This window comes from Phaseolus vulgaris, chromosome 6 (assembly GCF_000499845.2).
Source record: "Phaseolus vulgaris cultivar G19833 chromosome 6, P. vulgaris v2.0, whole genome shotgun sequence".
In the NCBI taxonomy this organism is placed as follows: domain Eukaryota; kingdom Viridiplantae; phylum Streptophyta; class Magnoliopsida; order Fabales; family Fabaceae; genus Phaseolus; species Phaseolus vulgaris.
The window spans coordinates 5,752,403-5,813,350 of NC_023754.2; the positions used below are offsets into that span (position 1 = coordinate 5,752,403).

Here is a 60,948-nt window from a genome sequence, read left to right on the forward strand (position 1 = left end):
TTCCATCTCCTCCTTTATGGGAAAGCTTACCATTTTGAAATCGGATGTCAATGATGGTATCTTGGCTATTGATTATTGTTGACCGACCGATACCATATGTCTGGGTTGGTCTCCCTCAGAGGGTCCTTTCTTCTTTGTTTATTCCTGTCTTTTTTTTTTACCTACATGTCGCCCTCCCCTTTGATGATTTCACCATGGGTGTCCTCTAAATGCTCAATGTGGCCCCCTCTCAACTTCACCCAAACACTTGGGCTTCTCTCCAAACCTTTCAACCTAACTCCTTATACTTTCTTGAGTTTTATACCTCTCACCCGACTGACCCCGTTAGCTAGTTGTCACTCATAAGTCAGATGGATAATATTTTGTTTAGCCCTTACACCACCTCTTACAAAAATTTCAAAGGAAAGCTTTCCAAACTTTTTATTGAGCCCGAGAGCATGGGAATTTTCTTTGATGAAGCCGATTGGTCTAATTTTCCCTTATATTGGACTAGGAACACAACCCAATTTAAGGAATGTCCTCGTTCGACTCCGAGCGTCGAGGAGTGAGAGATTTTTTCTCTTTTTGACAACCTCCCTCTAAGGGTCCCCACACAAAAATTGTTAACCGTGTTCAAGTTTTCTCAACGGTGGACGAATTTTTATGGTATGTTTACATTGTTTCCTGCCTCGGTCTGTCAGAAATTTTTAACTTATGCAGATATCATGACGAAAGAGGCTCCTCAATCAGGTAGTGTCATGGTTGCCTTTTGTGCCAAGGCCCTTGAGAAGGGTAAAGGGAGGGGTAGCCTAAAGACGGTTGCAGCCGACAACCCCTCTGCTAACGAGGTAGCTAGCCCCTCAACTGTTGCTAATGGAGGCAAGAAAAGGAAGAGAAGGGAGTCTTCCAATACTGCCACTACCACCTAGTCCCCAAGCGGCACCCCAAGGCACCACCACCTTCTTCTCCAATTCGTTTAGAGTCTTCTTCACCGGTCAACACGACCGATCCCATTACCGTCGTCGTACCCACTCTCGAAGCCCCCTCGCCCCCTTGGCTCTACTTAGAGGTGATATGCAATTTACAAGGGGTATTCAAGTCGATCTATCATCGATCACTGAAAATCTCCTATCCTTTGTCCCCCAAGAGGAGTTGCTCTCGTCCATCATTGAAATGCAATGTCAGGGTCTTGTCATGACCCGGCTGGCTACTTATATCCGAGGTCGGAGGGTCGCCTGGAACATGAGTTGGCTGAGACCTCCAGCTCACTAAAGTCATCCTTGGAGGCAGTGTCAGCCTTCGAGTTAAGGATGGCCAAAGCTAGCACCAACCTCTAGCTGGACAAGATGAGGATAACCAAGTTGGAGAGGAAGGAGAGGGAGAAGATGACTGAGGTGGCCGAGCTAAAGAAAGCCCTTAAGGAATCCAAGGCAAGGATCTCGGTGTTGTATACCGAGAAAGCCTCGGTGGAAGTCGAGCTTGACAAGATCCAAGATGATACCTTGGTGATATTGGGCAAAAGCTTCGATCAGGTCGTCTGACAGGAACACCTGTTTTAGAATGGCCCACTACCGGTTGGTGCCTTTGACACCAATAAGGACACCTATGAGGGCCGACTAGTGCCTTTTGATGAGCTGGAAGCCTTGAGGAGCACGACGCTGAGGATTTCTACCGAGGACGTTGAAGATGAAGACCATTAGGTTTAGTCTTTAACATTTTTTGTTCCCTCGAGCTGGGGTGGCTCTCTTTTATTTTGTTCCTCTGAGACCAGGGTGTGGCCTCCCCCTATTTTCAATCAATATATCAATCATTTCGTTCTCATTCCTGTTTAACATAATACAATCGCAAATAAGATTTTAATTACCAAGTTGTTGAGTGTCGAACGGTATGACCGATCTGGTTGAGCGTGGTTGATTGGACCAGGTTTTTTAGGTGTCGGGAGGGAATATCGGTTAAGGTTTCATCCTTGTCTGAACTGTGTCTTTAGGTTTCGGGAGGGTATACCGGTTAAGGTTTCATCCTTGACCGAGCCATGTTTTTCGGTGTCAAGAGGGAATGTCGGTTAAGGTTTCGTCCTTGACCGGCCCGTGTCTTTGGGTGTCGGGAGGATATACCGGTTAAGGTTTCTTCCTTGACAGACATGTGTCTTTGGGTGTCGGGAGGGTATACCGGTTAAGGTTTCATCCTTGATCGACTTGTGCCTTTCGATGCCAAAGGGAATATCGGTTAAGGTGTCGTCCTTGGCCGACCCATGTTGCGAAAGAGAATTTAGATATACAAACTTGTAAAGAAATGTCTCATTAAAACCTTCCAAACTGAAAACCTTCCTTAGGGAAAAAAGGTCGGGCGAGGAAATAGTGCATGATTATATTGATTTTTAACTGTAATAAAATTTGAGGTGTGTGGTATTCCACGTTCTCGGTATAATTTTTCCCGATAAACATTCTAGGTGGTATCCCCCTTTGGTTGCAACATCTCGGATCCAAAAGGGGTCTTCCCAGTTGGACGAGAACTTGTCATCCGTCTTCCTAGCCTCACTTTGCATCCTCCAAACGAGGTCTCCTTTCTGAAAGCTTCTCTGTTGGACCTTCGTGTTATACCGCTTGGCCGCTTTGAGCTTGCATGCGGCTTCTTCGATCTTACAATTATCACGGGGCTTGTTTAGTAGGTCAATTCCGACGGACAAACTCTTCTAATTCAGGACCAAATCAAAGAGTTTCCTTCTAAGGGAAGGCTTGCCTACCTCGACTGAAATCATGGCCTCAGTGTCATAGGTTAGGCTATAGGGTGTCTCCTGTGTTGAAGTTTAGGGCATGCAGCGATACGCCCATAATACTTCTACTAACTCTTCAATCCACCGTTCTTTCACCGTGTCAAGCTGCTTCTTTAACTCAATTAGGATAATCTTGTTTGTTGCCTCGGCCTGCCCGTTAGTCTAGGGGTGCTCGACCAAGCTTGTTATTGACTTTATGCCAAGATATTCGTAAAAGGACTGAAGTCCTCGGTCATTGAATTGCCAATCATTGTCAATAATGATTGCGTTGGGGACTCCGAACCGGCATACTATGCTTCTCCACATAAAATTTTGGACGTTCTTGGCCGAGATGGAGGCGAGAGGCTCGACCTCGATCTATTTGGTGAAATAGTCTCCTCCGACCAAGAGAAACTTTGTTTGCCCTTTGTCCGGGCTGAAGGGACCGATAATGTCCATTCCACAGATGGCGAACGACCATGGTGAGACCATGTTGTGGAGTGCCTCGGGCTTGAGGTGGCACAGGGTTCATACTCCTAACACTTAGTGCATTTCTTCACATATTCTACAGAGTCGCTCTGGACAGTCAGCCAGTAGTAGCCGGCTCTGAAGACTTTTGCGGCCATAGTCCTCGCACCCGAGTGACTCTCGCACGCCCCTTCATGGATTTCTTGAAGAATATACTATGCTTGCTCCTTAGTGATGCATTTCAAAAACGGCCTGAAGTATCCCCTTTTGTAGAGGTCCTGACCGATCATGGTATACTTGGCGCATTATTGCCTCATTTTCTTCTCTTCCTTCGACTTGCATATGCCGAGCTCCAGGTATTTAACGATTGGGGTCATCCATCGTCCCCGGTTATGGCCAAGCCTTTGGCCTCTCCTACATTTGGATTTTTTAGACAAATCCGCTCCACAGATTTGTGGTGGCTTTTCTTCTTAGTTGCAGCGAGCCAAGACAATGTGTCAGCCCTTGTATTGTCCTCCCAACAGATGTGCTCCATCATTACCCTTTTGAACCGGGCGATAAAGTCAGAGACTGTATGGTAGTATCTTTGCAACAACGATTCCTTTAGCTCGAACCCCCCCTTGATCTGACCGACCACCAACTGGGAGTCACTTTTATAAGTTACTTCACGAGCTCCCATGTCGTATGCCAAGTTTAGACCAACTAGGATGGCCTCATACTCGACTTGGTTATTGGTGGCCTTGAACCTGAATTTAAGTGTGTGCTCTAGAATGAGGTCGCCCGGAACCTCTAGGTCGACTCCAGCTCCACACGTCATTTTGTTGGACAACTCATCAACGTATACGGTCCAACAGGATGAAAGGTCCTGCTAGGTAGTTAGCTCGACCGAGAAGTCAGCTAAGCACTGGAACTTTATTGCTCCTCTCGGCCCATACCAGATATCAAATTCTGATAGCTCTACTGACCTTCCTTTCATGTGCCCTGCAAGATTTGGTTAGATAATACTTTAAAGATTGGGTAGTTAGTACTTACCGTGATGGCATGGTTTTGGAAGTAGGGTCTCAAACGTCTAGCCGTTAGGACGAGGGCGAATGTGACTTTTTCTATCATATGGTACCTAGTCTCAGTCGCGTGGAGCGTCTGGCTGACGAAGTAGACTGGGCACTTTTTTTCTCAACTTATTGTATGCGGACTGCGCTGATTGCCGTCTATTATCGGTTGGTCGGGTTTCGAATTCTGAATCACTATCGGAGAGGATAAGAATGTCTTTAGCTACTGGAAGATGTCTTCACATTTGTCATCCTAGCTAAACTTGGCTGCCTTCCTCAGCAACTACAGCATCGTCGAGTATGCTTGGTCAACCGAGGGACGAACCTCGAGAGGACGGTAAAATGCCTGATGAGCTGCTGCACCTCCTTTACGTTCCGATGGCTCCTCATCTCGGTTATCGTCCAACATTCATTCGGATTAGCCTCAATTCCAAGGTGGGTTAACATAAAACCCAAAAACTTGCCCCTTCTACACTAAATGCGCATTTCTAGGAGTTGAGCCTCATGTTCGTCCTCCTTAAAGCCTCAAACACTTTCTCCATGTCCTTAACGTGTTGGTCACATGAGTCCAACTTCACCACTGTATCGTCCACGTAAACCTCCACGTTTCGGCCGATTATCCCTTTAAAAACCATGTCCATGAGCCTCTAGTAAGTCGCTTCAACATTCTTCAGGTCGAACGACATTACCTCGTAATAAGAGTTTTCACCATCCGTAATGAAGGCGATTTTCTCCTTATCCCAAGGATGCATGCTTATTTGGTTGTAGCCAGAATATGCGTCCAAGAAGCTGAGGATTTTGTGACTAGTTACACCATCTACCAATCGGTCGATGCTAGGAAGCAGATACGAGTTCTTCGGACACGTATAGTCCACACACATTCTCCATTTGTTGTTAGCCTTGGTGACGATGACTACATTGGCCAACCATGTGGTGTACTGGGCCTCTCGTATAAACCCGGCTGATAGGAGCTTCTCGGCCTCTTCCTTGGCTGCCAACCTCTTCTCTTCCCCAAGCTTGTGTTTCTTCTGGATTATCGGTCGTGCCTCCTTGTAAACTGACAACCTGTGCCTGATGATATCCGGGCTCACCCCCGGCATATCAGATTTCATCTAGGCAAAGAGATATACGTTATTCATCAATGTTTGGTGTATCACATCGGCCTCAGCGTCCGCTATCGTTGTTCCCACGCAGGTGGTATGATCCTTCTTGGCTTCGAGCCTTGGCTCGCAGTTCAGGGATTGAGGTCGACGAGAACAATCGTATGCTCCCTACGCTCTGGTTGAGCTTATGTTCTAGGGGACTTTTGCCCCTGAGAGGAATTTTGCTTGGGGGATCGGTCAAAGCCAGTATCCTGGTTCGTTGGCTCCACCTTCAGGCTTGCCGCATAGCATTCCCATGCCACTTTCTAATCTACATGCACGGTGAGAATATACCTCGAGGCAGACGGAAACTTCATGGCCAGATGGGGGTGGAAATGATCGCCCTCAATCTATTGATTGACGGCCGACTGAGTAAGATGTTGTAGGAAGTGTTGCCATTTATGACCAGGTATCGGATTTTGATGGTTTTGCTTGCTTTGCCTTCATCAAATGTGGTGTAAAGGTCAATGTAGCCTCGGGTGCCTACCTTTTCACCTGAGAAACCAACAACTTTATTGTCATACGACTTCCTTTCCTCCTTAGTGATCCTCATTTTCTTGAATGTCTTCTAGTAAAGGATGTCCACCGAACTCCCCTAATCCACCAAAATCTTCATGATAGAGAAATTGCCGATATCGAGTGTTATGACCATGGGGTTATCCTATGAAGGGTTGACACCCTTGAAGTTTTCGTTTGTGAATGTGATGGGTTGCATCCTCGGTTGGAATGAGACAATGTTCACCTATTGCACTGCCTTTAGGTGTTTCTTCCTGGTCGTTTTGGAACTTCCTCCTCCAGCGAAGCCCCCAGCAACGATGTTGATGACCTCTCGACCACCTCTTCCTTCACCTCCTTCCTTCCTCGAAGGCTCCTCCCACCTTGGTCGACGCTCCAGTTGGCCATCACCCTCTGTTGTCCTCCGAGGGGTGTAATCCCTCCATCTTGTTTCTTCTCTTATTGGAGACCATTTCGAACCTCGCCCCCCTTGCACAAACTAGCAGAGGTGTCCGACTTGGATAAACTTTTCTATCTTATCCTTCAACTCCTGGAACTCCTCAGTGGCGTGGCCATTGTTCCTATTATACCGACACATACGAGTACGATCCGCATTCTCATGGCTTGCAGCCCTTCACGACAGCGAGTCAGATCGACACTCAAGGCCTCATCCAAAATTTTCCCCCTGTCAGCACTCAAAGGGGTATACCTTGTGATCCAGGGCCCCCGATTGTCCTTGTTATTATCTCCCCGACCAACATTAGGTTAGTTCAGACGTTCCTTCTCCTTATCTTTCCCATTATTGCCTCTTGCCTCCGCCATGTCCTAAACTCCCTCAGCTCCTCCTATTGCATGAACTTAGCGAATCTCTGCCTAAGCTCATCCGGGTTTGCAGTTGATTCCATGCATAAACTATCAACAAATGACCCCGTTCGCAGGGCCGTGACCATGTGATGTATGACCACTTCAAACTTAGATTCCAGATGTTCAGGGCTACCTTACCAAACCTCTCCATGAATAGCCTTAGAGATTCTCCCTTCTCCTGGCGAATATTGACCAGGGCGACGAAGGTTAGGTGATGCGGTCAGCTAGTAGCAAACTGTATCCCGAACTTGGAGACCAACGTCTTGAAACAGTCGATGGAGTTCGAAGAAAGCCTCGTGAACCAGCTCAAGGCTCCTCCCTTCAGCAAGGTTGGGAACACTCGACACAGAACCATCTACTTCCCTCTTCAGACTGATTCTCTCGGCCCCATGGTGAGCGCCAATTGTTCTCGAATGGGGTTGGAACTTGGAGAACAATTCGAACTACTCCTTGGTCGGTCGATCGGTCTGCACCTCACTCCTTCCTCTCAGCTAAACTTTTACCCTCTTGCTCTTCCACTCATCTTCCTTGCTAGCTCCAGACTCGGATGGTACTTGCAAAAGGTACTCTGACGCTCAAGTCAGACTTCAACACTCGACACTCAGAATTTAGGTTTAGATGATTACGTACCTAACCCTTTGGGATCTGTGCTAATTTATTTAATTATTATGGGCCCATTGTCATTAATGGGCCTATGAAAGGAGATTAACAAACTATGGGTCATTAATCAGTTTTGCTATCGTCATGTCGATCGGTTTGGACCGGGCGCCGAGTCATTCATAGGCTCAAAATTTGACTAATAGGCCTTATCCCCCATTCCTATGGATAAGTAGTATCATTATTTTCACCTAATTATAATTTAAAATAGGATTTTCCAATCATAGTTGAAATTGTGAAATCATGATATGGTTGACCGAATCATATAAAAGAAAAGTAAAAATAATTATTTGAGTTAGTAAATCTTGTTGATAGGAAAGAAAAAATTACATGATTTAGGAAACTACATCAACCTCTAAAGATAGGGTGCTTAGCTACTCATGAATTACCACTTTTATATATATATATATATATATATATATATATATATATATATATAAACAAAAACTAGTAGAGAATACTAAGACTAAGGGTGTAGTGTTTGTTTTAATAAATTTGGCTTTATGTGTAACTAGGTGTAAATTATGGCATTAGTGTTGGTGTGTAACCCTGAATTTATAGCATTTTGAATAGTTCTTTGTGACTCGTTCCCAGAGTGCCTCCTAAGTCAAGAAACAACAATGTTGTCTTTGTGATACTATTGTCTTGATTTATTGTCTCATGCTACATGTCTTTAGCTTAAGCGACTTTAGGGCTCGCTTAAGCGAGCTTCCTTCGCTCAAGCTACTACGGGAAAACAACATGATGATGATTTATTTGAATGAGTGTCTTTGTATTACAAAAATTATTTTGTTTTGTCTCACTCAAGCATTCCAGTTTCACTTGAGTGACAACTCTTCTCCTGAACTTGAAAAATTAATATAAATAAAGGAAAACATAACATAACAAAAAGAATTAAAAATGAAATTAAACTGAAAACTAATATAAGATAACTTGAAAGAATGATAAGTGCATAAATAAAAGCCAAATTTAATAAAAAAAAATACATCAATTGTTCAACATTTATCAAACAAAGGATATTAGTATTCTATTAATCATTTAACATTAAAAGGCTAGACATTATGGAAAATGAAAACTACATTGTTGAATAAGGTGCTTTGATGTCTCCAAATCCAAGAGGAATGCTTGAAGACCTTTATTGTTGGTTTTCTGTGTGTCTAGTAGACTTTGAATTGTTAATTCACTCTTTATGATGATCCAAGGTTAATTAAATCTTAATCCTTTTGGAAAATATGTGTTTTCTAAAGAGTGTGAAAATTTAACTTGTTGAAATGTCGATTTAACCGGTTGTTTTACACTTAGTAGATTTTGAAAAGGATTTGAAAAGCTTGACTTTGTCGATTTAACCAGCTGTTTCGAGAATTCAGCTGGTTGTTTTTCTGAAAAACCTTAACAGAATTATGTTAAGCTCTACTAATCTGTTTTAAATTATTCAAATCGCTTTTAGTTCTTGAATTAACTGCTTTGACCATTTGATTGGAGTATAAAAATGTTGTTTTACGCTCCTGATCATTAACTAAGAAAGAAAGATCAATCAAAAATAGTTTTCAAGAATTCAAAGAGCTTTTGGATCATCTCAAGTGTGGAATAGGATTGTCTTGTAATTCTAAACATTAATCTTTGATTTTACCAAGGTGTATTCTATTCCCTTCTTATTTGAATATTGTATTTTTGTGTGATTTGGTGTGTTGTAGTTTCAAAGGGTTGTTTTGAAAACTGTGTGTTTTTCCAAAGAATGATGTGTGTTCTTGAGGGGTTCAAAATCATCACTCTTTGTGTGTTTTTTGTAATCTAGGTTTTATTACATAATGAATTCTCAATGGTTAGTTGAGGATTGGATGTAGCTCTTAGTTAAGAGTGAACCAGTATAAACATATTGTGTGAATCTCTCTATCCTTACACTCATTAAATTGTTTCATATTTGATTTTCAATTCTGCTAGTATAAACAATCGGTTGTTTCGCATAAACAATCGGCTGGTTCGCAAAAACAACTAGTTGATTTTTTGGAATCAAACTAAAAGCAGTTTTCTAATTGGCTGAACAATTTTCTAAAGGATTAATTCTTCATAATCTTGCTTCAATACTTGCGAAAATATTTCAAAAACAATTCACCCCCCCCCCTCTTGTTTAAGGCCTATAATTCTAACATACATTTTGTAGAATACTCATCGAAAGCTTTTACCTAGATCCAAGTGTTAGAATGTATGGCTTTAAACTAGAGGGGGGATGAATAGTTTAAAGAGGGTTTTCGCAATCTTTTTAGTCTAGAATGAAATTCCTTTGAGAAAACTTGATTCAGAATTTAGTTTGCCAAAAACACAAAGCAATTTAACACATCACCAGAAAAACAATCAGTTGTTTATACCAGTAGACAAATATACAAACTGAAATTAAAGAGTTTAAGGGAGAGAGAGATTGCACACACAGTTTATACTGGTTCACTCTTAAACCAAGAGCTACATCCGGTCTTCCCAAAAACCACTGGGGAATCCCACTAAGTAACCAAACCTAGATTACTTACACACACCACCAAAGAAGTGACCTTGATCCCCTCAAGACACACACTTCCTTTGGCTCAGCACAAACACCACCAAGAATGTTGATCTTGACAACCTCAAGAGCACACAACACTTCTTAGCCTATCACACCAGAGTTTACACAGAGTACAGAAGGATTACACTTGTTACAGAATGATCTGAAATCAATACAAATGAAAATCCTATTCCACACTCTTTTGATCAAAGCAATCTTTAACTCTTGAAAGCAAAATCAGTGAAAAACTCAAATATATTTTTCTATGATTAAATCTCAGTTGTTGTTTGTTACAAAAGCTTAACAAACTCTTTATAGCTTTCAAAAACTGGTCAAAGCATTTAAAATAGGAGCGCATTCAGTTACAAAATCATTTAAAGCTCAGTCAACACTCAAAACAGTTTTTTGTTATGATTTGAAAACAAACAATCGGTTGAATGTGCAAATCAATCGGTTGTTTTGGTTTGACAGCAAGTCAACCACCAAAAACAGTTTTCAACATTTCTCAAAACACCTAAGAGTAAACAATCGGTTGTTTCGACAAAACAACAGGTTGTTTTTCACTTAGTTTGAAAAACACTTTCAATTCAAAAGATTTGAAAATACTTAAGCTTTGGATTCAATCAAGAGTGGATTTACACAGATAATCTCCCAGATCCTACTCTAAAGCACCTCAGCAACAACAAGCACATCCAGCCTTCCATCAAACTCAAAGGATTTGGATTCTTCAAAGCTTGAACACACTTGATTCAAAAATCTCCCCCTATTTGATGAAGACAAATCCCTGGTTGCCTGTGTTGGATTTGATTGAATCTGAAGCAGTTCCTGCAAAACAAAGTTTAAGCAAAACACAATATCTCTGATAAAAGGTTAGAGCAGAAGAACAAAAACAACATATCAGCAGTATTAAAAATCAGTCTATCAGCAGAAAAACAACAGAAATAAAGCTCACTAAAGCTCACTTAAACACAAGATAGAGTTTGCAGAAAATAAAAGACAACACATAAAATCTCCCCCTATTTGTCTTCATAAATAGACAATAAGAAAAGATAAAAAGGAAATTGTTCCAAATTATACAAAAATTTAAAAAAAGCAAAAGCACTTAAACTGATACAGGGTAACAACAATCAATTGTTTTGAGCATTCAACCAGTTGTTTTTCCTTTAATCATCCTTGCCATACTGGAGTTCAAAGATTTGATTCTGAACAACTTCAATTTGTTCATCCAAGGTCATAAACCGAGTATCCATGTTGTTGAATCTGTTGTCTATACTCTGGAAGTTGCTCACACACAAATCATGGAGATTTCTTTGATTCTCGGCAAAGCCATCAAGCCTATTCACCATGTATCTTTCAAAAGAAGACATAGATGGCATCTCCTCCCCTTGATTTCCTGTACTGGTTCCAGCTCCAAAATTGGTTGCAGGCTGTTCTTCATGGTGAATATCCATGTCAGCAGCTTCATCTTCTTCATCAAAATCAGCAGCTGCAGCACTTGATGAACCACCATGATCACCATCTTTGCTCACCCATTTTCCATTTATTTTGGTGAATCCTATCTTGCTTAGAGAGCCATTGTTCATTTCTTGTGTTGACTTAACCAACTCAGAGGTCTCATCTTCAAGATTCACTTCAAAATAGAGCAAGAATTTAGATATTAAAACAGCATAGGGATAGTGGTAGTCACTTAACCTCATGGATTTTTGCATGTGTTCTTTAATGATATGGATCCAGTTGATCTTAATCTTCTTCATGATGCAGTAGATGTATACAAGGTCTTCTTCTGTTAAGACATAATGGTTGCTCCCCCTTAGAGTAAGAATCCAAGTTACAATAAGAGCAAGAACCCTTTCATCCAGCTTTAAGCCTCCAACCGAACAAGTTCTCACTTGGGCTTGTTGATTCTTCAAGCAACTCTTGTAGTATTGAAATTTGTTAAAATCCTCCACTACTCCAAGATTTCCCTTGTTCATCCTTAGACCAACATATTTCAGGCCAGCTACAGTAGTCCACACATCATGAGTGATCTTCATGTCATCACCCTTCACATGAGAAACAAGATTGTTTCCATCAAATTTGAGATTGATGTAGAATACTCGAATCAAATCAGGGTATATGTTTCCCTTCATCTCCAAGAACCTTCTCAGCAGATGGTCCTTGAGAAGCTTCCTCACATTGTCTAGCTTTTGGCTTTTTAGCCAATCAAAGGAAACAACTTTAGGCTTGTTCATCACCTTTGTGCTAGTTTCAAAGCGATACCTTTCAATGAGCTCATTATCTCCTGAAAACCAGCCCCCAAGTCTCCCTCCAAACCTCACAACTTTTGTTTTGATCCTCTTTGATGTAGGAGGAGTGGATTCCATGATAGCAGAGAAAGAGGCAAAGAAGACTCACACAAAGAGAGCAAGAGATGTTGCAAGAGATGGCTCAATTGATTGTTCTTGTGAGAGAGAACAACTGCACCAGAATTTAAAGAGAAACTGAACCATACTGCATTCAATTGATGTGAGTGGGTTTCAGTCTTCAAAGAGAAAAGACTTGACCAAGTCCTGCACAGAAAACGTCAGAAAAAGCAGAAAATCACATGGTCATCACATGTGATCTTTGACTAGTCATAAAGGCTCTTAAATTTTCAAGATTTTGGAATATATTCCTTTATGACATGTTGTAACTTCCTCCAGAACATGATCAAGCTTTCAACACAACTTTATTGACTCAGGATTTCATAATTGAGATTTGCAACAGACAAAATTTAAAAAAGAATTAAATTCATTCTTTCACAGTGCTGTCAAAGAGGAAACAATCGGTTGTTTCGAGGAAACAATCGGTTGTTTTTCTGAAGCAATAAAACGGATTTTGAATTATTAAGAATGAGCAGATAGGATTCAATGTAGATCTGATTGAACATTTAACAAGAGATATTTAAGCATGAATTTGAATTTAAAAAGAATTAAAGACAGAGATAAGGAAGGTCTTATTCTTTATGAAGTTCCTTCAATGAGTCATTTGTTTGTGATCAAGAAGCCTCTTTTGACTTATTGAGAGACATGGACTGGTACATAACATTGATTCAGCTTCAATGTTAATATTTTCCTTCCAAGAACCTGATCAGATGACTCAGTGCCTCATGTTCTTCTAGATTCCCTGCATAAACATGAATTCAAGCAACAAGGTTTGGTCCCCTTACAAATGTGGGTCCATTTGGTTTATTTTTATCATTTGAAATCTCACAACCTTTGGGAATCCATTTCATAAAGCCTCTGGGAACAGAATATTTCCTTATTTTGCATAATCTACCATAATGGCCTTTCTTCATGCAATAAAAGCATGTAACAACCCGGTTGTTTCAACTTAACAATCAGTTGTTTTACTGGCTATTTTGAAAAAAAATTTGAAAAATTATCTTGCTTGTTTTGGGAATTAAAACGTAATCCAGCTCTTCCAAAAACACAGTTTTGAGATGCCAAGACATTCTCAAAGTTGGATTTTCCTTTTGAAAGCTTATCCACAGTACTAACAAGATAATGTACTTTCTTTTCAAGATTTTCACAATTTTCACAAATGAGAGTGTCACACTTGCAAGAAGAGTTTTTGCAATGAATTTCCAGATTTTCAAAATCACTTTTTGATTTTTCCAGCTCTTCTTCAAGTTCCTTAACTCTCTTTTCAAGCCAGTTGTTAAGCCCTTTTAATCGGTTGTTTGAAAGAACCGATCAATTAGCTTTTTCATGTGTTTCTGGAAAAGCTTCAAGCAATTTACTATAATTTTCAGCATTTAGAGAAGCACATGAACTTACATCACTTGAGCTACATGACTCATCATCTCCTTCTGCAATCAAGCATATGTTTGCCTTTTCTTCTTCACTTGATGATGAGCTTGATGAGGAGACTTCGTTCTCATCACAAGCTGTGTAGGCCCTTTTTGACTTTCCTTTCTTTTCTTTGTAGCTTGACTTCTTCTCCTTGCTTTCTTTATTTGGGCAATCTGCCTTTATGTGCACTTGCTCACCACAACCAAAACAAGTATAGTTATTGGAATTAAAATCATTGGATTTTTTGTTTCCATACCTTTCTTTGTTGATGTCTTTGTTGCAATTCCTTTTCAAGAATTTGCTAAACTTTCTATATAGCAAGCTAAGGTTCTCTTCATCACTTTCATCACTGGATTCTTGCTTGCTTTTGTGCTTGACAACTTTTAAGGCAATGCTTCTCACATGCTTGTCTTTACTTTCTTGAACATTGAGTCTATTCATCTCCAACTCATGTTCCCTAAGCTTGCCAAACAAAGAAGCCATACTTAATGATGTTAGATCTTTTGATTCAGATATAGCAGTTACCTTAGGTTGGCAAGACCTATCAAGAAATTTGAGGATCTTGATGTTTAGCTCTTCTTTTTCAAAGGTTTTCTCAAGGCTCATGAGGTGGTTGATGATGTGAGTGAACCTCTTTTGAACTTCGGCAATAGTCTCACCCTTGAGCATTCTAAACATTTCATACTCTTGGATTAGAGTATGCTTTCTGGCTCTTTTCACCTCATTGGTACCTTCATGAGTTATCTCCAAGGTGTCCCACATCTCCTTTGCTGATTTGCATTGAGAGACCCTGAAAAATTCATATGAATTCAAGGCAGAAGTTATTATGTTTTTAGCAATGCAATCAAATTTGGCCTTCTTGCTTTCAGAATCAGTCCATTGAGACCAAGGTTTTTCAATGGAAGATCCATCTTTTTCAAATTTTGGAACAAAGGGGCCATTTTCAATTGCATCCCAAATTCCTTTGTCAAGAGATTCAACAAAGATTTTCATTATGACTTTCCAAAATTGGTAGTTCAAACCACAAAACAGAGGTGGTCTGTTGATTGAAGCACCCTCCCCAAAGGGTAATCTATCAGCCATATAAAAACAGTTTTAGGATCACACTTGAATAAATTTCAAGAACCAAGCTCTTGATGCCAATTGTTAGAATGTATGGCTTTAAACTAGAGCGGGCGTGAATGGTTTAAAGAGGTTTTTCGCAATCTTTTTTGTCTAGAATGAAATTCCTTTGAGAAAACTTGATTCAGAATTTAGTTTGCCAAAAATACAAAGCAAGTTAACACAGCACCAGAAAAACAATCGGTTGTTTTGCAGAAACAATTGGTTGTTTATACCAGTTGACAAATATACAAACTGAAATTAAAGAGTTTAAGGGAGAGAGAGATTGCACACACAATTTATACTGGTTCACTCTTAAACCAATAGCTACATCCAGTCTTCCCAAAAACCACTGGGGAATCCCACTAAGTAACCAAACCTAGATTACTTACACACACCACCAAAGAAGTGACCTTGATCCCCTCAAGACACACACTTCCTTTGGCTCAGCACAAACACCACTAAGAATGTTGATCTTGACAACCTCAATAGCACACAACACTTCTTAGCCTATCACACCAGATTTTACACAAAGTACAGAAGGATTACACTTGTTACAGAATGATCTGAAATAAATACAAATGAAACTCCTATTCCACTCTCTTTTGATCAAAGCAATCTTTAACTCTTGAAAGCAAAATCAGTGAAAAACTCAAATTTGTTTTTCTATGATTAAATCTCAGTTGTTGTTTGTTACAAAAGCTGAACAAACTCTTTATAGCTTTCAAAGACTGGTCAAAGCATTTAAAACAGGAGCGCATTCAGTTACAAAATCATTTAAAGCTCAGTCAACACTCAAAACAGTTTTCTATTATGATTTGAAAACAAACAACGGTTGAATGTGTGAATCAATCGGTTGTTTTTTGTTTGACAGCAAGTCAACCACCAAAAACAGTTTTCAACCTTTCTCAAAACACCTAAGAGTAAAACAATCGGTTGTTTCGACAAAACAACAGGTTGTTTTTCACTTAGTTTGAAAAACACTTTCAATTCAAAATATTTAAAAATACTTAAGCTTTGGATTCAATCAAGAGTGGATTTACACAGATAATCTACCCCATATCCTATTCTAAAGCACCTCAGCAGCAGTAAGCACATCCAGCCATCCATCAAACTCAAAGGATTAGGATTCTTCAAAGCTTGAACACACTTGATTCAACACCAAGCCCAATGGTGGCTAATCTTTTGGAGGCCCAATTGTTGAATGACCCACAATTTAAAAAAGACTAAGATAATTATTTTTCTTGGAGTTAGGATTTGAAAATAGGACCAGTTAGAAATTATCAACTTAACCACTGGTTTTACAATTAATGGCTTAAACAAGAAGAGGGGTGAATTGTTTATCAAAATATTTTCGGAAAGATTGAATAAGAATGAAGTTTTATCAACAATCACAGACTAAGAAATCAAGGAAGCTAGTCAAACAATGTAAAAGAAACTGTTTGCAGAATTTCAATCGGTTAAAACTTTGTTTTAATCGGTTGTTTATGGCAGCAGCAAAAGCAGAATTAAAACAAACAATTTATAAGGAGTGTGTGTGTGTGTGAGAGAGAGAGAGAGAGAGAGATTTACTCACCCAATTTTATATTGGTTCACCCAACCTTGAGCTACATCCAGTTCCCAGAACAACCACTGGGTTCCACTAGTAATCAATCACAGATTACAACTTACACAAGCACAAAGAGGTGATCTTGATACCACAAGAACCACTCACCCTCTTTGCTATACACACCCTTCGTCAGAATACCCTCTGACTTTACAGGATTTCCACACACTAAAAATTTTATAAAAAAAATAATTACAAGAATCTTGAAAGGAATAGATTACACCTGAGTTTACAAGAATCACAGAGCTCTTATGATCAGACCTTGAACCAGGGGACAGCTATTTAGCAATCTTGCAAACCTTTGAAAAACTTTCTCAAAATCAATCTCAATATCATTGTATTTAACCAGTGCTGACAGAGTGAAAACAATCCGTTGTTTCGAAGAAACAATCGGTTGAATTTTTGCAACTGATGGAAAAATTTGAGAAAACCATATTATTTTAACAGTCATGCTATATACAAACATCCAGGTCTTAAAGCACATAGATTTGTATAATAACAAAAGGAATACAAAGCAAACATAATCCAAATACAAAAATAATGAAAATTCATAACTGGATTTGTAATCAAATGTTCAACAATAAGAATAACAAAGAGATATTCTTCAAGATTTTAAAGTACACATATGAAAGCAGTACGTAGTATCAGAACAAGGCATTGTCTTGCAAATATGCTTTCTTGAGATCCTGATCTTACTAACATTTCATGTGGAGTCAAAAATCTACAAAAGAAAACTTGTTAAATCACAAGATTTGATCCCTTAAAGAACTTGGGACCTTTTGTGTTAGATTTATCCTTGGAACCATAAAAAATTCTTAGAATCCATTTAAAGATTCCTTTAGGAACAAGAGATTTGCGAAACTTGCAGAATCTAACTGAATGACCTCTCTTCATATAGTAAAAACATGTAACAGCCGGTTGTTTCGTTCTTTTAATCGATTGTTTTTCTGACACTGATGAAAAAGGTTTTGAAATTATTATTTTTTTGCTTTGTGGATAAAATCCTAATCCAGCTTTTCCAAAGACACAATTTTGAGATGCAAGAACATTCTCAAAGTTGGATTTTCCAATTGTAAGCTTATCCACTGTTTTCAAAAGATAGTGAATCTTTCTTTCAAGGTTTTCACAATTTTCACAAAACTTTGAGTCACAACTGCAAGTGGAGTTTTTGTAAACCAAATCAAGGTTTTCAAAATCAACTTTAGATTTTTCCAACTCTTCGTCCATTGTTTTGACTTTATTTTCAAATCAGTTGTTCTAACCTTTCAATCGGTTGTGAGAGAGAGCCAATCAGTTAGCTTCTTCCTGAGTTTCATTGAAAGCTTCAAGAAGTTGGTAATAATTGTTACCTCTCATTGAAGAAGATGAACTCATGCTGCTAGTTACAGATGCTTTCAAACACAGGTTTGCTTCTTCATCTTCTGAAGAGCTAGAGGAGGATACCTCATTATCATCCCATGCTATATATGCCTTCTTGGCTTTTCCTCTTCTTTCACTTTTGAAATCTGCTTTTTCCTTGCTTTCATTATTGGGGCACTCAGCTTTGATGTGACCCTGTTCACCACAGCCATAACAAGTATATTTGTTAAGATTAAAATCATTTGGCTTTTTAGAATTGTACCTTTTTTAAGCTTGGCCTTTATTCTTTTTCAAGAATTTGCTAAACTTTTCTGACATCAGACTCATGGTGTCTTCATCTCTATCACTTGAGTCTTATTGCTTTTTATGGTTGCCAACTTTAAGTGCAATGCCCTTGTTGCGTTTGTCATCACTCTCTTGGACAACCAACCTATTCATCTCAAGCTCAGGCTCCCTTAGCTACCAAACAAAGAAGAAGTTATAATTGATGTTAAGTCCTTTGATTCTGAAATGGCAGTGACCTTTGGTTTCCTTGTCCTATCAAGACACTTCAAAATCTTGATGTTTAGCTCCTCTTTATCAAAGTTCTTCCCAAGGATCATCAAATGATTCACAATATGAGAGAGCCGTTTCTGCACATCACATATTGTTTCCCCTTTTTTGCATTCTGAAAAGCTCATACTCTTGAATGAGAGCATGCTTTCTTTCCCTCTTAACATCATTTGTTCCTTCATGTGCGACTTCAAGGATGTCTCACATCTCCTTTGTTGAAGTGCATTGTGATACCCTGAAATATTCATCACAACTCAAAGCAGAGGTTATTATGGTTTTAGCAATCCAATCAAATTTTTCTTTCTTGCTTTCAGCCTCAGTCCATTCAGATGAAGGTTTATCAATTAAAACATCATCTCTTTTCACTTGAGGAATAAAGGGACCATTTTCAATTGTTTCCCAAATACCTTTATCTGTGGAATGCATAAAGATCTTCATCCTTACCATTCAAAACTGGTAATTTACACCACAAAACAGTTGTAGTCTATTTATGGAAGCATCTTCCTCAAAAGGTAATTTGTCAGCCATTAAAATAGTTTTCAGAAAAACAGAACTTGAATATTTTTCAAGAACCTAGCTCTTGATGCCAATTGTTGGAATTAATGGCTTAAACAAGAGGGGGGTGAATTGTTTATCAAAATATTTTTGCAAAGATTGAATAAGAATGAAGCTTTATAAACAATCACAGACTAAGCAATCAAGAAAGCCAATCAAACAATGTAAAAGAAATTGTTTGCAGAATTTCAATCGGTTAAAACTTCGTTTTAACCGGTTGTTTATGGCAGCAACAAAAGCAGAACTAAAACAAACAGTTTGTAAGGAGTGAGAAAGAGAGATTTACTCAACCAATTTTATACTAGTTCACTCAACCTTGAGCTACATCCAGTTCCCAGAACAACCACTGGGTTCCACTAGTAATCAATCACAGATTACAACTTACACAAACACAAAAAAGGTGATCTTGATACCATAAGAACCACTCACCCTCTTTGCTATACACACCCTTGGTCAGAATACCCTCTGACTTTACAGGATTTCCACACACTTACAAGTTTATAAAATAAAAAATACAAGAATCATGAAAGGAACAGATTACACCTGAGTTACAGGAATCACAAAGCTCATATGATCAGACCTTGACCCAGTGCACAGCTATTTAGCAATCTTGCAAACCTTTGAAAAACTTTTCTCAAAATAAATCTCAATATCATTGTATTTGATATCTAACTTGTGTTATTTGTTTTAAAAGAAAAGCCATATTTATAGTTCTAAAAACTAGCCGTTCAAGGAAGCAATTATGAGCCAAAACAGTTTTGATTCAAAAGCAAAAAAATTAACAAGTTTTTGAAAAGATGTTATGAAATGTCACAATCAACTGGTTGAAAAGTCATTTTAATCGGTTGAATTGGTTAGACAGTTATTTAACCAAGTCAAAAACAGTTTTAAAACCTTCAAACAAGTCAAGTGACAAACAACCGATTATTTCGTGGTTTCAACCAGTTGTTTTTCTCTTTGCTTAGAAAAACACTTTTCTCGTTTAAAACATATTAGCAACCTTGTGCAAGGGACTAGGAATGATCTTTTACAAGAATTCTAAACAACCTAGAGTAAGCCCAAACCAGAAGCAGCACAACTACAACCTTCATCATAGATTTGAATCATCAAAGCTCCCATGTTCTACAACTAGGACAAATGATCCTTTCTTGAAAGAGAGGGATTGTATTTTTACTTTATTTACTTACAAACGAGTCAAGACCTATAACTAAATTTGTATTTATATAATTTTGGAAATCATAATGAAGGGGAATGGTTTGACAATTTAATAGAGATAATGTATCACTGTTAGGGTTTTTCTTTGCATCTTGCGATCTTATCAAGAATCCACCAATTTTTGTGGCGATCATCCTTAGGCTTATCAAACTTTGTTTGTGGTACCTCCCTCTATCCAACTTTTCATTGTTACTATTTTTAATTGATTCCATTCCGTAACCCTAAATTCTCAATTCTACTGTTATTTCTATTTGAAATCATATCAATAGTTTCATAGAAGCAAAGTTTTTTTCTTATATCAAGGATGTGATGACTATGTTATGACAAGTGTACCGCTTCAAAAGTAATAATTTTTCCCTAAGAATGGATATCGAACCCACAAGGAACAATTGAATTATCAAGTATAAGATTCACTAAATAGAAAACAAAATAATAAAGTTTGTTGGGAGTTTGTTATGATTGCAAGAATTGTGAAGAAAACAAGTCAAAGAGTTTGTTGGTTCAATTATGAAGATTGAGATTGGGGTTCATCTTTCTTACTCTTTTGTATTTTGTATGTTGATTCCCATATAAAATTCATTTATATCGATTCTTAGCATATAAAATTATAAAGAGAGTCTCCTAAATATTGATTCCTCACATATTTTTAAAAACTCTTTAGCATTATGATTAGATGTTGATAACAATTAACATTTTAAGTTTATTCCTATCATTCAAATATGTTTAGCATTATCATTTAGGTCAAAAACTTAAAGATACTTTTCAATCAAATCTAAGGATCTAGATCATGATAAACAAGCATTACAAATAAAATGACAATACCAATCATCAATCAAGAACAAATATATTATATTTAAATATCATCTCAATACATAAGAGTTTGAACAAATTACTCTTAATCTCAAAGGGTAGAATTAGTCATTCATGTTGGCCATTACAAGCATCGAAAGCAAGAAAAGAAGATCCAGAATGTTTCTCCTTGACGACTGCCTCCTCTAGGGTTTTCTATCACCTCATATTCTCCCAATTGATGTCTAGGGTTGTGCATCAAGCCTCATATTTAACCTAGTTGGGCTTGGGTTAAGTGACTTCTCGCATGGGCATGATTGGGCTCGTCTGGGTGAGTTGGACGGAAACAAGCCCAATGTCTCTATGGTAATCTCGTCTGGGTGAGATTGGGCTCACTTGGGCGAGATCCTCTGGGAGCTTCTGACTTGGGTGAGTTTGGGCGAGTGTTTGGAGTGTTCCAACTTTCCCTTTTATCTTGTATATTCTCCTTTTGCCTTTTCATCTCCATTTTTCCCTAGAATCCTGAAATTAACACAAATTTGAGAATAAATCGTTCTTATTCATATTATAATAACGAAATATGTAAAAAGGATTAAATTCATAAGTTAGGGTTTATATTATAGTTAATTTATCAATTAATATCGATAAGTGTATGTATTTTAATATAAAATATTACTGAAATATGACACTTATCAGTATGCCACATACAACGAAGAATATACTAAAGCACATGCTTTAAAATGTGTTAAATAGGTGTTGGATAATCTTGTAAAGTACAAGGAATTATTTGAAGTCAAGATGTTGATAACTGGTTTAGTCAAAGCTAATCATCTTGTTGTAAAAGGTCATTTATGGTGCATGTGCTTCTACTCCTTTTAGGTTATCTAGTGTAAGTGTCTCATCCAGTTGAATAAAGTGTATTTAATCAAGAGCGTTTGGTAGTAGAATCTCATCTACTAGTTAAAAGCATCTCATTTTATGAAGCACATCTTGAAAACTTATATGATTAAAGGATGTCTTAAATAGCCAATTGTGTTTGTTGTTATATGTAGAACGTCCAATGTGTTTTGTGTCTTGTGTTAAGCACAAAACACACATTCCTCTTGTGAAAAATTTGGTTGTTTAATATGTGGTCTGATTCACAGGGAGATAATTACAACTACATTGTATAAATAGGCACCTTATGTAAATTATGATAAAAAAGATAGAGAAAATAAGAACCTGAATATGTAACAGAGTTATTGAGTGAGCTTTCACTATTCTTGAGAGAGTAACATTTGATCTAAGTTTTTTCTATAACACACAAGATTAAAAATAACTTGTACTTAGTGAATTTTTCTATTAACATTGATTTGAGTTTGTTAACACTCTAGTTTAACCACATTTAATTCTCATGTGTTTGATTCCCTTCCTTTTTGTTCCTTTATTTTTGTTCTCCTTGTTGTTAAAGTTTAAGATTTGATTATATGGTTGCAACCTCTTTGAACAAGTGTCTTGATGAATATTTAATAATAAGGGTTGTGTGAGTAAATTCATAATGCTCCATTTTTATTAAATCATGCTTTCAAACTAATTTTAAAATTATTTAAATTGAATTTTAATGAAGAACAAGTAATTTCAATTGGTGAAAAGTAATGCTTAAACATTTCAACCGATTGAAATAGGATTTCAACCTACAAAAATTATGGAACCTCATCAAAAGGAAAAGTCGCTCTATTTCAATCGATTGAAATGTGAATCGAAGATTTGAATCACTAAAATGTAAAATTCAAATGATTTCAATTTATCAAAAACATATTCCAACCAATTGAAATAGTCACTTGAACTATAATACAGTCTGGATCAGTCAATCAAAATGTTTTCAACTAGTTGATTATATCATATTTTCTTGTTCATACTGAAAACCTTGTGTTAAATACATGAGCTTCATTGAATCAAAGGAACTTTTCATATAAAAAAATTGGTAATATTAATGGAGGACCATCTGAGAGACAACACATTAAGTCTTTGACAAGGTCCATGATAGGGAGTGTGAAAAATAAGAATTTACAAAAAAATAGGATTGAATTATGATTTAATTACTTCTAATTATCTTTTAAAAAAATTTATCATTTGGTTAATAAGACAATTAGACTAAAAATATTTCATCTAATATGTCATGTTAGATGCACTTTGCCAACTTCTCTAAACATTTTTTGGAAACATTCCATGCACATTTGACCTTAGAAAGTTCGTTAAGACATTCAAACTTAAAGAGATGTATTTTTAGCATACACTTTCCAACATTTTTTGTCTGACGAAGCATAAACATTTTTCTTGAAGGGAACTTGTGACTAATATATTTAGATGGACATGTTAAAAACACTTTTTTTTTCTTATCTCTTTCACTCTAGGGGTCACATGAGGTGCAAATTTTTCCAATCAACTAAATTACTTGTTTATCATATCTTCGTGTTTTTTTTAACAGGTGATTAAATCAAAACTTTAGCATTTGACCAAGCAATACAAATGCAAAACAATTACTTAGTTTTAAAGCATTTTTTATAAAGAAATTTAAAAAGTTTCCATATTATAACTCTCGTTCTTGGGTTGGTGCAAATGATAATAACATGTAATGAAAAAGAGATAGGGAGGAAACACATGTACACAACAATACATACTAGTTCATTTGTCGCAACAAACTACATTCAGTTTTTTACCAACCAGATAAGTTTAACTAAGCAGACTATTTTCATGAAGTACATATCAAGTATTATTTGGGCTCTTAGCCACTCTTAGCTAACCCCTTCAGTATTCTTGACATCCACTATTGACTTAACTAAATATCCTTAGGGTTCGTAACCACTCCTAGATAACCCCTTAATTATTCTTCCCTCATGCCACTCCTACCTGACACCAAGTATTCTTTTCTCAAACCACTCTTGGTTAACCTTGTGTATTCTTTACACCTAGCCACTATGAAGTTAAGAGATGTGCTTTATCTTCTAAAATAAAGAATTTTGGTATAGTAAAACCTCTTCTCTATTGGCTTAGAGGAATACTCTTCAATTGAGCAATCTTTTAGCATCACATATCCTATTTTCTATATGTTCTTCTTCTAGATGAAATCATTTTAATATACTCTTGAAGAAGTTAGTAGTTAGGAGATCATTTCTAACTGTTGAGCATCTTTAGCTCCTATGCATGTCCATTTATGCTTGACGAGCTTTAACATGATTGTTGCATTTAATGCAATCTCAATCTTTGTTCTTTTCCTTTCATAACGTCCTTGATAACTGACTTCGCTTATCTCCCTACGTAGTATAAACTTTTTACACAAATTCATGATTGACGTGCATTATGATGACTTTCTACGGCAAATGCACCACTTTGTCAGAAGTAATAATATGTCCCTAAGGACAGATATCGAACCCACAAGGAACACTTGAATATTCAAGTAAAAGATTCACTACATATAAAACAGAATAATAAAGGTTTGTTAGGATTTGTTGCAATGGCAATGATTAACAAGAAAATAAAGCAAAGAGTTGTTGTTTCAATTGGAAAAATAGGGATTGGGTTTCATCATTCTCACTCTTTGATTAACCTGATAATATTATGTCCTTTGATTAATATTGATGCTCGTATAAAAATCACTTATATCAATTCCTTGCATATAAAATTCTTAAGATGCTTCCTAAATATCGATTCCTCGCATATTTATAAAAACAACTCAGTATTAAGATCAAACATTGATAGCAATTAACATTTCAAGTCTATTCTTAGCACTCAAATATGTCAAGTATTATTGATTAAGTCAGAACCCTAAAAATATTCTCAAGTCAGATTTAAGATTCTAGACAAAGAATTAGAAGTAAAACAACAATACTAATAATCAATCAAGAACAAAATATTATGTTCAGAGATCGCCTCAATACATAAGAGTTTGAACAGATTACTCTCAATCCTAAAGGGTAGAATTAGCCACGCATCTTCTAACACGTTTTATTCTTCCAATTGGATTACAATTCACTCAATGGTGTTTTCCTCTCAATCGTGCACACTAGGATTGTGCCTCAAGTCCCCTATTTAACCTAATTTTCATGGGCTTAAGTGGATTCTCGCTCAAGCGAGCCCATTCTCACTTGAGCGAGCAAAATAACATCCAACCCAACTTCATTGGTGTTATCTCGCTCAAGCGAGATATAGCTTGCTTGAGCAACCTCCCCTAATGGTGAAGTGGTGTTTTTACATGTTTGGGCAATTTTAGTGAGTGTTGATGCATTCCAACTTTCTCTTTTAAGCTTTGTATATTCTCGTCCTGCCGAATCATCTCCATTCTCCCTAAAATCCTGAAATTAACACCATATTTGGGAATAAATCGTTCATATTCAAATTTAAATCATAAAATATGTTAAAATGTATAAATTCATAAATTATGGGTTATTTTATACTTATTTTAGCAATTAATACTCATAAGTGTTGAAGAAGAGCTTTGATGACTCAAAATCTTCATGGATTGCTTGAAGGTTGATTGTAGCTTAGTTGGGTGTGTTCTGGGGTAGTTTGAATTTGTTAATTCACTCTTAGTTTGAATCCAAAAGCTGGTTTAATTCAAATCTTTTTAAAAGAGTGTGTTATGAAGAAGCAGAAAAACAACCAGTTGTTTTATCGTTTCAATCGGTTGATTCATACTTAAGGTTTTTTAAACTGGTTTTGGCAGATTTGAACTTGGTTGACTTTCCTGTCAAACCAATTCAATCAGTTGTTTTGACAAAACAACCGACTGTTTTTTAACTGCCTTAACAAAATTCTGTTAAGTTTATTAAATCTGCTTTAAATGTTTTCAAATTGATTTGTCTTTAATAATAAATGCTTTTAATTTCTAATTGGAGTATAAATGTTATGTTATACGCTCCTAGCAAAAAGTTACAAGATCAGTTTTTGAAATCAAGTTTTCTCCAATATTGCTTAAAGCTTTGGATATTTCTCTAACAGTAAAGTAGGACTTGTTGTGTACTTTGATTTGATTTGAGGTGTGATTAATCCTATTTCCTCCTTCAATTGTATTTTTGTAAGGACTTATGTTCACAGATTCAAAGGGTGTTCTGATTTGTGGTGTGATTGTGCGTGTCAAAGGAAGTGTGTGTTCTTGAGGGGATCAATATCACTTCTTTAGTGTTTGTGTGTTTGTAATCTGGTTTTTGATTACTTAGTGAATACCCAGAGGTTTCTAGAAACTGAATGTAGCTCTTGGTATAAGAGTGAACCAGTATAAAATTGCTTGTGTGATTCTTTCTCTCCCTTATCTCTTTTATATCTTTTTTTTAGTTGTTTTTATACACTACTACTAAAAACAACTGGTTGAATCGCAGAAACAACCGGTTGAATTTCTGGAATTCAACTAAAATTGCTTTCTATCTTGCATTCTTTGAATCATTTGGTTGTGATTCTTCTTTGACTCTCTTCATACCTTCAAAACTTTCGAAAAACGTTTGAAAACATTTCACCCCCCCCTCTTGTTTAAGACCTACAATTCTAACAATAAGTGTCTATATATTAATAGGAAATAATACTTAAATTTGGCACTTATCACATTTCGTACAGGGCAAATAATTGCTTTGAAGTTGAAAATCTCTTTATTTTAGGAAGTTGATGAAGGGAACAACTTTAGCTTGCATCTCGAGTGATCTTTGATATCTAATTTTGAACGAATCTTTTAGTCAAATGGAAATTCCCTGTAAACATAGAGTAAGAACATGGATATTTATTTTAGATATGATACTTCTTAACCTATGTGTATCATATGATGTTTGGTGCATGTTTCATTTTTTTTATGTTCGCCTTATTGCACTTTAATAAAATGCTTTATAGTATTGTATTGTATTGTTTGTTATATGTAACACTTGTGTTTTACATTATTTTTTGTTTTTATTGTACTATTGTGAAGTCTTATCTTTACATCTAATAAGCGTAATGGATACCCATATGATAGGCATGTAGTCTAAGCTAACCTCGTACCTCTTGAATATATATATATATATATATATATATACTTATTCTATGTTGCAGGAAATTTATGTTCCTTTCATTTGCCAAAGAGATTCTTCAAACACCAGTCACATCTAGTCCCTTGGATAAAGAGCTGATATAAATAAGGATGAAGAAGAACTTGAGAAAGAAAAAGGAGTGGAGCTTAAAGGAGTACAAACAAGAAGAGTGACAAATAAATACAAAGAAGAAGAAATAAAAGGGAACTCCAAAGAAGGTTAACTAGAGGGAAACTTAAAGTTTTTGTGGATTAAATTAGAGGATTTTTAAGAGTAGTCCTTAGATTTTAGAAGGAACTTGAGACAAGTAAGTACTTGATGACTAGAACTTGAGAGACCATAGGTGTCTCCTTCATTTGTAAAGATAGGACATCTTGGAAAGTGAATGAAATCTCATTTGTTAGTTTTGTGAGAGTTTGAATTCTTCTCTTCTCTTGTTTTAGTTTTTATCTTGAGAAGATTTCTCAAGTGGTGAATCCCTTGCATTTATCCTTTTGACTCATGGATTAAAGTGTTGGATATCTCAGGCTACTCAACTAAATATGTTTGATGAAGTCATAAGCCTTGAAGAGAAGACTTGTTGCCTCTTAAAGAGTCTAGGTAGCTTAGTTTAGTGTTTGGGTGTCTTGATTTATCTTCTACCTTAAGTATATGATGAAGGGTTCAAGCACAAGACCTTTTTTACTTAGTTAAATTGTTTCTAATTAACTAAAAGGTTTTTCAATCAATTAAAAATGCTTTCAACTGATTAAAATTTTGTTTCCTGAAAATCTACAGCTTTTTCAATTGATAGAAATTATTTTCAATTGGTTAAAATTCTTCTTACCTGATAAGTACAATTTTCAAATTGATTATTTGGAAAAACAATCAGTTAGAATTCTCTCATGAGTTTATCTTTTAAAAATTGTTTTGAGTTAGTTTTGTTTCCAAATTTTCAGTTTCAACTATTTCATTTTATTCAAAATCTGTTTGAAACTAACTAAGTGTTTTTAGAAAAATCTACTTGTTGTTTTCTTTATTAACTTGTTAATTTCTTAACATAGTTCAAAAACTATTTTAAAATCTGGTGCAGTTTTAAATCTATAAAAATGAAGGTTTGATTTTTGAATAGATATCTCTTCACTACACATACATACTTGTTTTCAAGCTTGAGAGAATTTTGAGTGAATATTTTTTTGGAGAGAATTAAGTCTTTGAAATTTTTTGGTGCCTTCACCTTCATCACTTCTTGAGTTCAAGGATTCTTCAAAGTGTGTTGTTGTTTGGAGGTCCCTTTTTTAGTCTTCTAAATTTGTAGAAAGGTGTTTTCATTCTATACTCTTTACTATTTTGTAGTCTTTTTGATTCTTCTTGAAGAGGTTCATTGTTGTAATAGAATTTTACAGGGTGTATTTTAGTTCTTGTAGAGTTCAAGAGTTGTTCTTGAGTGATCTTTTGTAAAAAGATTCTTGTGATGAAATCCATATTAGTGTGAGATGGGACTACATGTAGCTCAATTTTGAGTGAACCAGTATAAATTTTTGTGTGCTTTAAAGCCTTTTTACTTACTCCTTTCATTTTCTGCATTATTGTGACAACTGATATGAAAATTTAATTTATTGTTTCAGGAATAAACCAGTTATATTTTTCTACGGTTTCTATTTTCTTGTTTCTGAACTGATTTGTTTCTATATTGTAACCTTTGCTTGTGTGAGTTGATTATTAAATAAAAGGTTCTCAAAGATTGAGATTATTCTTGCCTTATTAAAATCATAATTTTAATAGGTTATCTTGTATTGTAATCTGTTAAAACTTTTGTTTGATACTTAAAAATTAAATCTACTAATTTCTTGGTTAATATGCTGTTTTGGTTAGATAACTATAGTTAGAAATATAATTTGTTAATTTCAAAATTAATTTGTTAATCTTTCTTATTGGGTGAATATCTTAAAACATAATCAAACATTTCTTAAGAGAATATTTCAATTAGTTGTTTTTTATAATAACCACATGATTTTCTGAATTTTCTATCTACCAAGAAAATTTTCAATTTGTAATTTCATAAAACAATCAATTGTTTTCTATCAGGATTGCATAATTTGTCTTTTGCAAAAATTTACCTAAGTACAATTCCCTCTTGGACTTAGACTCTTAGTAATTCAACATAAAGGAGGCATGTTATTTCCATCCTTCTCTCTTCTATCCATTCTCACTTTCAAATCTTTACTTCTTATTTTCTTATAAGTTTTCTTGCATTTTCAAAATGAATCTTCCATAATGGCTTCTAGGTTGAACCGAATGACTGCTATTTCCATGGAAGTTCTTTTTTTCCACAACTCTTCAGTTGATCAAGATCCTTTCAACCTCTTAAGATTCATATCAAATCAAAAGCTAGAAGATAACTCATTTTAAGAAGGTGTCATCACATTCCAAATAAGTGTTTTTCAAGAATTTGTATGAAACTCATTTCTATTTGGATGTGATTATTTCTTTTCTTTCATGTTTACTCCTTGGAGAAATCATTATGATGATGTTTGGAACATCTTCATTTTTTTTGTTTCATTAGTTTATTACATTAATCAAGTCATTGTATTCACATCTTGCAATATTGGCCAAAATAATTTTAAGAAGATGGATATGATGTTGATGCTTGATTAATTTTGGGATTTTGTTCTTCTTGTTTCTTTCTTAAATTCTTTTAGATTTTTTAAAGTGTTAAATCTATTTTTAATGTTTTCTTAATATTGAACATATTTAGAAGGTTTGAGGCTCAAACATTAAGATTCAAGTGTTGTAATCCCATTTTCTTTGGAGATTGTTTTCAAGAATGATAAACTCAAATAAAATTTTCATGGGAGATGCTATTCTGACATACAAGAATTTCAAAAGCCAAGAATAGTTTAAAGAATTCAAAAGATAGAACATAATATCTTGAAAAATGGGTAGTTCATGAGTAGATTCCTAATTAATTTTATATGTGTACTTTCATTCGAGTTGCACGAATTGTTTCAATCATTTTGTGTGGGTTTTTAAAACTTATTAAATGTGTATATCTTAAGTTCCTTTAATTAGAAGCCTTTCTTGAGTTTTATCAAGCTCTTCTTTGCACTTTTTGATAGTTTTATATAATATTTTAGTACCTTTTCTTGAATTTCATTTTCAGTTTGTCTCTTTGGATTCCTTGTAGTTTTTTTCATATAACTTTCATAATTTTAAAGGTATAGTGCATTTTGATTTGTTTCCTCTTTCACTTGAGATATAGTATTTTATGATTTGAACTTTGAAACATTTTCCTAGAAAACTTGGACTTCTCTCTGGAGTGATTTGATTTCATCATTTTGAGTCTATGTTTGAACCAATACCCATTAGAAGAACTCATGATATGAGTGTCTACATGTTTTGATGATAACAAGCATGGTAAGGTGTGTTGTGATATGACAAAGTTCATTTATGTGGAGTACAAGATCAAACAAAAACAAAACACTAAATGAACAAGACTCACTAGACAATACAACAAGAGAAAAGTTGTTAGACAAAATAATGATAATGCTCATTAGATGATCCAGTCATTATGTTAATTCTCATAATATATTCAAAAAGAACATTGAAAATAAAGAACATTGCGCATAAAATAATATCAAATGTAAAAGTATCACATAAGACGAAGCTCTCGTCAAACAAAGGACGTATCAAATGAAGCTAGTAGAGACAACGCATCAAATAAAGTATCAGACGATGTAGTAGAGAATGACCACATTAGAAATCCTATTATTGATGAACTTATCAGAAGCTTATAACAGACGAAACCCCTTGGGCAACGCAAGGCAAATGCACAAAATCATAAGCATTATTCGCATGCTGGAAACTATACATATCAGACGATACAAGCATCGTCCAAGCGTCAGACAGAACACAATAATAGGGAAGTGTCCATGCTTGATCTTACATTCTTAGAATATTTTATGACACTGTGTTTATGTTTTCCAAATATTATTTAGCATTTCTAAATTGTAGAAAACATTATTTTCATATAAGATCAATGGATTAAATGTGTTAGAAAGGATTTGAATAAATAGTACATGATTGTGAAGCTTTTGAAAAATATAGTGAATTTTGTTTATATCAAAGGGTTTTTGAAATATAATTAATGGGATAATATTCAAGTTAAAAGTAATTATGTTTCAACATTTTAAGTCAATATTAACTTGGAAAGTTTTTTAACGTAGAAGTAACTATGAAATATCTAAGTATAGAAAGTTTATATAATTCACATATATTCTAAGATATTGTTTCAGTGATACCCATGATTTAAATTGTAAATTAAATTATTCACTCATGTTTATTTTGTTCCTAAAAACTGTCAAAGGAAATTAAAGACGTGCACAAAGACGAAAGCAAAAGCTTTCTTTCTTAGCATCTGATAGAAGAACGATAGAGCTAACAAGCGATATATGCATCAATCAAGTGTCAAGCAACATCAATAGGATTTAAGCAAAGAAAAACAATATGTGAAGTTCTCTTAAGATTTTACAAGAAGAAATCACATTTAAGATGCACACCAAAAGTTTCCAAGTTCAGCATCTGACACAAAAATGAAGATTAGCAGTGCATAATTAGAAATATCCAAGTCCATAATTGGTCAAACCTCAATAGATAGAGTTGATACAAATGGAGGAAGTATTTGAAATACAAATACAACATAAAGACGTGAAGATCGTAAAGAAAAAATCACTTCCTTATCGAGTGTGTAACACATAGAAGATGGTGAACATAACCAAAAAGATAATATCCCAAGGCAGAAGTAATTCAAGCCTCAACATTCACATAAAATATAATTAAAGAAACATTTTGAAAGGTTTCATATGATTTGAGGAGTGCAAATTGCAGCAGAACAGAAGTTATGAAGAGAAAGAGCAACGTGGCACATTCAACATATTGAAGTTATGAAGATTCAAATGCCAACGTGTATATTTGAAAAAGATAAAAAAAAGTTTTTTTAGTGTCATCTATATTTTCAAACAAACGCTTAAGTCTCAAGATTATTGAAAGATACCAAACGACCTTGGTAGCAAGACCTTCCTTTGTGACTTCATCATTATATTCTTTTTTTTTTTCAACTTTAACTTTATAACCTGACAAGCCACACCTGGGACATCTTCTTAAATCTGCAAACTCATTCCTATATCAAATACAATCATTAGGATATGAAAGATACTTTTATATTCCATACCATCGAACAAAGTATCTTTTTTACCTCATAATTTTGATTATGTAGTGTATTCCCTCTGGAAGCATTTCCTTCAGCAATTGAAGCAATTCTATAAAGCTTTTTTCGTTCCATCCATTCATTGCTTTCAAATTCATAAATCTTGACATTGTTAATAATCTTGTGAAGTTAGTTGAATCAGGATACAACGGAGTCTCTATATCAATAGACATATTTTTTAACACCACTTCAACAAAAGATTCTACTACCACATCACAAATCATGTCCTTTAATTTGTCATTCATTGCCAAATCAACAAACTCCTAAGCTTTGCGCACACTTGGCAAGTGTAACAATTCACCATGTCTGATGGATATCCAATAGGAGAGGATTTTATTAATGAAGGAAGAGGATTTTCACCTACACATTTGAAGTTCTTCCTTCTAGTCTTCTCACAAATTAAAAGAAGTCAAAGAGAAGATCAAGCCTAAAGATAAAGAAGTTTACAAACTCTCAAATAATATGCTTCTTTTTTAATATCTCTCTTTAAGTAGAAAATATATAGAATAGTCTTTAGGAAGGTGCTTAGAGGGAAACATAAGAAACCTCTTTTGTAAAAGCATCCTTAGTTGTAGTTTAGAAATAGTAGAAGCTTAGGGGGGTGTGAACTTAGTAAGGGATGCTAGGGGGAGTGTAGATATGAGTTAGGAGGTGCCAAACTAGGAAGGAAAGTCACACTTCCTTCATGCACTAGTTGGCGCCGAAATTACATGTCATTTAGGGGCACATTTGCATTTGATTAGCTTTGCATTTCAGCACCTTATAGGCTATAAATAAAGGTGTTTAGCTTGTACAAATCAGATTTGGAATTTGAAGTAAGAAAACTCTACTCAATTTGAGAGAGAAATTGGAAGAGCTTTGGTGCCTTCATCAAGTCTTATCAGATCCACCACTTATATCCTTTCATTCAAACAATTCACATAGGACACATCATTCTTACTCCGTTATGATTACTATCGACATTATGTTGTGCAAACTGTATGAATTCTTCCACGCCTCTCTCATACATCACTTATACATGGTGTATTAATCCAACTCTGGTCCATATAAGTGGTGGATCTCTAATGAACAAATACAAATACAAATTAAGCATAATACAATATAAATGGTAATTTGAGAAAATATAAAAAAAAAAAAACATTGTTGAATATTAGACACCCCCGGACTCATAATCAACACGTTCAATACATAAAAAAATTATCTTACTCACTATTTTCCCATATTTCAACAATGGTTCATAAATGATTGTCGTTGTTTCTCAATAATCAACTTTTGATGATGGTTAGTGGCATAAGCATTGTTGAAAATGTCAAGATAATTACAGAAAGGTCATTGCATTTTTTTTTTTGCAACGATTTTATGTTAAATGTCGTTATTTATGGTCGTTGTTTGGATATTTTGTATTAGGGGCTTGATCAAATTGTACTCATTTGTACTTCGAAAATGTAGTCTACTTAGTGTAACTTAACTAGTTGGTCAAGAATTGGACATAGTTTGTTGCAATAGAACCATTATCAAAATACTATGTAAACATCATCCTTCATCTCTTTTGTATTGCATGTTATTTGCATAACTAATTTTGTCTAAGAGTAGATCATCCAAATGAGATGAAGTATGAATATTTTGTTATTTAAGATAAAAAAAAGTTGATAAATAGAAAAAGTTAACTATTCAAACTTCACTTCACAGAATAATCTCTCTAAAACATTTTTCCTCTACTTTCTCTTTAGATTTTTGAAATAGGTATTCATCCTTTCATAATTATATGTCAACAATATAGGTAATGTTATTTATAGACATTACTAGTTAGTAACATCTTGTATGGATGAGATTTTGAAGTTGAAATGTGAAGGATATGATAAATTGTATAGTTTGTGATTGAAATTCTAATGGGATATATTGGGCAACTATTTTGTTTGTTGGGTGAAATTCATTTATTTTAAAATCAAAGAAGTTTAGTTGTGAGGCAACCATTTTGTTCCCTAAGCAAAATTAATTTATTTGAAAACTCCTGAGTTTTATTTATTTGGTGACCATTTCTTTGTTGAGCAAAATTCAACATAATAAAACTCCAAATTGTTATTCGTTGGACGACTAAAAATTCATTGGACAAATAAACCTTTGGCTAAGCAATATCATATGGTAAGAGTCAAAGGAGGTTCCTATAACCAAGTCTGTGACGTGAAAAAGAATTGTATCATTGATATTAATGTCAACGATTTATGACATGAGACATGAGATGTAGACAATGAATTGAGAGTTACACACTTGATTTTAATATATGTATAGTGAATTAATTGAATATGTATCCATGAGAATGTGTTGATAAGTTAAAAATGGATTATGTGAATTGTGAAAATATATGTATCTAGTTTAGATATATCATGTATATGAGATTTTAAAAACTAACTTATCATGTTTAGCATGCTTTTGTGTTATTTTTCAAACTATGATAATCATGTGTTACACGGAACAAATGATATTTCTTAAGAAAAATCTCAACAGAGATAAATTAAAGAGAGAGAAAAGAAATTTATTTCCTTTTTTTCTTAATTTCTTTTCTTGAAATATTTATATATTATAATTTCATATGGAAGAAAAATTTATTATTAATAGATTTTAAAGTGTAATGTGACTATTTTGTGAAGATTAGTAACAATGTAACTAGTAATGTAATATTATATAGAAATTGTCCTTTCATTTTTCGTTAGGTTGTGACATTCAATGGCAATCCAAATTTAGATAGTTCCATTAGCCAAGTTATCATCTTGTGAACGAGTTTTAACTTTTGCAACACTTGTTTTAGCTATTGCAAGCCAAGTTAGTATGGATCATGGTAGTTAGAATTGTACAATTCAAATCGCGATTCGTTATAAAATTCTTCATTTGCGATACATATTTTTTGTGAATCGTTTTGTAGTTCGAATCGAGTGAATCAAATGTGAATTATGTAATTTGGGATTCAGTTACATACGATTCGTGAGGAAGAAACAAAAAATGAAATATCACGAAGAAACGGGATGGAGAAGAAACTCAACGAAGAGGAAGTTTAATGTAGAAAATGAAGTTCAGCAGAAAAGACGAATTGCGAAGAACAGAAGTAAGAGAAGATTATCAATAAGGAGGAGACGAATGGTGAGAAGGGAAAAGGTTGGTTTTTTGACCATGATGGGGTTTTTTTTTTTTTTTTTTTACCAAAATGGGGTCCGTTTAAAAAAAATTACAAATTTAGGTAAGTCGTGCCTAATTGGGACGACTTCATATGCAGAAGTCGTCCCAATTAGGCACGACTTCTGCCATGTCATACTAAAGTCGTGCCAACTTGGTACGACTTCTGCCCTGTCATACTGAAGTCGTGCCAACTTGGCACGACTTCTGCCCTGTCATACTGAATTCGTGCCAACTTGGCACGACTTCTGCCCTGTCATAATGAAGTCGTGCCAACTTGGCACGACTTCTGCCACATCATAATTTTTTATTTTATTTTTAATTTTATATTTTATATATTGGGTAGTAAGTTATGTAATGTTAAAAATTAATTTATTCTCATCATTACATGTTCTGTAAAATCATTACTTCTCAAGCTATTTATTTTGCAAATTCACAACAATAATTCTCTATTTATTTTCCAAATATAATAATTTTTCATTTATCTATTTATTTCCAAATTCAATAACAATTTTCTTCATTTTTTAATTAATCAAATAATCAAGTTATTGTATTACATTACCGTCAAACATGATCCATACACGATTATCCAATTTTTTGTTTCTTAAAACTAACACTCTTAGAAAGTTATGTATCAAATTAATTTTTAACATTACATAACATACTATCCAATATATAAACAATAAAATTTAAAAAAAATGACGTGGCAGAAGTCGTGCCAACTTGACACGACTTCTGTATGACAAGGCAGAAGTCGTGCCACGTTGGCACGACTTCAATATGACGGGGCAGAAGTCGTGCCAAGTTGGCACGACTTCAGTATGACGGGGCAGAAGTCGTGCCAAGTTGGCACGACTTCAGTATGACATGGCAGAAGTCGTGCCTAATTGGAACGATTTCTGCATATGAAGTCGTGCCGAATTGACACGACTTGCCTAAATTTGTAATTTTTTTTAAACGGACCCCATTTTGGTAAAAACAAAAAAAATAACCCCATCATGGTCAAAAAACCGAAAAGGTTAATAGTGAAAAGGGAGAAAGGAGAAGGGTGAATAATTAAAAAGAGAGTTGTGAATAACTTTCTCATTTTTTTTCCACTAATAGTTTTAATCTTACTAACTTGCTTCAATGATACTAACTTATATAACAATAATATTTTATTTGTTATTTTTTATTTTCTCTTTTATAAAAAATTAATATGATCTCTCATGAAAAAATTAATTATTATTTAAATTAATATATAAGTGTTATTATATTTTATTTTTTTATCTTTTAAATTATTAAAGTTATGTATCTTACTATATATAATAAGATTTAATTCACCATTCAAAATACTTTAATTTTCACTCATTCCCAAATTAAGATTTATTTAAACATATTACCTTTTTCTTTACCAGTTTTCTAGATCAATCCACCTTTCAAAGCACTCCAATAAATGTAGTCAATTTTATAACATAAAAGTACATAAGTAACATAATGAATAGTATGCACACAAAAACATATATGTAATAGAAGTATGACATTCTCAATTTGCATATATTGACAAAAATGTATAAAATATTTTAAAAAATTAAAGGTAACCAAATGTACTATTATTATTAAATTATTTTATATACTTTTCCTCTTCAATTATTGTACTGGAAAAGAATGCTCGGGACCTTAATTCAGGTATTTCGGGGAGGTTTGTTTGGCGTTTGGACTCTAAAGGTGGGTCAGGAGCTCGACCCAGATAGGGGTCGGTCCAGGAAAGATAAAAGATAAAAAGATATTTTATCTGTTGTGATATTATTCTGAAGATGAAAGATATAATTGTTATTGTTTAAATCTGTTATCATATTATTCTGAAGATAAAGAGATATGTTATCTCTTGTGATAATATGCAAGTTAGTTATATATTAATTAATACATGTTAGTTACATATTAATTAATAGTTGTTGAGAATAAAAGAGGAGCACCCGAGAATAATGGTGCACATGTTAAACATAATGTTTTCCTGTTGTTACCTGAAGATAAATGGTGCCCGTGAGCAGGTGGTTTTCTGTTATTGTTTTATGCTTTCGGTAGAGATTATATTCTTGTAAGTGAAAGTTGTTAGAGGAATAACTATAAAAGGGGCTTGAGACCCCCGGTAAAAGGACGTTGTTTCTGAGTACTAGAAACTAAATACTTATCTTATTTTAGTAAGTTTTCACTGACTTGATCGTCGGAGTGTGATCAATAGAGCCCCCTCTGTCCCAAAAGAGCCACGTTCTAGTGCAACGAGAAGATGGAGAACAAAATCTAGAGGAGACAGGTTAGGAGCGGAGCTTTCCACTCAAGTCAACCAGTGAGAAAGTCAACCGCGAGAACATTTGGCGCCCACCATGGGGCCCGATAAAATCTAATCTCAACCACATTTGTGTTTAAAATCTTTCAACGTGATGAGGAATACTAGGCAAGGACTACCAGGATTTGAAGGAAGTGATGCCCCTACCTTACAGCAACTCATGGAGACCATGAGGGCTCTCTAGGAACCCAATGAGCAGTACAAACAAAAGCAGGAACGGATCTAGCTAGAAGCTAAAGCCGAGCAAGAAAGGCTACTAGCAGAAGCCTGAGTTGAGCAAGTGCTTCTGCAGAATCAGCGGATGACAAAGATAGAGACTTTCCAAGCAGCCAATGAAGAATTGTGCAAGACCAACAAGAACTTGCGCAGGAATCTACAACAGCATGATCGACGTTATACAAGGGAGCGAGGGTTGAATTTTCCCTTGAGAGATCGTCCCAAGCCATTTTCACAAGTGATCATGGGTGAGCTTGTGCCACCGCACTACATCACGCCCAAGATTGTTTTCACAGGGGTGGAAGACCCTGAAAATCATCTCACGACATTCAATGCCCTAATGATTGTTTTCGGAGGAATGAATGTTATTCAGTGCAAGATATTCACGAGCACATTCACATGTACAACCCTACAGTGGTTCAATGGGCTTCCCGATGGCCACATCACCTCTTTTGAGCAATTCTCCAGACTATTTAGAGAACAGTTCTTTGTCAACCAGGTCAAGCCTCCAATGTTGTATGACCTCTTCAACGTGAGACAGAGGGAGGAGGATTCGTTGAAGGATTACCTGAACAAATTTTGGGCACTTATAGTAAGACTTCAGGCCCATGAAGTTGTGATGGTGACCCCTTTCGATCAAGGGATTGCAACAGGACTGTTCAGCGATTTGTTGATCAGAAATCCGACGGAGACATTCTCCGAGATATGACAACGAGTTTTGCCCACATCAATGCGGAGGAAGTTGTGGCCACGAAGCATGGCATCTTGTCTTCAAGGCATCCTAAGCCTAAGGAGAGTAGCCGAGGCCGACCTTTAAGGGTTAACGAAACCTCGGCCGAGAAGAGAATGGACTCGAGGTACACACCATTCGCAGCCAAGAGAAACGAGCCCAAAACAAAGGCTAGAGGGGAGTTGGCATTTCGACCCAAGTTCTGAATGTCCTACAAAGAATTGCTAGGCATGTCAAGGGTAATGGACAAGATGAAGCTTCCTCAGAAGACTGACAAGAATCTAGGGCCACAAAAGGACGTCTGGTGTGAGTTCCATAAGGGGTTTGGGAACGACATTGAGCGGTGCATAGCTCTGGGTCACCAACTGGCGAGGTGAAGGAAGGGTTCCTGAAGGAGTACCTTGAGGCTGATCAGGAAGAACCAAAGGGAGAAGTTGCCCTCATGGACCAAGTGCATGAGATCCCATTCCATGAAGAGTTGAACACCATCTTGAGGATTCTCTGGAGAAGGGAGCTTTGCTTCCAAGCGTAAGTGATACGCGCGAGCAGTGATGTCCCTGAAGGCGAGGAGACCTAACCATCCACCAGAGCCCGCTCTCTGCTTCACGAGCTCTGACAAGGAAGACATGGTTCCTCACGAGGATATGATCCAATGGTGATATCTGTTGTCACCATGGGAAGGAAGGTGCACAGAGTTCTCATTGACCACGGAAGTTCGGCTAATGTGATGTTTTGATCAACGTTCAACAGTTTGCAGTTATCTCCAGACCAACCGAGGTCGCAATGGGTGCTTGGTTGGCTTCGCGGGAGATCGGGTGGAAGTGCGAGGGTACATCGAGTTGAGGATGACTTTTTCTGATGGCACCTCGACTAGGACGATTACCATAAGGTACATAGTAGTTTATGCATTTATGCCTATAATTTGCTTTTGGAGAGACCTTCCTTGAACAAGTTAGGTGTGGTAGCCTCAATGGCACACATGAAGATGAAGTTGCTTTCTCTTGAGGGAGGAGTAATAACCATCAGGTCTGATTAGAAGATGGCACGGAAATGCTACGAGAGTAGCTTGAAAAATAGGATAGGAACCTACGCAATCACCATCCAGGCAGGAGAGCCATAATGGATCGCTGAGGCTGAAGTCGTAATGAAAGGTGACCTAGACCTGCTGGTGAGGTTCAGGAAAAGGAGAAAGAATGAAAGAAGTTCAAGCTCGGCACCTCGATATGCAAAGAGTTGCAAGATAAGATAGTTGAGGTCATATTAAAGCACATGGATGATTTCGTGTGGTCATCCGCATACATGCTTGAGATAGACCCAGACTTTTTATGCCATAGGCTTACTATGGATGAAAAGGTGAGGCCAGTGGTTCAGGGGAGGAGAAAGTTCAATGAGGATAAGCGCCTCATCATTAGAGAAAAGACTTGGAAACTCCTAAAGGCTTACAACATAAGGGAAATCCAATACCCTGAGTGGTTGGAAAATGTCGTGTTGGTACAGAAGGCCAATGGGAAGTGAAGGATGTGCGTTGACTTCACCGACCTGAACAAGGCTTGTCCTAAGAATTTTTATCCGCTTCCAAGCATAGACTCATTGGTGGATAGCACCTCGGGTTGTCGGATGTTGAGCTTCCTAGATGCCTTCTCGGGGTATAACCAGATTCGTATACACGCGAGGGACGAGAGCAAGACTGCTTTAGGGCTGAGTTCGCCAACTACTGTTACAAGGTCATGCCCTTTGGCCTTAAGAATACTGGCGCCACCTACCAGAGGTTGATGGACAGGATCCTCGCCCCAATGTTGGGGCAAAACGTATAGGCATATGTGGACGACATGGTCATCACATCAGAAGAGAAAGATCAGCACATTGTTGACCTAGAGGAGCTATTCACGATAGTAGCTAAGTATAACTTGAAGCTGAATCCAGAGAAATGTGTGTTCGAGGTAAAAGCATGGAAGTTCCTTGAGTTTTTGCTGACTGAAAAGGGTATAGAGGCGAACCCTGACAAATGTGTTGTCATCGTAGGAATGAGGAGCCCTGCCAACATGAAGGAGGTCCAACAACTAACTGGCGCATGGTTGTATCTCGTTTCTTGTTAGCCAGTGGACATAAGGGGTACCCATATTTCCAGTGCCTCAAGAAGAACAACCAGTTTGTGTGGACTGGTGAGTGTGAAGAAGCCTTCACCAAGTTGAAAGAGTACTTGGTCAGTCCCCCTGTCCTTGATAAGCCACTTCCAGGTACCCTCGTTTGTCTTTATTTTGCAATCACAGATCGAGCGATCAGCTCGATCATTGTGAAAGACCAAGACAAGGTCCAGAAGCCGATCTACTTTGTGAGTAAGGTGTTGCAAGGACCAAAGACACGGTACCAAGCTATTGTGAAGGCCGCCTTAACCGTGGTATTCATTGCTCAGCAACTCTGCCACTACTTTCATAACTTCACCGTGATTGTGATGATTGATATGCCCATTCGCAAGGTCCTCCAAAAAGCTGACGTAGTAGGTCGGATGGTCCGCTGGGAAGTTGAATTGTCAGAGTTTGATATACAGTATGAGCCTCGAGGGCGAATTAAAGGGTAGGTGTATGTTGACTTCATGGTAGAGCTTTCATCTGAAGGCCCCCAGTCTGATCCTAATGACTTCTAGTGGGTCCTTTCGGTGGATGGATCCTCCAATCAACAGGGGAGTGGAGCTAGGGTCGTTTTAGAAGGGCCAAGTAGGTTGTTAATCGAGCAAGCCTTGAGGTTCCCTTTCAAAGTCAGCAAAAATCAAGCTGAGTGTGAGGCCTTGATAATAGGGATGTTGCTAGCCAAGAAGTTGGGTGCTCGGAGTTTCTTGGTGAAGAGTGACTCGTTGCTTGTTATTGGGCAAGTCACGGGTGAGTACCAGGCCAAGGAAGTTAAGAGGAATGCAGGGAAGTATACCTTGATAGATGGCAAGTTGTTTCGTCATGGTTATACCCACCCAATCCTCACTTGCATAAGTGGAGATCAGTTTATCCGTATCATGGAGGAGCTTCACGAAGGCATTTGTGGAAGCCATATCGGAGGAAGAGCACTTTCGTTGAAGGTCGTCCGATCTAGGTATTATTGGCCGACTATGAAGGAGGATTGTGTGAAGTATGCTCAGCATTGCTAGCAATGTCAGAAGCATGCTGATTAGCACCATGCGCCAGCTAAAGAGTTGCGGTCAATTTATAACCCGTGTGATGTGAGTTGATTTTTAGATGTTTTCATTTATGGTGACACTTTTACTTAAGGTTGGGATTTTAGCAATTTATGGTGAGGACCTAAGGAAGATTCCCAATGGACACGAACTTAACCAAGTGGTTAAGTAAGTGTGAACACTTCACAAAGGCAAAGATAAAAAAACGAGATATAGTGAGGATGAGATGTAATTGCAGAATTGAAAGGGGCACAGGTAAACATCAATGGTGGACATGGCCTCCCAAATGATGCACCATACTCATGATTATGAGTGAAACCCAAGAGCAACAAATGAGAGAACTAAAAGACAAAAACATAAAATGGAATGGAGAAAATTGAAGGAAATGGAATGAGAAAACTTATGGTGGTGGATGAGAAATGTCACGCCACTTGGAGGATGGTTTTGCTCCAAGATGAGTGTGTTGGCCGCCACTTGAGAGCTTCTTAATCACTCAAGATAATACCTTAAACCTAAGAGGACATAAGCCTCACTAAGAGCTCACGCAATTTGTGTAGAGTTTCTTTACTTCATTCAAATTCAATTTGTGAAATACAATGAGGTAGGCCTCCTATTTATAGGTGAAGGAGCCTTGGAGAACAAGCAAGAAGGGTAGAATCTAAAAAAGGGGCAACCTTAGGGTTTGACTAAGTCAAACCCGCACCTTAGGCTTGTCCTTCTAGAAACTAGGTCAAAATCCCTTCCTAAAGGGCTAGGAACAAGCTAAAATGCTAACTACACCCCTATTATGCTAAAGGCACCTTATTCTAGCCTACCTTTGCTATTTGGACCCCTAAAGAGAGCCCAAATTATTTACAAGATAATTGTATCTTACAAGAAGACCAAAAGGAAGAATAGTGGGTGTGTTGGTTTATGCTCAGCTCCTTCGGTGAGGTCCATGTGATCCTTGGTAGGGTTATAAATCGTTTGCTGAGATGATTGTTCATCATGTGCTTTGTCTTTCGCTTCCTTGGCCATCTTCATATCTACTTGGATTGTATCATCGTGGCCTTTCCATACTTGGGGAATAGACATCCTAGGTCATTTCCCTTTGGCAATACGAAAGATGAAGTATCTCATAGTGGCCATCAAATACTTCACCAAGTGGATTGAAGCCGAGCCAGTCTCACAAATAACTGTTCACAAGGTGCAGCATTTTGTGTGGAAGAATATTGTATTTCGTTTTGGGATTCCTAGACACCTAGTGTCTGACAATGGAACCCAATTTACTAGTCAACAATTGTGTAAGTTGTGCTCGGAGCTTGACATAAAGCAGATATTCGTCTCAGTAGAGCGTCCCCGGACGAATGTCCAGGTTGAGTCAACCAATAGAGTCTTGCTGAGAGGGTTGAAGAGGAGGTTAGAGAAGGCCATAGGAATTTGGCCAGAAGAAGTTCCTCGGATTTTGTGGGCTTATCACACCACCCCTCAGTCAACAACCAAGGAGACGCCTTTCAGTTTGGTATATGGGTCAGATACCAGTAGAGATCCAGAGAGCTCTCCTCAATTCCAGAACTTTGTCATTGAAGAGTCTAACAAAGTAAGGAAGGTGGACTTAGATATGCTGATGAAGTACGGGAACAGGCATCCATTAACTCGGAGGCTTTGAAGAGAAGAGTGGAGTTGAGGCAAAAGACCAAGACAAAGCCTCGATAGTTCAGGGTTGCCGACTTGGTGATGCAAAAGGCTCACCCCTACCAGCTAGAGAACAAGTTATCTCCGAAGTGGAATGGCCCATTTCGCGTAGTCGAGGTGCTCGGGAATGGAGCGTACAGGCTAGAAACCCTAGAGGGGGAGTCATTCCTCGAACATGGAACACGGCAAATCTCAAGTTTATTTCAACGAAGATATTTTGGTTTAATGCTTTGTTTTGAAAAATGTGATGATAAAGGTGACGCTCTATTTCCCTTGAAGGGGTTTGCTCTTGAAATATTATGCATTAGTTTTATTTATTTGTTTAGAGTTAGCACATGGCAGGATGACCTGTCTCGGTAAGATTATTCGAGTAGGCACCCTGTGTGTAAATTGATTATCTATTGACAAATAAGGCGACCTGTCTCAGTAAGATTATCCGAGTAGGCGCCCTGTGTGTAAATTGATTATCTATTGACATATAAGACGACCTATCTCGGTAAGATTATTTGAGTAGGCGCCCTATGAGTAAATTGATTATCTATTGTCAGGTAAGACGACCTGTCTCGGTAAGATTATTCGAGTAGGCGCCCTGTGAGTAAATTGATTATCTATTGACAGATAAGACGACTTGTCTCGGTAAGATTATCTGAGTAGGCGCCCTATGTGTAAATTGATTATCTATTGACAGATAAGATGACCTGTCTCGGTAAGATTATCCGAGTAGGCGCCCTGTGTGTAAATTGATTATTTATTCACAAATAAGATGACATGTCTCGGTAAGATTATCTGAGTAGGCGCCCTATGTGTAAATTGATTATCTATTGACAAATAAGACAACCTGTCTCAGTAAGATTATCCGAGTAAGCGCCCTGTGTGCAAATTGATTATCTATTGTCAGGTAAGAGGACCTGGCTCGGTGTCAGTGCGACTACCTGAGTACGGGCGCTTTGCAGTTTAATTTGTTATGGCTAAGTTGTTTGATTTGAGGCAAGGTAAGACGACCTAACTCGGCGTAAGAATGAGTTATAGGCGCTTTGCAAGCAAATGTCATGGTTAAGTTATTTCAGTGCATGGTAAGTTGGGCTATCTCGGTGAATGAATGATCAGATGATCAACCGAGTAGGTGCTTTGTGAAACAAATCTTGGTGAGATCAAGATATATGGCCCGGGTCAAGTTTGCGAGATACACATATGCAAGTCGAGAGTGAGAATAGGCTAATCGTAGCTATGCGTGTATAGTTCATCAAAAGGTTAGTTCTTTGTTAGTTGAGGACTCCAAGGATTTTCATGCTTAGATTTTGCCTAAGCTGCATTCTTGTTATCTTTATTACTTTATGCTTAAGAGGTAGATATGGGTTAGTCTTCATGTGTGTGATAGTACTTGTTATACTTAAGCTAGTTTTCTATATGATAAGTTAAGTAGCGAGCACCCGTGAATAAAGGTGCACGAGATTCTCTTTTGTTGTTAGCACCGTGAGTAAAGGTGCCCGTAGGCAGAATATTTTTCTGTTATATATGTTTTCAGTTGAGATTATATTCTCGTAAGCCTCTTCGCCTAGTCAGGCTCGGCTCGAGTCTGAGGGCTTGTGTATTGGATAGGAATGCTCAAGATCTTTGTCCAAGCATTTGGAGGATGTCCACTTGGCGTTTGGGCTCTAGAGGTGGGTCAGGAGCTCGACCCAGGTAGGGGTCGGCCCAGGAAAGATAAAAGATAAAGAGATATTTAATCTTTTGTGATAAAATGCAAGTTAGTTATATATGAATTAATACATGTTAGTTACATATTAATTAACAGTTGTTGAGAATAAAATAGGAGCACCCAAGAATAATGGTGCACATGTTAAACAGAATGTTTTCATGTTGTTAGCACCTAGAGATAAGTGGTGTCTGTGAGTAAGTGGTTTTCTATTATTATTTTATGTTTTCAGTAGAGATTATATTCTCGTGAGTGAAAGTTGTTAGAGGAATAACTATAGAAGCGGCTTGAGACCACCCGGCAAAGGGACGTTGTTTCTGAGTACTAGAAACTGAATACTTATCTTATTTTAGTAAGCTCTCACTGACTTGATCGTCGGAGTGTGATTAATAGGTAGAGCCTCCTCTGTCCCAACAGAGTCACATTCTAGTGCAACGAGAAGACGCAAAACATAATCTAGAAGAGACCGGTTAGGAACAAAATTTTCCACTCAATTCAACCAGCAAGAACAGTGATAATAAAAAAATCATTCTTCCTATAAGAATTTATATAAACCATATATTAGAACAAAATTACACTTATGTTAATTATTAGATGGAATTTTGGGAGAACAACTTTTTGTTTACACAATTTTAGAAGTTACGAACACAAAAATATGTGAGCAAATAAATTTGAAAGATCAAAGTGACGAATATAGGCTAAAACGTAATTAAGCCTTTGAGCAATTTATTTAAAAACTTTGTGGTTGTAAATTGTACAGTTCTAGTGCATTTTTTCAATTATTACTTTTGGGTTTTTGGATATATGCATTATAGGACATATACATTGGGTTATAAAATTAAAACTTCAATCTTATATATTGAAGTATAAAAAATGAAGACTCGGCTGACCTTAGGTTATAAGAATAAAGAAAATTGTCTTGAATATTTTTTTTTTCCGACAACCAAATAAAACATTTAAAATAAAGTTTTATATCATATCATTATTAGTATTATTCATATCAATTATTATTACTTTATTTTATTATATTTATTATTATTTTATTTTAAGTAGTAATTTTATTTAAAATAACATAATAATGATTATAATAAAATAAAGTAATAATGATTATAATAATAAAATAAAATAATAATGATTATAATAATAAAATAAAGTAATAATAATTATACTATAGTAATAATAAGAAGAAAGATTGAAATGCATGCTCATGAACATAATGGTGGATGAGACTTAGTTTCTCTTTCTAGAGATGGCTGAAATGGAGAAGTTGGTAACCTCAAAGTTAAATTGGTGGACAAAGGATATATCATATTTATATCTTGATTATGGTGATAAATTTTCTCCCGTTGCCATCTCCACCAACTAGATGTAAAAAAAAAAAAATTCATGGTAATCTAGAATAGGATATTTACATAGAATAACCTCTTAGTTTTGTTGCTCGAGGGAGTCTGGCCTAGTTTGTAACTTACATCGGTGTCTTTATGGTCTCAAGTAATTTCCTTGTGTTGCTGATAAAAAAAAAAAAAAGTAATCTCCTTGTGTTTTGTTTGGAAAATTTAGTCACATTGTTCAAACTTTTGGAATGAAACGTAGTGAGGCAAATCATCAGCTACTTATCAATCATCATACCTCTCCTGGAAAATGTGTTTACTTAATTGTATATGTTGATAACATAATTATCAAAGGAATGATGCTACTAGAATCTCATAGTTAAAGGAACACTTATGAAATCACTTTCAGACCAAAAACCTAGGAAGTCTCAAAAAGTAATGAAGTGGCTCAATCAAAGGAAGGCATTGGAGTTTCTCAAAAGAAATATGTTTTACCTTATCTATCTTTTGTAATGGGTATTGTTAGTCAATTTATACAAATCCTCGTATTGATCATTGGAATGTTGTCATTTGCATCTTAAGATACCTTAAAAAGGCTCAAGGGCATGGTCCTTTGTATGAAAATAAAAGGAATACCTAATTTTTTTGAAATTGTGATACTGATTAGGCAAAATCTCATATGGATAGATGTACTACTACATGGTATTTCAAAGACAGCAAAGCAGAATACATATGTAGCTTCTCTTCATATCTTAGAATTGATAGTGCTCTGAATGTTGAGATTATAGGTTATATGTTTGCTATCAAGTTGGTTGTGGTTCATGGTTGCACTTCTTTATGGCTTGACCATGTTAGTAGTTTCATCCTTCACTAAACCCAATATTGTTCTTTGATGCTATAAAGCAGATGGAAATGTTGTCTTGACCATGTTATACTTGGTCCCGGTTTGAAAATATGCCTTTCTTGTCTGAAGCAAGATTTATTTTAGAAATAGTTTGATTTATCCAAGTATAGATTTTCTTGACTACATGGGTTTTAGTTTACTCCACATGTTTGTATCCCTTTTTTATAATAATAAATATCATCTAGGGTCATATAAAGTACCAATCTAGTAGGAATGTCATACTCTCGTAGTATCTTGATTGATACTATATATATATAAAATATACATTTGAGTACAATTTACAAGTGTAATGTACATAGTGTACATAATCTAGTTTGGACTATCAAACTCATCAAGAAATAGACAAATGTAGGAAAGAAACTTGGAGAACTTGAGAGGGGAAAAGGTAAAATCAAAATTTTACGAAGAAAAAAAAATTTTAAATTGTCATCGGTAATCTATTTAGTTTACCGAAAGTGACGTGTTGTGTTGATGTTAGGATCGTCAAAGATGTCAAATTTGTTGTCCAATACAATCAAACGTGCTTCTTTTCTTCCTCCTGCACAACAAGCGTTGAGGATTATTAAATGTTTGAAATGATAGTTTATTTGCACACAAAAGCAACATGAAAGTACCAAGGAATGCCATCAAAGACATTTGGATTTTGAAAATTTCTTCAACAACAAACTAGTACAAGTAACATGGACTTGATAGCTAAATTTCCTAGAAGCAACATGTTACTGATTTGTTTTAAGCAGTCCGTTTTGAAATCATTCAATTAGCTAGTTTTGCCCAAACATAATCATCACCTACCTTCAGAAATAAATATCAAATCAGCATGGAACAAGAATTTGTTATTATACAATAATTGCATCGCACTCAATTTAAGAGTTCTCACCAAACTCAGTGTCGAAATATTTTTCCCACGATCTCCAGAGTTATGTTGCCGTGATCTTTGGAACGTACGATATAATCTTCGAATAAACTCCTGTACATGATTATAGATGCTGCAAATGATCATGTCAAATCAAGGTTAGACACATACATTACTTCATTGATTGGTGACTGTTCAGAACTATTAGTGTTATAGATAATAAATATATGTGGGAATATCCTAACAGATCAAAAAGACTTATTTCCACATCTCCCAATTTCCTTATTTCATATTGTTAGAATCTTGTAGATTTTAGAATCTAATGTATATAGTAATTAACGATATTAGGATCATTTATATTGATTCTGTATTCATGTTATCAGCCTAAAATAGGGTAATTAATTATTCTGTAATTTTCTTCTCCCCATAAAATTGAATAGCACGAATGTTGTATAAACACATAATTCATGTGTCTTCTCAACATAGTATATCAAGAGTCTAACCAGAAGGGAATCCTAATTTGTGCTTTCCTTATGGACTCACTACTCATAGGTTTAGACTTTCTAGAAATTGTATATGTTTTTTGGTTTCTGTTTTTTTTCCAATTGTGTTACACTATTCACGGCCAACAACGTCACTTTACATTATTGATGACCATCATCAGCATCACCATGTCGTGTGACGACAAACCCTGGCAATGACTCTTCCCACAGACAACTCACTTTGGCCCTCACGCACTCCAACCCTCTTGCAACTTTTAATTTTCCACTGCCACCTTCGCAGCACATGGCAGCTCATTCGATGTTTCAATACGAACAAGTCTTTTTGCGACCAAACTTGCCCTACTATGTTCGTTCTTCATATGTATTCCTCCTTCAATTCCAACACCACTATTGGCTAGATATTATTTGTTGGGTTGGTTATTCTCTATCTACCTGTTTTTCACACTCTTTGCTTATTTGCCTCTTAATCTGAGGCAAATCCAGGTCGACTCCAAACCTAATGCATCTATTTTCACCAACTTTGTCATTGCCCTACCGTAACTAACAAGTCAAATAGTAGTAATTATGATTCTTAGGCCTGACCGGTCTAGATGGAGTAAAATTAATGTTCAACTTTGTGGGATTATCAAGTACTATCCCTCCATCAAATAGATTTTTTTACATCAATGACATGTGTGAATCGCTACTCATTGTCTCCAAAGGAATTTTTTATTGTGAACCTTTCTTCCAAGCTCACGTTCATTATTCCAACGCCGCCTATGGCCAACCAACCTTCACCCAAGTTGCCTCCTCAGTTCGTTCCTACCCATGTGGTGGTGGTTCCATTGGAGTTTGTTTGGTGGTCTAATCTATTTGTCCCTCTCCTTAGGTTATTTTATTTCGTTTTTAGCTTTGGAGAAAGAAAAAAAATGTCTTCAAACACCACATTAATCTCTAGAATAGATTCTCTCGTCTATTCTAACCATATTGTTAGTATTCAGAAGATAGACGGGTCTAACTATTCCACTTGGGCTTCCAAATCAGGTTTTGGTTATGTAGGTTAGGTTACAAATCCCATCTCTATTAGTTCTAAATGCATTCTTACAAATATTGAGAACACTGGATAAAGATTGATGCTCAACTCTATAGCATTATTCAATCCATTATTCACACTCAAACCTATTTCCTATTTCCACGAGATGTGTGCATTAGTTTGGAGTGAGGCTCATGCTCGTTATACCAAAGGCACACAATGTTTGTATGGCATGTGCCAATATATCTTGTCACTTCTTGCTCCACAATATTTTGAAGGTCATGTGTCTGCTTATCTTGGGCGGCTTCATGTTGCCTTACATGATTTTAATGAGCTCCTTCCACTATTTGCAAATGTGAAGACAGAACCACAGTACCTTCTTTATGACCCCAGGCTTGTATGGCTGGCAACAAGAGTATGTTGCAACTCGTGCTCAGATTTTGGGATCACCAATAAACCCTACTATGACTTCTGCACCATCTACGCTCTTTGTGTTCCTCAAAAAATAAACATTCTGACACATACTTCTTCAGCAGGAAAACACTACATCACAAGAGTAATAATTATGCTCTCACACAAGTAATTTAAAAATCATCCAAAATGTGAACATTGTCACCGTATTAGACATATAATTGATGTGTTGAAAGCTGCATGGAAAACCCCTCGTTCACAAAATAATATGGCCCAAATATCTACTTTTGAGTCACATGTTGCTCCTACATTACCGACTGACCTAATTCCAACAACATTTGAAGACTTTATCAAATGGTGTGCGACACACCAATCCACTGCTTCGATGACACTGGAAATTCATTTGCTTGTCCTTCTCAATCTCCTTCCCTTAGCCCTTGGATCATTGACTTAAGTGCAACTGATTACATTTTTTGTAATCATTCTCATTCTCTTTTCTCTGCCTTTACTATTGCTGCCAATTTGTCTTTTATAACTGCTACCAATGGTTCACAAACACAAACTTGACACATTGGTACTACCTAACATTTCCATCTGTAATTGTTGACTTTGTTCTTTATATCCTTAATTTTCCTTTTAATTTATTGTCTATTATCCGATTGACTAAATCACATGATGTTATCCTCACTTTCACTACAAATAATGTTCTCCAAGATCAAATAGCGAGCTCAACGATTGGCATTTGAGTAAAATGGCCTTTACTATCTCTCTCCATGAGCATCAGTATGTGCATCAAGAGTCTCTCTAATGATGATTCATGTATAATTAGGATGTCATAGGTTTACAAAATTCCAAAAGATGGTGCCAAGTTTAAAACATTTATCTACTTTGAATTGTGAGTAATTTTAGTTAAGAAAACATATTCATCAGTCTTTTTTTTCCCAATAATCTTAACAAACGAGTTTTGCCTCCTATTTCTTTAGTTTACTAATATTTAGGGTATTTCCTATATTGTTACCCCTACTGATTTTAAATATTGGTACCTTTGTTGGTAATTATTCTAGATGTACTTAGATTTGGTTAATAAAGAATCAATATTTCAAAACCTTTTTAATGAAATCAAAACACAATTTGATATCTCTATAGGTATTTTTCATAGTGACAATGCGTGTGAATATTTGTCTAACCATTTCTATCAATTCCTGCATCCAATGGTATCCTTCATCAAACTTCATGTCCTCATGCATCTCAACTCCTCATGCATCTCAACTCCTCATGCATCTCAACGACAATGGAGTAGTTGAACGCAAAAAACAAGCATCTTATTGAAACTACTAGAACACTTCATCACATTTATCGCAAAAAGCAAGCATCTTATTGAAACTACTAGAACACTTCATCATATTCATCTTCCTCACCACTTTTGAAGGGATATTGTCCTTACAACATGTTATCTCGTGAACCAAATGCCATCATTTGTCCTTAATAATCGGGTACCCTAGTTTTTCTTTTTCCCTCACTCCGCTTCCTCCACCTCTTTTTCGTAACACATATTTTGTGCATAACCTCACACCTATTTGAAATAAACTTTCTCCTCGATCATTCAAATGTATCTTCATGAGATATTATCACTCAAAAAGGGTATCAATGTTTCTCTCTTGATCTTCATTGGTATTTTGTATATGTTAACGTTTCTTTCTTTGAGTTTGCTCATATTAATTGTTTATTCTAAAGACAACATATATAGTCACTTACCCATCACCGTCAATCTTCTTTCATTACCACCAGTTGACTCTACCATGACTTAAGATGCTTCCCCAACACCTCTTAAGGTATATCAATGTAAAGGAGGTCATACCTAATCCTTCCCTAACACCACCTCCCTTATCAAATTCAATCTCCTCTTAAAATGATTGTTCAATTGCTATTCGAATAGATACTCATCAGTTACCCATAACCCTTCTTCCAACTATACAAACCCTAGTTATCATCTTTCCACAATGCATTATACTTGTTTGTCCTGTTTATCTTCTACTCCTATTTCTATATGTTCAGATTAAGTTTTATCTCACTCGGAGTGGCAACAAACAATGATTGGTGATATGTGCCCTTTAAACTAGCAGTACTTGGAAGTTGGTTCCTCCTCAAACTGGTAAATCAATTGTTAGGTGTAGATGGTTTTATACTCTTAAATAAGGATTTGATGGTAATATTGATCGCTGTAAAGCTCAATTGGTCACCAAAGGATACATGCAAATCTACGGTAAAATTATATTAGCACTTCCTCTTCCAACTGGAAAATCAATTGTTAGGCGTTGATGTTTGTATACTCTTAAAATAAGACCTATTGGTAATATTGATTGTTGTAAAACTCAGATAGTTGGCAAAGGATACACACAAATCTATGATCAATATTATCAATATTATACTAACTTCCTCTCTTGTTGTCAAAATGATATCTATTCAACTTCTCTTTTTTTACATTGCAATTCTTCACCACTGGACTCTATTTCAGTTTAACATAAAAAGAATGCATTTCTACATGATTCGTTTCTCAGGGAGAGTCGTCTAATATGGGACATTGTCCACACAATTCCCTATATGGCCTCGACCAAGTATGCTCTCGATATTTCTAGAAGAAACAGGGATGATAAATGTAAAGCCTTTGGATACACCAATGGATCCGAGTGTAAAACTTGTACCTAACCAAGGAGAACCATATTTTGATCATGGGAGATACAAAAGGTTAGTTGGTAAACTAAATTAACTCACTGGCTCGTCCTAACATCGCCTTTGTGGTGAGTGTAGTAAGTCAACTTTCAAACTCTCTTTGTCAATACCATTGGGATTCAATTGTATGGATCCTAAAGTATATTAAGAAGGCTCCTAGGAGAGACCACAATTATGAAGATAAGGAAAATACTCTATTTGTTGGGTATTTTGATGTTGACTAGGCAAGGTCACCAAATGATAGAAGCTTTACTTCAAGGTATAGTGTTCTTGATGAAGGTAATTTAGTATCGCGGAAAAGAAACAAAATGTTAAGATCAAGTGCAGAAACAAAATGTTAAGATCAAGTGCAAAAGCAAAATGCAGGGCAAGGGCATTACTCACCTGTGAACTCATATGGCTAAAACAACTCCTTAAAGAGCTCAAATTTGAAGAAAGTTCTCAAAATGTACATTGTATGTGACAACTAGGCAATGCATTACACATCGCCTCTACTCCTAACTTTCAAGAGACCAAATATATTGAGGTGAATTGTCATTTCATAAAAGAAAAATTGGATTCTAGAGAGACAACACTAGATTTGTCAACTCTAGTGAATAGTTGGTTGACATATTCACCAAGTCTCTAAGAGGACCAATTATCGATTATATTTACAGCAAGCTAGACACATACGACTTATATGCTCCAACTTTTGGGAGAGTGTTATAATTATACAAGTACAAAACTAATCCTATATGATCAAGAATATCTAAATTATATATATATATATATATATATATATATATTATTAGGAATATTTTTATTTATTTTCGTATCATATCTTTGTTATTAGAGGGTATCAAGTCTCCTCTATTTATTATATTGATTTCTTTTTTTAATGTAAATAAAGCACTTGTGTTGTCTCATAAACACATGGTCTCAACTTAATGTTTATCTATTTCCTAGAGTTTAACAAAGTACACATGAATAATATTTACAGTTGACCGTCAACAGCTTACTCTTAAAATGAAAATTGATCATTGACCAAAATTACCCTTAGCCACAATTGTTAAAGACAAGTTTACTAACCACTGTCCTTTAAGCTATAATACATAATTCAACCATCACACGACCAACCTTTTACTTGAAATGTCATTTTATGTTCTTTCATTTTGAAAACAGAATATGGTACCTTAGTCGATGCCTATTGCAGGCTGTGAAGAAGGCAACAAACCCATAGACTATGCTCTTGAGAGCACGGAAAATCTGGAAAAGGAAAAAGAAAAATATACCAAATCAGGATAGTCTTTAATGAAAACCACTGACATCCAAAATACTATTGAAATGCCATCTTACAACCTGGGAAAAAAGATCGTTCCAAAGAGTTCGCCACATGGATACTTCAGAGGCACTCACTGTGGCTTCAGAAGACGCTGCAAACTGGAAAATGCTACTAACAAACTGCCACATGTTGCCAAATGTATTACAAATGTACGAACATGTGGAATGCACAAAACTGAATATCATCAGGACAAGACGAACAGGAGCATATAGTAACTCCCAGAGAACCCAAAATAGCGGATATAAGATACATGTAGCTGCAGTATATTTAAAAAAAAAGGTAAATCGAGGGAGTTAGTAGAATATCAGATGACAATTTATGTTGCCAAAAACAAGTATAAACTTAGCAGATAACACAAAGTACCAGAAAACTAAAACATATAATGACTTACCAATGCCCCAAACAACATTGAAGACAAACCAAAATGGTGAAAAGAGTAGCTCCAGTACATTTCCCACTATATCAAAAGAAGTATCAACTACAAGCCAAATGACAGAAAAGATGCTTTCGGCTATTTCAAACAGAAACTTTAAGGTTGGGAGAAGAAATCCAAAAATCTCCACCAGTGATTCTACAAGAGGTTGAACAAGAACTGAAAAGAATGACTGCATAGCATGTGAAAAGGCAAGAAACCACCTAACAGCCTTTTGGAAGTTATGTAGAAACAGCATCGTCCCTAAGTATTTGACCCTTGAAACCATCTCCCAGGTTTCAATCCAATCAAGAAGAGGCCCACATATACGAGATGCAGTTACCTTAAGAACAGGAACATTTTTGTATAAATCATAGAATCCAATGAGAACAGTAACAAATGATATCAAAACATACAAAAGTCTTGCAAGTGGGCACATCCAAGGACGGTAAAGATTGCATAACACTGGATATGACTGAAGGAAGATGACCCAAGATGGAAGACCAGCCTCCAACAAAGTAAGCAATCGCAGATCAGATACAATGATCTCCCTTAATTTAAATGGGAGGTCATGATCATCAAACCTAAATAACAGTAGAACATCGTTATATTGTGTTGCTTTAACTGCATCTTCTTGAGTGGTTTCAACTGAATCATCTTGATTGGCTTCAGCTGTATCATCGGAAAAGCAGCTAGAGGTAGAGTCATCAATTTCAGCTGCAGAGTAGCTATCAGCCTCAACTCCAGCACTAAAGGAATTCATTAATTTTCTTCTCTTATTAGGTCCAGAAGGAGGAGGTGTGTGTAGCATATCTGCTGTCTCTTCTGGATCATCAGAATATACTGCAACATTGGTACCTAACCTATCTTCAACAGTGACATTTCTGCAGACACTATCATCATCGTTGTCATCATCATCAATGGATACATCACCAGAAAAATCTTCACTAGCATCATAAAATATTTCCCCTGTTAAAGTTGCAGACAAATAAGTAATGTTCATCGAAAACTCATTGGTTAAGAATTTAAAGAATTTCTATAGCCTTTAGTTTCTATAATGTCAGTTAGAATGTGATACCTTTTACAATTAGGCTACCTGTGCTGGAAGTTGATAGCCACAACAAAACAATGGTTTATAAAAAAAATGAAAAGGATGAAACACGGGGTATAAAGGGTTATGATGACTTTAAAAAGCCAGGAATGGAAAAGGTTAAAAGCTTTTAATAAAATATAAAGGTGTCACTAGTCCACATACCCCCACCCCACAAAAGGAAAAAGAAGATTGGATGCTAAGAGGGAAGATTAAGTGGGGATGAGATCCTTCCGTTCCCCTTTATTTCCTATTCAAACAAGGTAATATCTCTGCATATACAGGGTCTTATTATTAACACAATCTGAGTGTTAAGTACTTACATACAGGAATTTTCTATCAGATAAGTGAGTGCATGTGCAAGAGATGCATGCATTCATGTCTTCCTACACAAAAGTATATTTCTACTTGCATGAAATACAAATAGGTGCATGCATCTCTTCATACATTACTATATTTCTACTCACATGAAATACAAATGCTACAGTTCATATGCATTATGCACACTAGGTAAGAAAGAAATTATGAGAATCCGAATCACCACCTGAGGCAGAATCCAGGTGTTCTTTTAGAAGCATCTGTTCAGAAGGGGTTCCTGAAAACCATGAAGACATGCAGCTTGCAGCTTGAGCAATACTGTCAAATTCCCATCTTTTCATCAGTTTAGCTTCTATAGCCAGTGATGTATCAGTCTGCAAAACAAATGAAATAAATCAATAAATGATATCGTATAGAATCTACTGAGAAAATAACAAGAACATGCCAAAGAGATCCAGTACCTGAAGCTCATTATAGTAGTTGATACCACGAACACTAGTCCATGCAACTTCAAATACGATAAAACCATAAAGAGTTCTATGAAGCTCACTGCTCAATTGTAAAGAATTCCTTAAATTTTTCACAGGCAACAAAGCTCTCTTCTTTGACAACACCACCGCTTCAATCAATGAGAACCATCTCATAAACTTCTTTGGATTGGTTGAGCTTGATTGAGGACAAACTTCCTTCCTCTCTCTTCGAGCTTTGGAATATGCAAAGGGAGATAGCCTTGACTGCAAAAACATAAAAAAATATATATATAATTCTTATTCTAAGACAACAGCTACTTGAAAATCACATTAAATAAATGATTTTACTAACCTTAGTAACCATTAATTGCCAAATGTGTATGCCCCGTGAACCAAGGTCAGTCAACCATGGTCTGTTGTCAACCAAAATATACATTTTTTTGCTATCATTTGCAAGGAAAAGGCTAAGATCTGCAAAATAAGATTGCAAATCTCTGCAGAATACACATCACAAAGAAGAAATAAATCAGCACAAGAAAAATAGAAACAAAAAAAAAAACTCTGCTAACCCAGCATATCAATTCAAATACAGCAGATAACAACCACCCAGCTATGACAGAAAATTTTGGCTAGCGAAAGAAAAATTTTACATGCAAAATCATTAACTTGCCGTAACTTAAGGTTGAGTAGAAGCAATAACAATTGCACTTCCACATTTTCCAATTGTCCCACACGATATATTATACAACATAATGTAAAAAGTGACTTGCAATATGACAATCTACACACAATGAGAACTGAAAATTAAATAAAGGCCATTGCCAAAACGGTACCAGATCCATTGCATCTTCAGAAACCAGAAAAAATTATTCAATTCATCAATTTTTAACTGATTTTAATCAATGCAGGTAAACTGGCAACAGAGTTCAGAACATCATATTTTTCTCTAAAACAGCACGGTCACCATTTGCAGATATTGACTATAAAACAGCATCAGTGAACTCAAACTTCATATACAAATTTATCCAAAAAAAAAGTAAAAAGACGCACAACGCTGTACAGAGGTCATGATCATGAAAGAACCAACAAAGTTTAATTTAAAAATACAAAAAGAGAGGGGGTGGAAGTAATACTTTTTTCTCATAAATAGTAATTGATAAACTAAGGGGGAAGAAAAAGAAACGCATCATGCATCATCAAATAAAATCCAACCCCTTTCACCGGAAAAGTAAACAAATAAATACATTCAATCCAGTATCAATTTAACAACAGAACACATTCGTTAATCATGTGATAAAAAAATAAAAAATAAAACCGTGATAGCACATCATCTGAGCTAATCATGAATACAAAAAAGAAAAAAGAAAAAGAAAGAAAGAAAGAAAACATACCCAATTTGCAAACTCGTAAGAGAAAAAATGCAGCGTCCACCGTCACCTTTCCCCATTAAGATAAACAACACCCTCCAACCCCTTCTTATCACCAAAACCTTCTTCTCCAAATTTCCCACTAGCACCTGCTCCAATTTCCAAACCCAAAAGAACAAAAAGAAAAAAAATAATAAAAACCATTAATTCTCCACAATCATTCCCTCAACTTCCCTTAAAAGAAAAAGAGGCGTAGAAAGAGGACCAGAGAAATGGGTCTTCCATGAAAACGAACAAGAACGAAAGGCAATGGAACCCGGAGCGAGTAACTTCATAACAAAGAATATAAAAGAGAAGGAAAAAAAACCCGAAAGAGTTAAAGGTAGGGATAAGAGTGCATGTATGCGGGTTTGGAACCAATTTTTCTGATGCCGATTATGCTAATTAATTTTGTAATCAATTTGGTTCATCGTGGACAGAGAGAGAGAGAGAGAAAGTAGTTGAACTCGTCATGGGCACGTTCCTTGTGTTTTTTACTTTCTTTTTTTTCTTCTTTTTTTTTGTTGCGATGCTTTGTTTGTTAGTGCTGTTATTAAAACCTTAAATATTGGAAGAGGACGAGAATTTAGTGCTTTTGTTTGGATATTATGGGTTTTCACACTACGCGTGTTATTCGGACAGATTTGGGCCGCATCAGAATTAATTCTATAACCATCAAAAACAATTATCACGTTTGCTTTGAAGTTATGATTCCTCGGAATAGTAAATTGTATGTACAATTAAGAAATTACTTTTAAACATGTATTAAAAATATGTTTAATTAATTTATTTATATTTTTATGAATACAAATTAGAGGGGCTAAAAGTAATTTCTCTCTCAAGAGAATATAATTCACTTACTATTATTATGGGTCTCAATAATTTCACAACTTGTTACAAAATATATCAATAAATATTAATATTTTAATTATTTATGTATTTTCTGACTTAGTGTAACTTATGGAAAATCTTTCTATTTGTGATTGTAATTTTTTTTTCTTCTGCATGGCGTTTTTCTTATATATTAATAATAATAATATTAATATTAATAAGAATTATAATAATATTAATATATATATATATATATAAATGTAAAGGGATTCTTCTCTTTTAACTACTCCTAATTTTTATTTTATTTTATTTTTATATTAATATTTAATTTTATTATTGTATTATGATCATTGCGTCATTTTTTATTTCTTTTAAAACATATTAAAACAGTAATCATAAGCAGTTTTGGAGGGATGTAGAGCATTTTTTTTTAATTTCTAAAATAAATCATCATTTCTTCAATTTTCACCAACAATTGTTGCTTTCTAATTTGAATTTTTGAGATTTTATCACCGTTTTTCTCTTTTCGCTCTTTCTCACTTTATCTTTCTTCTACCTCAAATCTCTTGAAACTCAATAACATGACATGACTCTCAGACTCTCTATGTGTCTTTCATGCTCTCTGTGTCTCTCATACATACGAATACACATAAATCTATATTTCATTTAAGTAAATATAAATATACATATAATAATAGTAAAAATAAAAAATAAAAATGATGCACAACGTGAAAACGCCTATGTTCCCGTTAGTGTTAATAATAATAATTATAATATTGGTAGTAATTATAATAATAATATTTTTAATTTTAATAATAATGTTATTAATAATAATGTTAATATTATTCATATTAATATTAATTATAATAATATTCTTTCAACTTAGTTAGTGTTATCTATCTTCATATTCTTAAAATCTTAATTTAACTTAGTCAAATATGTTTTAAATAAACCAAATATTTATCACAAGTATACTTTTGAATTGAACATTTTTGACATCATTGCTATAATTTTATTCAAAATGCATTTTTGTATGTTTAAAACCAAAATAAGTAGAAATGATTTAAAGACTCCTAAAACAGTAAGAACATAAGACTCAAGCAAAAGAGGTAAGGAAACAAACAAAAATTGACAAAAAAAAAATTCAAAAGCAAAATTTAAAGTGTTTAATGAATAAAAAGCGAAATTGTAAATGACAAGGAATAAGTAAAGAAGAAGAACAAAATTAAAGATTAAAAGAAGACATGTATGGAATGGAAGGAGGCGTAAATAAAAGATAAAAGAGGAAGGGATGACGAGATCTTATGGGAAGAAAGGAAGTCACGCCACTTGGAGTAAAGGGACTCCAAGATGAGTGATGCAAGTGTCGTCACTTGATATATTACCCACTCAAGATAAGACCCAACATGAGAGCTCACAAGTCTCATAAAATCACTCCTGCAAAGTTTCTTTACTATTCAAAATCAAGTTGAAAATACATGAGGCAAGACACTCTATTTATAGGAAAGGGCGCCTTGGTGGGCAAGATAAGGGAGAGAGGTTACCTAAGGTGTTGACCATGGTCAAAACCGCACCTTTAGGCATAGCTTCTAGAAGGTAGGTTAAGAACCCTAATTCTAGGTGCCTTGTCTTGAAAAAGTGGACTTGTTACAAGCCCATTTCGCTAAGTACACTCCCTTTTATGCTATGTGAACCTACTCTAACCTATTTTTATATTTGGACCCCAAAAGTGAGCCCAAAATATTTTATGTTTTTGTCTTTTAAGAAGACCAAAAGAAAGAATAATTGATGTTCTGGTTTATGCCAAATTCTTCTTCTAGTGAGGTATGTCTGATATTGGTGGGGCCTTAACTTGATTGTTGAGATGACTGCTCACGGTGTGAATTGTCTCTTAAGTCCTTGGTCATCTTTTTAGCTTCTTGGATTGTATCATGCCCCCCAAGTTGGAGAGAATTTGACCTCGAATTTAGAACAACTACAAATAACATAGTCAGTTTGTTCAGATATAAAATATTGCAAGGTGGGGTATGTGAAGTAAACTTATGTTCATGAAGCTTTGGGAGTTCATATGGGTAAGTTCTAGATACAAGCCATTTTTTGAAAGAATGTTTGGGAATGAAATGACTTTTTGAAGATAATCCTCTTAGAAGGTGAGAACCTTTAGGAGGTGCTTGAATTGCA

The 60,948-nt window shown here is 35.7% G+C and overlaps 1 protein-coding gene across 1 annotated transcript; it reads right to left on the reverse strand.

Annotated features, from left to right (window-relative positions):
* Positions 1 to 47,615: 47,615 nt before the first annotated feature.
* On the reverse strand, positions 47,616 to 58,472 carry LOC137830998 (uncharacterized). Its single transcript, XM_068638464.1, has 10 exons — positions 58,163 to 58,472; positions 57,922 to 58,046; positions 56,883 to 57,024; positions 56,522 to 56,794; positions 56,287 to 56,434; positions 54,632 to 55,621; positions 54,258 to 54,496; positions 54,091 to 54,164; positions 48,288 to 48,396; positions 47,616 to 47,948 (listed from the first exon to the last, which is right to left on the reverse strand). The coding sequence occupies exons 2-10, from the start codon at positions 57,975 to 57,977 to the stop codon at positions 47,925 to 47,927; spliced, it is 2,055 nt and encodes a 684-aa protein (XP_068494565.1). The 5' UTR covers positions 57,978 to 58,046; positions 58,163 to 58,472; the 3' UTR covers positions 47,616 to 47,924.
* Positions 58,473 to 60,948: the final 2,476 nt, after the last annotated feature.

What these genes read in the sequence shown, in the direction of transcription:
- LOC137830998 (XM_068638464.1), bottom strand. Translation starts at nt 57,977, where the DNA reads ATGGGGAAAGGTGACGGTGGACGCTGCATTTTTTCTCTTACGAGTTTG. An exon ending in ACTACTATAATGAGCTTCAG is followed by an intron (nt 56,435 to 56,521) that starts GTACTGGATCTC and finishes TTTGTTTTGCAG; the next exon opens with ACTGATACATCACTGGCTAT. An exon ending in TGCAATAGGCATCGACTAAG is followed by an intron (nt 48,397 to 54,090) that starts GTACCATATTCT and finishes GATCATTTGCAG; the next exon opens with CATCTATAATCATGTACAGG.